Source organism: Salmo salar, chromosome 10 (assembly GCF_965601325.2).
Source record: "Salmo salar chromosome 10, fSalSal1, whole genome shotgun sequence".
Classification (NCBI taxonomy): Eukaryota; Metazoa; Chordata; class Actinopteri; order Salmoniformes; family Salmonidae; genus Salmo; species Salmo salar.
In genome coordinates, this window is record NC_138300.1 from 69,506,953 (window position 1) to 69,579,041 (window position 72,089).

The 72,089-nt window shown below is 40.0% G+C and overlaps 1 protein-coding gene across 1 annotated transcript; it reads right to left on the reverse strand.

The window, feature by feature from the left end:
- Positions 1–9,855: 9,855 nt before the first annotated feature.
- LOC106560730 (forkhead box protein P2) lies at positions 9,856–35,505 on the reverse strand. Its single transcript, XM_082956615.1, has 13 exons — positions 35,407–35,505; positions 32,584–32,730; positions 29,735–29,828; positions 26,266–26,482; positions 22,356–22,460; positions 22,178–22,265; positions 21,860–21,943; positions 12,586–12,784; positions 12,265–12,341; positions 12,048–12,149; positions 11,720–11,841; positions 11,283–11,352; positions 9,856–9,897 (listed from the first exon to the last, which is right to left on the reverse strand). Exons 1-13 carry the CDS (start codon positions 35,503–35,505, stop codon positions 9,856–9,858), a joined length of 1,446 nt encoding a protein of 481 aa, XP_082812741.1.
- Between the last annotated feature and the right edge of the window lie 36,584 nt (positions 35,506–72,089).

Sequence of the window (72,089 nt, forward strand, 5' to 3'; positions counted from 1 at the left end):
ATTGAACAAAACATGCATTTATTGTATAACATAATGTCCTAGGTGTGTCATCTGATGAAGATCATCAAAGGTTAGTGCTGCATTTAGCTGTCTTCTGGGTTTTTGTGACATTATATGCTAGCTTGAAAAATGGGTGTCTGATTATTTCTGGCTTGGTACTCTGCTGACATAATCTAATGTTTTGCTTTCGCTGTAAAGCCTTTTTGAAATCGGACAGTGTGGTTAGATAAAGGAGAGTCTTGTCTTTAAAATGCTGTGAAATAGTCATATGTTTGAAAAATTGAAGTTTTTGTATTTTTGAGGAATTTGTAATTCGCGCCACGCCTATCATTGGATATTGGAGCAGGTGTTCCACTAGCGGAACGTCGAGATGTAAGAGGTTAAAATAATTGTTATGTTTTTTGTGAACGTTTATCGTGAGTAATTTAGTAAATTCACCGGAAGTGTTCGGTGGGAATGCTAGTCACATGCTAGTCACATGCTAATGTAAAAAGCTGGTTTTTGATATAAATATGAACTTTATTGAACAAAACATGCATGTATTGTATAACATAATGTCCTAGGAGTGTCATCTGATGAAGATCATCAAAGGTTAGTGCTGCATTTAGCTGTGGTTTTGGTTTTTGTGACATTATATGCTAGCTTGAAAAATGGGTGTCTGATTATTTCTGGCTGGGTACTCTGCTAACATAATCTAATGTTTTGCTTTCGTTGTAAAGCCTTTTTGAAATCGGACAGTGTGGTTAGATTAACGAGAGTCTTGTCTTTAAAATGCTGTAAAATAGTCATATGTTTGAGAAATTTAAGTAATAGCATTTCTAAGGTATTTGAATATCGCGCCACGGGATTCCACTGGCTGTTGAGTAGGTGGGACGCAAGCCCATAGAGGTTAACATGCATGATAGCATAGCGATAGAATAGATTCAAGGCATAATGAATGTACAGACAAAGGTATGGTAGGATGTGAGTACATTGAAGGTAGACCTAGGCATTGAGTGATGATGAGAGCGATATTGTCTCTAGAAACATTTAAACCAGGTGATGTAATTGCATATGTGGGAAGTGGAACTAAAATTGTTGGTTAAGGCATAATGAGCAAGGCTAGAGTCTCTACGGTGAAATAAAACAATAATCTCTAACCAGAACAGTAATGGACAAAGCATATTGACATTAGGGAGAGGCATGCATAGCCGAGTGATCATAACGGTCCAGTGAATGGTTGGGCTGGCTGGAGACACGGCGATTCAGACAGCTAGCAGGCCAGGGCTAGTAAGCTAGTCTGTTTTAGCCTCCTCTTGCGGTTCCGTCGATAGACCAGTCGTGATGGATTAGTAGGGTTCCTTGTAGCAGAGGGGTCCAGTCCAATTGGCAAATGGATCTATTCAGCTAACAGTCCAATATGCTCTAGACAGCTAGTTTGTCGCGGCTAACAGGCTAGCGGATGGGCATTCAGGGGATGTCGCGACGAAGGGGCCTGTTGGAAGAAGAAAAAACCTCAGTCAGATTACATCAGTAGTCCAGTTGTGATGAATAAGCAGGGCTTTGTGTGGTAATGGGCCCAGGCCGATTGGCAAAATAGAAATAGTGGCAGGAGAAATTGGCCTATTAGCTAACAGTCCATGTTAGCTATTAGCTAACATGCCTCGCTACACCCATGAGACTTCCCAGAGGAGCCTTCGCAGCGAGTCCACATAGACTATGCAGGCCCACTGGTATGTTCTTAGTCATAGTAGACTCTCACAGCAAATGGCCTGAGGTCACAGTGATGAAGAGCTCCTCAGCAGAGAGAACCATCGAAGCGCTACGGTCAATCTTCAGTCGCTTCGGATTGCCAACGCAACTCGTTAGCGATAACGGCCCCTAACTGGTGTCTGAAGAGTTCCGGTCATTCATGGAAGCAAATGGGATTCAGCACATCAAGTCAGCACCGTATCACCCTGCAACGAACGGCCTCGCTGAAAGATTTATTCAGACGATGAAGCGAGCTTTAAAATCATCACAAGGTAACAGGTCCCTCAATGGGTGCCTAAACACCTTCCTGTTGACCTATAGAAACACCCCCCCATGCTACAACCAAAGTGGCACCCGTGTCAGCCATGATGAAAAGACCGCTTCGCACGCGACTCGATGTCCTGAGACCTCCAAAGACTAAATAGGTTGTACAGACACAACAGAGAGCACAGGTGGAGAGACAAAAGACAGAAGCTTCAGAGCTGGAGAGAGAGATCTTGCTCAGAGCTACTACAAAGGTTCAAAGTGAATACAAGCAACAGTGGTCGCACAAACAGGGCCTGTGTCCTACACAGTTCACACACCGGAGAACATAATCTGGAGGAGACAAACCAAGATCAGCTACTGGAGACCTACCATGACTATGAGCCATCACTTGAACATCCACAGCAGCAACCTACAAATGTGGAAAGTGCACCTGACTCACCTGAAACAGCCAGAGTGCCTACTCAGGGTACTGTTACACCCCATTCTGGGCATACACATCATCACTCAGACTCAGAGACAATGGGACTGTAGACTCACCTGTACGTCGTCATTACCCTGCAAGAGAAAGACGAGGCCTGAAAGGTTGAATATTTAGTTCAGACTAACCTCCGACATTGGGGTAGAATACACCCCAGGGTTAAGTCTGAGAAATGAGGCAGTCTACCCTCTTTCCCTAGATGAGAAAAGGCTATTCTGAAAAGGTCCTTTATTTACATAAAGAGAACAGTTATGTTGAAAAGAAAATAATATGAAAAACAGTGAATATTTACTTTTTCCTTACGAGGTATCAAAAGTAAAGGGGGAGGAATATGTTGTGTATTGATATTCTAGTGTGTCCCTTTACGGCACCTCTAACACCCCCCTTTTTTACGTACATTGCAATGCTTGGAATTTTTTGTCCTGTGGAACGCAATAAACAATGCCCACGTTAGTTTCTACTCCTGTCTCATGTCCTGTCCTTATATTAGCTGTATAAGTAATAGTGTCCTATCTAAATCAAATCAAGCTTTATTTGCCACATGCGCCGAATACAACAAGTGTAGACTTTACTGTGAAATGCTTACTTACAAGCCCTTAACCAACAGTGCAGTTCAAGATGAAGAAAATATTTACCAAGTAGGCTAAAATAAAAAGTAACACAATAAGAATAACGAGGCTATATAGAGGGGGCATCGGTACCAAGTCAGTGAGCAGGGGTACAGGCTAGTTGAATTATGAGCCTTGTTGGTTTAGCCGCAGAAAAAGTCAGCAACCTTCCCGCTAGCCGTGATTGGCTGAGATAATGAGTGGGCTGGACATGCTGAGAGATGAGTTTGGACTGGTCTGCCATATAGCACGCTTCTGTCTATTTGAGCTGGTCAGTATGTGTAGGTAATCCGGTCTAACGTCCCTTTTACATTTTTTGATCACGTAGTAAAACTGCATGAGTGTTGCTCTCCACTTTCTGGAGGCCCGAGTTTTAAAATCAGTGGAATTTGAGTATGATGGCTAAAGAGATGGAGAAAACACCTGTCTCCAGATTACATCTTCAAACTAAGGCATCCGTGACAGGAGACGCGTCCATCGATGATGATAGTCTAGCTAGCTACATTTTCAGATATTACACGTTTCTAATTTTGACAGAAAGCAGTTTCATTTCAAGTTAAAGTGTACTGTTAGCTAGCGAACGTTAGCTGGCTGGCTCACGGGACATGTATGATCTTATTATTTGTATCTTAGAACCATTTGCTTGCCTAGTTATAGCCTAATGTTAGCTAGCTAACGTTGATCCTGGTTGGTTAGCTACATGCAGATTCATAAAAGGGTAGTAACGTCATGAGTTGGGATTATGGTTCATTGTTTAGCTAGCTTTTAACAAAAGACTCCACTATACAAGTATCCATTTCAATAGAATGTCACTGCAACAACTGTTGATAGACGGTTGTTGGTAAATTCGCTCTGGCTATCTATTCCGATTTCAAACCACGGGTAAGATAGTCTAGCTAGCTACATTTTCAGATATTGCATGTTTCTAATTTTGACAGTCTTTTCATTTAACGTTAAAGTGTACTGTTAGCTAGCTAGTTAATGTTAGCAGGCTGGCTCGTTAGCTAATGTTATGTGTATGATCATATTATTCTTATCTCAGAGCCATTTGCTTGCCTAGTTATATTGAACCTGATTGGTTAGCTACATGCATATTCATGCAGGGTAGTAATGTCATGAGTTGGGATTATGGTTCATTGTTTAGCTAGCCAGCTAGCTACATGTCTTAACAAAAGACTCCACCAGGCAAGTAACTATTTTGGGTAGCGATTGTAAATTCAGTATGGCCATTGACTCTCGTCTGAGTGTGCCAGAGCGCAGAATAACTGATGAATTTATGAACCTCAACACCCGTTGAATATGGCCAGTGTCCATAAACATAGGAAAAAAAACATAATTCAATTGTTGCCAGCAGCACAGTTAGTCACCAATGCTCTCGATAACATGAAAACAGCCTAACCAGCTCTGCTAGGGCGAGTAAAATGGTCAGAGTGCGGTGTACTCTCATTTGTGTCTGGAAGTAGCTAGCCAATGTTAGCCAGTTAGCTTGGGTGCTTGACTGCCATTGTGAGGTCAGAACGTTCGGATCAACCCTACTCATCGGCCAGAACGTCCAGTGTGCACTCTGAATGCTCCGAGAGCGAAACGCTCTGAATTTATGAACGAACAATCTGACAGCACAGTTTCAGTCACCAACGCCCTGGATAGCCTAACCAGCTCTGCTTGGGCGAGTAATGTTCAGTGAGCTGTTCTCTCATGTATGTCTGGAAGTAGCTAGCACGTTATCTTGGGTGCTTGACTGCTGCTGTTAGTACAGAACGCTCGGATCAACCTTTAAAGAGATGGGTGGGGCTAAAGCTTAAGAGGATGTGAACGATGCTGAATGGGAGTAGACAAAGAAGGGCTCTCCAGTAGTAGTAGTACCAAAACATTCAAAGGCCATTTTCTTAAAGTGAGTTTCAAGTTTATCAACATTCAAAGCAGAATTACTGTAGCATATGATATACAATTTTCTAGCAAGTCTCTACCTTCATCCTATGTGTAATTTTTTTTTTTTAAATAAAAAAACAATTTCACATTTTGCTATATTAAGACCGATTTGAGACGTCTGTCACAAATGAGTAGAGATGCATGAAATAAGCTATAAAATTGCAAAATCTTCTCTTCGACCCATGAAAGAATTGGTCTTAAGTAGCAAAATTTGAAGTTGTTTTTTTACATTCGATAAAAGTAGCTAACAGTACACTTTAACTTGAAATGAAACCACTTTCTGTCAAAATGTGTAATATCTGAAAATGTAGCTACAGTAGCTAGACTATCTTGGGATTATCTATTATCTCCATCATCAATGGATGTGTCTCATGTCAAGGATGCCATTGTTGTCCTTAGTTTGAAGATATAATCTAGAGACAGCTTTTTTTCTCCATCTCCTTAGCTATCATACCTGAATTCCACTGATTTCAGAAAGTGGAGAGCAACACTTACACAGTTTTACTACATGATACATAAAAAAAGCTGCGTTAGACAGGATTACCTACATATACTGACTAGCTCAAATAGACAAAAGCATGCTATATGGCAGACCAATCCAAACTCATCTCTCGGCATGTCCAGCCCACTCATTATTTTAGCCAATCATGGCTAGCGGGAAGGTTGCTGCCTTTCTGTGGGTGGCTAAACCAACTAGGCTTGTAATTTAACAATTTTATTCGTATTTACAGATGGCATACACGTTTGTTATTAAGGCACATGAAAGTTCACATGTTCGAGAAGGCATTTTTGCCACAAAAAGTTTACGAATAAATGGCTCTCCTTTGAAGAAGTGACCTGCGACATACGCCTAGTTTCCTGAAAAGGTCAGAATTGTAGCAAAATTGCTTTAAAACTGCAACATTTTCTTTACACCCCCTGACAAAATGTTTAGATTGCACAAAATTAACTCTAAATCGTGATATGGGTACACAGAACCGTGAGCAACTGTGGCCCCTCATGATGAGTTACATTTTTTTGTGGCCCCCACCACCATCAAAGTTGCTCATCCCTGGTCTACCTTCTGAGGACCTAGCCAATGGCTGACAAAGCTAGCTCGATTTTTCTCCCCAAAGGGCACCAAAGAAAAATCCTGAGTGGATATTTTTTTTCTCTTCAGTGTTTTTCCAACACAAACTGAAGTGAAGAAATCAGAATATAATTTAAATTATCGAAAAGATTAAAATGAAATAAAAACATAGGCCATTACGGATCTCCACTGTTCAAACACACTGTAATTCACAATTTATTGTTGTAGTGTAGTAAAAAACGGTGTTTTTGCATTTGTGTAACTACTATATTGCATGAGCCAAACAGAAGTAGACATACTTGTCACATTTACATCTCTTACTTTTAGAAGCAAGTAAAAGACAAAACAACGATTAAACATTAAACACAAGCTTACGTATCTCTGCGAATCACATATTTGCATCTGGGTTGTGCTCATTAGGCACCAAATGGAAGAAAATGGACTGAAACAGTGAGAGAATACCTGGACATGTCCAATAAGAAAGCCTCATTTACACTTTCCATTGCAATATGCTTTAAAACTTTTTCTGTTGCGTGCCCAAAGAACACGGCCCCGGTCAAACCGATGCTGCTCATTCACATTCTATTATGTTTGGTTTGTATGTTTTTTTGTGTTGTGGGCTAAAGATTAAGAGAAGCAATCATATTCAATATATTGCTTTGATGTACTCCTTGGGTGCATGTTTATGTTACAATAATATGTTTACAGTTCTGCAAAGACCACTTTGACAGAGAAGACAATCATGAATAAAAAATCACTACAATACAATAGTTTGCACGTCTTGTAATATTGTAAACAAATGACCATAATCTGTGAGCCATTATTACATTAAGTGATTATAAAGGATATTTTGTCCAGTTAGAGAAACAAATGCAAACTGGACACACTGGAAGTTGAGAGTTCTCACTGCCATGGAATGTAAGTCTTATTAACAATAGAATAAAGTTTGGCAACAAAGGCCAGTCAGTAAGGTTTCTGACTGTAGGGTGGAGTCGATTACGGTGTCCATATTAGGACAGCTTCGGAGTTAGAAGGCGTTGGTGTCAGAGTCAGGATGTTGAGTTGTAGTCATACTCAGCCATATTCAATCATTGAGGTTCCCATTGTTATTCCAGGTCTGATTGATGTCCCTCCTTTTGCTCCATGTCCTGCTGCATCTCTGGACTGGGATTAGCTGTTGTCAGCAATTACATCAGACATTCTTTATCCTCCAAATTCTTAACCACTGGTGATGTCTCTTCCTTGACGAGGGGCCTGCAATAAAAAAAATACTATAAATTATCAAGACGACTTAGTTCTTCTCAACCAACCAACGTTTGTCAATCAATATATTTATTGTCCCAACTGGGAAAGTTATAGTTCGGTCAGGGAAAAAGATCACATCACATCTAGTCTCCATAGGCAGACGGGTTGCGTCCCACTGACACTTACTTCCTGATTTGGCCTTGTTTTTCATCAATGCTCATTAAGAAATGCTAGCGGCCATGATTGAAGGCAAACAAGAGATGCCTTGGGGGTGTGGTTTGATGTGGGTGCAGGGCTGTCAGCTTTCGAAGATGGCTTGGAGTGATATTTCCTACTGTGAATGTCATAGGCTCCATCCCTAGCCAGGGGGGGAGAGTCGGGTTGGAAAATTGTTTTAAAGCTAATTTCCTCCAATTCTACAGATTTTCACTTTTTTATTTTTATTTCACCTTTTTTTAACCAGGTAGGCAAGTTGAGAACAAGTTCTCATTTACAACTGCGACCTGGCCAAGATAAAGCAAAGCAGTACGACACATATAACAACACAGAGTTACACATGGAGTAAAACAAACATACAGTCAATAATACAGTAGAAAAATAAGTCTATATACAATGTGAGCAAATGAGGTGAGATAAGGGAGGTAAAGGCAATAAATAGGCCATGGTGGTGAAGTAAATACAATATAGCAATTAAAACACTGGAATGGTAATTTTGACAGTAGATGAGTGTGCAAAGTAGAAATACTGGGGTGCAAAGGAGCAAAATAAATAAATACAGTAGGGGAAGAGGTAGTTGTTTGGGCTATTTATAAATGGGCTATGTACAGGTGCAGTGATCTGTGAGCTGCTCTGACAGCTGGTGCTTAAAGCTAGTGAGGGAGATAAGTGTTTCCAGTTTGAGATATTTGTAGTTCGTTCCAGTCATTGGTAGCAGAGAACTGGAAGGAAAGGCGGCCAAAGGAGGAGTTGGCTTTGGGGGTGACAAGTGAGATATACCTGCTGGAACACGTGGGTGCAGCTATGGTGACCAGCGAGCAGAGATAAGGTGGGACTTTACCTAGCAGGGTCTTGTAGATGACATGGAGCCAGTGGGTTTGGCGACGAGTATGAAGCGAGGGCCAGCCAACGAGAGCATACAGGTCGCAGTGGTGGGTAGTATATGGTGCTTTGGTGACAAAACGGATGGCACTGTGATAGACTGCATCCAATTTGTTGAGTAGGGTGTTGGAGGCTATTTTGTAAATGACATCGCCAAAGTCGAGGATCGGTAAGATGGTCAGTTTTATGAGGGTATGTTTGGCAGCATGAGTGAAGGATGCTTTGTTGCGAAATATGAAGCCAATTCTAGATTTAACTTTGGATTGGAGATGTTTTATGTGAGTCTGGAAGGAGAGTTTACAGTCTAACCAGACACCTAGGTATTTGTAGTTGTCCACATATTCTAAGTTAAAACCGTCCAGAGTAGTGATGCTGGACGGGCGGTTACAGTGCCTTGCGAAAGTATTCGGCCCCCTTGAACTTTTCGACCTTTTGCCACATTTCAGGCTTCAAACATAAAGATATAAAACTGTATTTTTTTGTGAAGAATCAACAACAAGTGGGACACAATTATGAAGTGGAACGAAATGTATTGGATATTTCAAACTTTTTTAACAAATAAAAAACTGAAAAATTGGCCGTGCAAAACTATTCTCATTTTACCACTTAGCCTGTACTCAACACTGTTCATAAATGCATGGACACGAGTTGGCATATCAGATTTGAAATTACACCAGCAATATTGGTAAGAAGTGAAATAATAAGTCTGTGGAATAACAGTAGTGTTCTTGTTGAGAAAAGCACACAAATTACTCTATTTTAGCCCATAGTAGGGGATGAGAATTGTTCTAATGACTTACATCAGCTATTGTGAAAGAACAAATAAAATAAATACATAAAATCTCCTGAAGATTACATAAATCTGCCCCTAAACCCAACACAAATTAATGTATTGTCCTCCCACTAGAAACAGTAACACATTTGGGTTCACAATCTGTTTGCGCAAAATAATGTTCATAATACAGTTCGACAAATCTGGTCATCCTGCCTTTTCAATGTTACAGCCTAATGAACCTAGTGCTAAATTTACATTTACCAAACGAGGTAAATAATGTAGCCTATGTATCTGGGCTCATGAAAGTGGTGGATTAAATCACTAGTAATATGAGTGCAATTGCTAAAGTTATGTAGATATTCTAAAAAGTATTTTGATAACTTTCAAGTGTAACAGTTCCATGTAAACCATACGCCACATAATATAGTAGAAGCAGTGTTCTGTTAATATAACAATGTGCAAATATTATACCTTCCTGTATGGTGTCATTTAAAACAGGAGTTCCCTGACATGTTTTAAGAATACACCCCCCCAAACACACACACATTGATAGTACTATGATTAAATAATAACAAAAGATGATCAAAAGTAAGTCTAATCTTTTTAATGCTGAGTGCAAGGTCTCTCCCAATTCAGACATCAGTATCAACCTGTTTCAGTCAGAGGACTCCATTTCAAAAGCATCTCTTCTGCCAATCTGTAGAAACGAGGAAGAGTTGATGAGTGACATTACTAAACACTTGTGATGTCTGGGATTTCTGGGACAACATGACACCTGTCATGTCTTTACCATAACAGTGATATACTGTGACATACACACAGCTGGGCCAGTGAAGTGGAGTGTGGGCTGCGTTGTCCATTTGTGTCCTGGAGGTCCGGATGTTTTAGTAACTTGGTCCGGTGTACCAGACCCAAATAACTGCTGCCTATCAGGTCTGCAGGGGTCCTGTTCTTTAATACAGTCAGAGCATTCTCAGTCAGTGGAGCCTGAGTAGATGTGATTGGGAGGGAATGGATGACAGAATGTATCACTCATAAACCTCATGTCAACACTAAGAGGAAATTTAAAAACTTTAGTGAACAAGCTTTTTTTTTTACATTATCTTTATTTTAGTGACCTTGATTGTATCTCATCTATCCCTGAACCTGATTTAGCTTTAAGCTTCTTGCAAATGTGTTCAATACAATTGTAGATAATCATTCCCCCTTCAAAACTCAGAGTTAAATAGATTGCATGCCTGGTTAATTCCTGAATTATCTGAAACCATTCATAAAATAATTGTTGCCTAAATCAAGGCCAGGAACAAAGGCTTGGGCCCAGATTGGCAATCTATTAGGTAATTGAGGATTAATGTGTAAAACTGATCAGAAAGGCTAAATCTGATTTATGTAACTACCCTTTCTGATTGTAAGGCGAATCCAGCTAAAATCTGGAAAACTGTCAAATGTGACCCTTTTCAGGTAGCTAGGCGTATGTCACACATCACACAGGAGAGGAATTTTCATTTTTTTCTTCTTCATTTTTATCTAAATATGTTTTGGGGCAGAAATGCCTTCTGGAACATGTGAACTTTTATGTGCCTTAATAACAAACTTGTATTCCATCCGTAAATAAGAATAAAATTGGTAAATTACAAGCCTAGTTCGTTTAGCCACGGAAAAAGATGGATCCTAACTCTAGCAATGATTGGCTGAGATGATGGATGGGCTGGACATGCTGAGAGATGAGTTTGGATTGGAATTTTTTTAGTGGGTTGGATACCTTTTTAAGGAAGAAGAATGTGTTTTTTTATGATTGATTTTATTTTGCTTTTTATGTATTGTTTATATTAATGTGTATATGGATGTGTAGTTTGAGGTGTATATTGGATCTTGATCTGTATTGTTGTGTTATACAGGGCTCATCTGAAAACGAGACCTTGGTCTCAGCTTTGACTCCTTGTCTCCCTGTTATTTATTTTGCCAGAGTAGGAGTTTGTATAGTTTTGCTTTATGAAGTTTCAAGTTTTAATGTCACATGCACAAGTACGGTGAAATGCCTTGTGTAACAGTTCTGAAGATGAATAATAAAGGTACACTCACTTGTAAACTGGTATTAAGAGCAGTCCAATAAGCAAGGCTGGAGAGAAGGTTCTTCCCTAGCGTTGGGCTTCTACAAAATGACAACAAGGTCTTATAGTAATGTATTCTCACAAATCAATACAACTCCACGCAACTTATATAGTTAGAGGCAAGGTTTAGCTAATACTAATTAAATCTGCCAGGTTCGATCTCTTTCCTTTTCAAAACACAATAAAAATAATCTGAAAAGCCAGATTTCTAGAATAGACATCCTTAAAAGAAATGCATACAGTATGTGTACAAAATACTGTATAAAAGGCCTATTTGGAGTTATAACACTCTTCATTGTAAATAAGAATGTGTTCTTAACTGACTTGCTTGGGTAAATAAAGGTGAAATAAGTAAATAACTGTATGCTCTATATCATTTTATAAAAGTATCAACCCAATATACAATACCTTGTGATCTTCTGAGACCTCCTTCTCTGGTACTCCACCTCGTCCACTGTCCACACGGCCCCCTTCACATTTTCCACACGCACAAAACACTTGTGCAGGCTCAGGTTGTGGCGGACTGCATTCTGTGTGTGTTTGACAGGCAATAGGGTCAGAAAAGGCTTCACGTACAGAACTCAAGGGAGGCGTTATCACAATTATGGCATCCCTATTAGGAAGTCATCACATCAGACAAAACTGATGACTTCCTAATATGGATGCTGTACACGTTATTATTTTCAACTTGTAAGTCACAATCAACATTATAACAAAGATTAAGTCAATACAGTACCTTCCACACTGCAGCATTGCGTCTGAAGTAGGCAAAGGTCTGTGTAAACCAGCTGTATATCTCATTAAGTGTTAACTGCATGTCTGATGCATCCATTATAGCCTAAAACGATGACAACAAAAAAGGTTGTAACCCATCAAATGGGGCGAATGCTGATATACCCCTTTTTACGCAGGGATTACAGGGGAAACTATAAGTTAAATTCATGTCTACTTACCTGTCTTATCAGAGTAGCATAGGTAAAAGGTGGCCTGATATCTGCATTTCTGTACATCTCATGATTTGGGCTAAATTCTATTTTAAATAAAATACATTGTACAATTGGTTAATTTCATTCACACGGATATTTCAACCAGGTTGGTTAATATTCAGAAAAAATCCTGAGTATTAAATACGTGTCACAGATGATATTGAAAAGGACATGCAAAGGCCAATATTGACTTTTTCATAGCACAAGACTGGAGCAACAGTGAAGCAGGGACAAAGCTATGTACATCTATTCAGTATGGACTGTGTTGACATCTGTGCGGGTTGTTACCTGAAGACAGAGAGCAAAGAGAGGTGTGCTTGTCTGAGTGGTGTCTTCGCATTGCCCCCACACTTGTGGGGCAGAGTCCTGCAGGCCCCCGGGGTGAGGATGGGGAAGTGACAGGGGCCGTTGGGGACATCTGAGGGTCATCTTGAGGGGACAGTGGTGGCAGGCTCTTGGACATGGTGACACTGGACCCAGAACTCAACTGCACACAGAAGAAGAAGTAGAAACACAGACCAGGGTGGAAAAGGAGAGGAAAGAAAAAGACCAGAGGGAGAGGAGGGAGCTTTTTAAATGGGTGTGACCGATGCCATTGGATTTGCTTCTTCATTGGTGTTTCCACTAATATCCTTTGGAGAAGGAAGTCAATCGTCAGTAATTAAAGGGTGAAATTGTATCATAAGTATTGTCATTACAGCGCCATGTTAGCTAGATTAGTTAATAATTAGCTTCTCTATTATCCAAGCTTGTGTCTTAACCTGCTGTCTTCAAAATGTCTGATCAATGTCTGATGTAAACAGAATTCACAAAAACGAAATGTTATTGTGATCACGTTAATTTATTGTCAGCGTTATTTCAGCTTTACTTTTGCATTGCTGATATTTTAAGCAATGTATGTCATGTTCGGGTTGAAAATATCATGCCTCTAAATATCATTCAGACAATAAACATAAAATATAGCTGTGAGCAGCAGCAATGAATGGGGTTCACAAGATGACACAAGATCAGTTTGATAACAAAGCAAGCACTCTATCATGTAGGAACTATCTTCCTTTAGGTGCAATCAGTGAAATTATTACCATGTTTATCTCTCAATACCACAAGGAGGATGCAAGGGAAGTTTAGTATTGTGCTGTTGGGTGGTTCTTTGAATGCAGCAGGTAACGATTGTTAAAGTAATTCATTATTGAGTTTATATACCAATTCTGGGGTCAATTTGACTAGTGGTTTAAGTTAAGATTAGTGAAATAATTTCAGCATTAGTGTATTGGTATATTGCGGTCATCATTGAATTCTGGGACTTTATTTTGTCAATCTGTTTGTAAAGGATTTAAATCTCAGTTTGTACACTCTACATTAGCATTTCAAAATACTTCAATACATATGTAACACACTGACTGTTGAAGTGGCAGGACTGCCGGTTTCAAATTTTCCCAAATAAAATATCCACTTTCACTACGTTCAGACCACATAATAGGGCAACAATATGTAACCTCCCTATACCGGTACCCCTGTATATAGCCTCACTACTGTTATTTTATTGTTGCTCCTTAATTATTTATTTTTTTCAGTTTATTTTAGTAAATACTTTCTTAACACTTATTTTTCTTTACTGCATTGTTGGTTAACCTCTTGGGGCTATGTGGGACGCTAGCGTGCCACCCGTGGTGCACCCTATCAACAGCAGGTGCATTTCAAGAGCAGCAAATTTGAAACCAAATAAATGTCAAAATTCAAATTTTTCAAACATACAACTATCTTACACCCTTTGAAAGATAAACATCTCCTTAATCTAACCACGTTGTCCGATTTCAAAAAGGTTTTACGGCGAAAGCATAAAGTTAGATTATGTTAGGAGAGTACATTGACAATAGCTGTGTGTAATGTTTTGTCAATTCAAAGACAGGCGTCACCAAAACCATAAAACCAGCTAAAATGATGCACTAACCTTTGACAATCTCCATCAGATGACACTCCTAGGACATTATGTTAGACAATACATGCATTTTTAGTTCTATCAAGTTCATATTTATATCCAAAAACAGCGTTTTACTATGGCGTTGATGTTCAGGAAATCGTTTCCCTCCAATAACCGGCAGTCAAGTCAGCACAACAAATTAAATAATTAATATTAGAAAACATTGGTAAAATATTATATTGTCATTTAAAGAATTATAGATTTACATCTCTTGAACGCAATCGACTTGCCAGATTTAAAAATAACCTTACTGGGAAATCACACTTTGCAATAATCTGAGCACTGCGCCCAGAAAAATACGCTTTGTGAAACAGACTAACGGCCATGTTGGAGAGATCTAAAATCGAAAATACTATGTAAATAATCCATTACCTTTGATTCTCTTCATCAGATGTCACTTCCAGGAATCCCAGGTCCATAACGAATGTAGTTTTGTTCAAAAAAGCTCATCATTTATGTCCAAAAAGCTCCGTGTTGTTAGCACATGATCTAAGCCAGCCGGACTTCTCGTCATGAACGAGGGGAAAAAATATATTTCAAACATGTCAAACGTTGTATAGCATAAATCATTAGTGCCTTTTTTAACCAGAACATGAATAATATTCAAGGTGGACGAAAGCATTCTCTTTTAAAACGTATTGGAACGAGGGTACCCAACATGACCTCGCGCGCCAGAGTCTAATCGGCCATCACCGTTCCAAGGCTCTTGTTCGGTCAGATCTCACAGTAGAAGACTCAAAACACTTTGTAAAGGCTGGTGACATCTAGTGGAAGCAATAGGAAGTGCCAAAACATTAATAAGATCCTGTGTGTTTCAATGGCATAGGCTTAAAGGTAATTCAACACATCAGGTATCCACTTCCAGTCAGAATCTGTCTCAGGGTTTTGCCTGCCAAATGAGTTCTGTTATACTCACAGACACCATTCAAACAGTTTTAGAAACTTTAGGGTGTTTTCTATCCATATATAATAAGTATATGCATATTCTAGTTACTGGGTAGGATTAGTAACCAGATTAAATCGGGTACGTTTTTTTATCCAGCCGTGAAAATACTGCCCCCTAGCCCCAACAGGTTAAGGGCTTGAAAGTAAGTATTTCACTGTAAGGTCTACACCTGTTGTATTCGGCGCATTGACAAATACAATTTGATTTGATTATAAAGATATACTACATGTTCATCTGCATAATTTAAATCTAACATTGATTTGCACTGAGACAAAGTCCACTTGATCAATAGTTATTAATCTAGTATTTTATTGTGCCACTAGTGCCAATGACATCTATAGTGCCATCAACTGGTCTGGTGCAGCTATCTAAGGTTCACTCAGCATTTAAGGACATATGTATGAGGTTTACATACCAAATTTCTTGGCCTCATGGCCATCGGTTCAGTTCATTTAGTCCTGGTGTGATACGGTGCCATCCACTGGTGTAGTGTAGCTAACGTTGAATGCAGCAACTAATCATTCTCCATTTCATTAGAGACTAATTCATTGAGTCTGACTCCAGATTTGGTATATAATCTGACTTATGGTTCATGAGAAGAAGATTTGTAAAGAATTTCACCATTAGCATATGCACTAATAGGTACAGTACCAGTCAAAGATTTGGACACACTTTCTCATTCAAGGGTTTTTCTTCATTGTTACTATTTTCTACATTGTAGAGAAGACATCAAAACTATGAAATAACACATATGAAATCATGTAGTAACCAAAAAGTGTTAAACAAATCAAAAGATATATTATACTTTGAATTCTTCAAAGTTGCCACCCTTTGCCTTCCACAAATAAACTTTTAACAAGGCACACCTGTTAATTGAAATGCATTCCAGGGTAACTACCTGATGAAGCTGGTTGAGAGAATGCCAAGAGTGTGCAAAGCTGTCATCAAGGCAAAGGGTGGCTACTTTGAAGAATCTCAAATCTAAAATATATTTAGATTTGTTTAACACTTTTTTGGTTACTACATGATTCAGTATGTTATTTAATAGTTTTGATGTCTTCACTATTATTCTACAATGTAGAAAATAGTAAAAATAAAGAAAAACCCTGGAATGAGTGTGGCCATATTTTAATACAGCAACTATTTCTTCACAAAACCATTAAAGGCTGATGTAATGAATCTAAATATAAAATCTGGAGCGAATCTGATGTTAGGTTCATGAGGAGAAGGTGATTGCAGATGATTTTGAGCGTTAGCCTTACATATGCGAAGAATAAGTTGTTAATAGTATCCTAGCCTCTGCCGAATCTCCAACAAGCAAATGTTTTGGTTTTCAGGGGAAATGGTAAGAGAGCTTGTGATTTTTGTCCTTCTCATCAAGACCAGTATTTAGAGGATCTAATTTCAGGCGTTTTCTTTTACGCCTGCAATGTTAGGTTAAACCTCTTACATCTAGACGTTCCGCTAGCGGAACACCTGCTCCAATATCCAATGATAGGCGTGGCGCGAATTACAAATTCCTGAAAAATACAAAAACTTAAATTTTTCAAACATATGACTATTTCACAGCATTTTATAGACAAGACTCTCCTTTATCTAACCACACTGTCCGATTTCAAAAAGGCTTTACAGCGAAAGCAAAACATTAGATTATGTCAGCAGAGTACCAAGCCAGAAATAATCAGACACCCATTTTTCAAGCTAGCATATAATGTCACAAAAACCCAGAAGACAGCTAAATGCAGCACTAACCTTTGATGATCTTCATCAGATGACACACCTAGGACATTATGTTATACAATACATGCATGTTTTGTTCAATCAAGTTCATATTTATATCAAAAAACAGCTTTTTACATTAGCATGTGACGTTCAGAACTAGCATACCCCCCGCAAACTTCCGGGGAATTTACTAACAATTTACTAAATTACTCACGATAAATGTTCACAAAAAGCATAACAATTATTTTAAGAATTATAGATACAGAACTCCTCTATGCACTCGATATGTCCGATTTTAAAATAGCTTTTTGGTGAAAGCACATTTTGCAATATTCTAAGTACATAGCCCAGCCATCACGGGCTAGCTATTTAGACACCCGGCAAGTTTAGCCTTCACCAAAATCAGATTTACTATTACAAAAGTTTGATTACCTTTTGTTGTCTTCGTCAGAATGCACTCCCAGGACTGCTACTTCAATAACAAATGTTGGTTTGGTCCAAAATAATCCATCGTTATATCCGAATAGCGGCGTTTTGTTTGTGCGTTCCAGAAACTATCCGAAATGGTAAATCAGGGTCGTGCGCATGGCGCATTTCGTGACCAAAAAAATCGAAATATTCCATTACCGTACTTCGAAGCATGTCAACCACTGTTTAAAATCAATTTTTATGAAATGTATCTCGTAAAAAAGCGATAATATTCTGACCGGGAATCTCCTTTTAGGCAAACAGAGGAAAAAACACAAAGACGGGGGCGGCCAGTGCACGCGCCTAAGCCCACAGTCCCTTGATCGGCCACTTGAGAAAGGCGATAATGTGTTTCAGCCTGGGGCTGAAATGACGACATTCAGGTTTTTCCCTGGCTCTGAGAGCCTATTGGAGCCGTGGGAAGTGTCACGTTACCGCAGAGATCCTTTGTAATTGAATGAGATGTCAAAGAAAGACAATAAATGGTCAGACAGGCCACTTCCTGTAAAGGAATCTCTCAGGTTTTGACCTGCCATTTGAGTTCTGTTATACTCACAGACACCATTCAAACAGTTTTAGAAACTTTGGAGTGTTTTCTATCCAAAGCCAATAATTATATGCATATTCTAGTTACTGGGCAGGAGTAGTAACCAGATTAAATCGGGTACGTTTTTTATCCAGCCGTGAAAATACTGCCCCCTAGCCATAACAGGTTAATAGTTTCCTTGTTTTTTAAGACATCAATACCAAATTCAGTATGGTTCATCTTAGGGACGTCCATGATAGCGATGACACGTTTAAAGTTGATAGGCTTATGTGGAGTGGATTTACAGTGTTTAAAATGGACACGTAAAATCTGTCAGCCATCTTTTGACCAATCACTTAACAAACCAAGTTACAATTTCAATTTTCACCTAAAATGACATACCCAAATCTAACTGCCTGTAGCTCAGGACCTGAAGCAAGGATATACATATTCTTGGTACCATTTCAAAGGAAACACTTTGAAGTTTGTGGAAATGTGAATTGAATATAAGAGAATGTAACACAATAGATCTGGTAGAAGAAAATGCAAATAAAAAACAACCATTTTGTTTCTCTACCACCATCTTTGAAATGCAAGAAAGGTCCCACATCTAGCCATCACTCGGGTTGTTCCGATGGTGTCCACAAGATGGCAGCAGTGTATGCGCAAAGTTTCAGATGGATAACTTGAAGTATGAGCAAACTACAGTACATGACATTTAGTGTGAAGGCGGAGGTAGCGGTCCTGCTGCTGGGTTGTTGCCCTCCTACGGCCTCCTCCACGTCTCTTGATGTACTGGCCTGTCTCCTGGTAGCGCCTCCATGCTCTGGACACTACGCTGACAGACACAGCAAACCTTCTTGCCACAGCTCGCATTGATGTGCCATCCTGGATGAGCTGCACTACCTGAGCCACTTGTGTGGGTTGTAGACTCCATCTCATGCTACCACTAGAGTGAAAGCACCGCCAGCATTCAAAAGTGACCAAAACATCAGCCAGGAAGCATAGGAACTGAGAAGTGGTCTGTGGTCACCACCTGCAGAACCACTCCTTTATTGCGGGTGTCTAGCTAATTGCCTATAATTCTCACCTGTTGTCTATTCCATTTGCACAACGGCATGTGAAATGTATTGTCAATCAGTGTTGCTTCCTAAGTGGACAGTTTGATTTCACAGAAGTGTGATTGACTTGGAGTTACATTGTGTTGTTTAAGTGTTCCCTTTATTTTTTTGAGCAGTGTATTTAGTATAGTTTTATCTAAAAGGTTTAACTTTTTAAATTTTTACCATTTATAAATAAATTCACTGAGGATGGTCCTCCCCTTCCTCATCTGAGGAGCCTCCACTGATGGGCTTACATTTCAAATTTGGTGTCATTTCGTCCTATGGCTCATGAGAAGATGTATTAGCATATGTGCATCTTCTGGTATAGTGTGGACATCTTTGAATGCATCAATGTTATTTTCAAAGGAGCACTTTTTTAGTTTCCTTATTTTGTATGATATCAATCCCAAACTTAACATCGTTCATCATGTCTTTGATTACCGTAAAAAGTTTCAAGTTGATAGACCATTATGGATTGGATTTACAAAGGATTTAACTTGACTTGTAAAATCAAATTTCCTGATATATCAATAACAGCCATCTCTGAACCAATCCCTTATCTTTTCTCAAACTAAGTTAGGAGATCTACCATGGGCCTACATACCTGTGTTAATTGAACTAATGGTTCATGAAAAAAAAAAATTCAAAGGTTTTCCAAAATGTCCAATATGGAGGAAAATCTATCCTCTTGCACCTTATGGGTCAAGGAAAATTGGTTCAGCATGAGTAAAGACGCCGACATACAACGTTTCAAGTCTCTAGGTCAAATGGGGCAGCGGATATGAGGGTTTAAGTGAGACTGCTTATAACTACACCAGCGATAGGCAAATCGGTGACATTATTTTTGACCAAGTTACTCATGGCCTCTACTTTTGCTGTGAACCCATAATAAAGAAATGTAATGAAGGACAGTAATCTCATGAAAAAGCAATACCAATTGAATGTGGGTAACCTATTGAGTCCATTTGAAAACATTCTTGATGGGGTTGGGAGAGGTCAAAAGTCACCTTAGATTTTCATACACACACACAAGCACCTTTTGCTCAACAATTGCTTAAACATCATATCTTTACAATAGCTTCTGTTAGTGTTCTCTATGCCCAGCGAACCTGATAAGAAAAGTCTGACTCCCCTTGTAGGCTGCTGAGAGATTCACAAGGAATATAACGGTTTCCCTCATTCACGCCAGGCCAAAGGGTCAGAACTATTGGTGCTTTCATCCCATGCTGCACCTTTTAAAATCAGATATAACCTCACTTATTATAGATCTGGACTCATATCAACTGAGTGAACAAAACATTAGAAACACCTTCCTATTATTGAGTTGCACCCACTTTTGCCCTCAGAACAGCCTCAATTCGTTGGGGGCATGGACTCTACAAGATGTCAAAAGCATTCCACAGAGCAGCTGGCCCATGTTGACTCCAATGCTTCCCACAGGTGTCAAGTTGGTTGGATGTCCTTTGAGTGGTGGACCATTCTTGATACACCCTGAAAACTGTTGAGCGTGGTCTGGTCAGTCTATGTCATGGAAAGAGCAGGTGTTCTTAATGTGTGGTGTGGTGTCAGGAAAATAACCTCACACTCAACGTCAAGAAAACAAAGGAGATGATCGTGGACTTCAGGAAACAGCAGAGGGAGCACCCCCCTATCCACATCGACGGGACAGTAATGGAGAAGGTGGAAAGTTTTAAGTTCCTCGGCGAACACAACACGGACAAACTGAAATGGTCCACCCACACAGACAGCGTGGTGAAGAAGGCGCAACAGTGCCTCTTCAACTTCAGGAGGCTGAAGAAATTTGGCTTGTCACCAAAAACACTCACAAACTTTTACAGATGCACAATCGAGAGCATCCTGTCGGGCTGTATCCCCGCCTGGTACCGCAACTGCTCCGCCCACAACCGCAAGGCTCTCCAGAGGGTAGTGAAATCTGCACAACGCATCACCGGGGGCAAACTACCTGCCCTCCAGGACACCTACACCACCCGATGTCACAGGAAGGCCAAAAAGATCATCAAGGACAACAACCACCCGAGCCACTGCCTGTTCACCCCACTATCATCCAGAAGGCAAGGTCAGTACAGGTGCATCAAAGCTGGGACCGAGAGACAGAAAAACAGCTTCTATCTCAAGGCCATCAGACTGTTAAACAGCCATCACTAACATTGAGTGGCTTCTGCCAACATACTGATTCAAATCTCTAGCCACTTTAATAATAAAAAATTGGATGTAATAAATGTATCACTAGTCACTTTAAACATTGCCACTTTATATAATGTTTAGATACCCTACATTACTCATCTCATATGTATATACTGTACTCTATACCATCTACTGCATCTTGCCTATGCCGTTCGGCCATCCATCATCCATATATTTATATGTACATATTCTTATTCATTCCTTTACACTGTGTGTAAGGTAGTTGTTGTGAAATTGTTAGATTACTTGTTAGATATTACTGCATGGTCAGAACTAGAAGCACAAGCATTTCGCTACACTCGCATTAACGTCTGTTAACCATGTGACCAATAAAATGTTATTTATTTTATTTGGGACACATACAATAGCTAGAGCAATATACCAAAGGACTCCAGAAATATAATTTGCCTGCTCATGCTAATGTGTAGTGTCACCTACAACTACACTTGGATTTATGATGGAATTTTTATGGTATGGCATTATCTCTAAAGAACCATACAATTTAGAATCTGTTGTTCACAACTCATCATTCTTCAAAGTGCGTTATACATGTTGACTGAATAGGGCATTTTCTGTGAGACACTATAGGTGTGGTCGGTCTGTATACTTACAGGTTTGGAAGGGGACTGTGGTTCCAAAGGTGGCAGGTGTAAGTGGGCCATCATAACTTGGAGACGCTCCCGTTCTTTAGAGAGCTGATAGAGGAGGAGGAGAGAGTGCAAGAAGAGGAGAGAGGGGGAGGAAAGAGAGAGAGGTACCACGGGATGGAGGGAGCAAGAAGAGGTGAAGAAACCCCAAAGTAGTTTGAGCTGAGGTACGCTGTCACAACAGTCTCACACACACACACACACACACACACACACACACACACACACACACACACACACACACACACACACACACACACACACACACACACACACACTCACCTGGAGGTCTAACTGCTGCACCACCTGCATCTGGACTCTGCACTGGGCTGTGCTCCTTTCATCCAGAATGTGCTCAATACTTAGGTGCCTGAGAACGCTCACATGAGTTACTAGGGTGATACACACACGCAGAAACTGCTTTATACACTATACATACACTCTCCATGGGAAAACTTACTTGATAAACTGGCTGATGTTTTCACAAACAGTCTCACAGCCTGGCCAAATACACACACCATATCCATAGAGTGAGTGTGTGATTGTTTGATCCACATTCAGCAAGCTGCAGGTAGAGGAGGAAGGTCTAAGGGTTACTCATACAGAAGAGCATAAGCATCATAAAAAAAAATACATAAAAAAATACATTTGTTATTTTACAGTCTGAGGAACAAAGAGAGAGGGGTTAAATAAAAATTAAAAGCACCTTGTTTTTGATTTTGAACAAGCTGCTACAGTGCTTTACTATAAACTTTACTACAGATTTTGCTGATCAAAAAACCTAAAGCAAAACAACAAACAAACAAAATAAGTTGTCCCAGTGGGACTCTTCCTAAAATTGAGAACAAACGACTTGGGGAAGTGAAGCTGTCTGTGGCTAACAGCTTAATTGATGTTTACAAAACAGACCGTTTTAAATGTATTTTTTCAGTAGGCTGCACAGAGAAAGTGGTACCACTTTACCCTATGGCAGGGGTGTCAAAATCAATCAGCGCAAGGGCCATATTGAAAAAATACAATGAATTTGTGTGCCAGACATGTATTTATTTTTTATTATTGCATACAACTGCTACCCAAACTGGCCATTGTTTTATTTAAAAAAAAACATGGCCCTTTATAATGTCCACTTATGTATATAGGATGAAGATGAATTAGATATTAGTCTAAAAGAAATGTGAGATAATGTCTAGATGCTTTTTATAGTAGAGATCAAGTTTATTAATTGAGACAGTGGATTGCACAGTCAGATGGAACATAGTAAATAGGCATTTTAACGTCATAGATTTAGCCGTTGGTATCTTGTGGAATAGACATCGGCTGGAATGTGCTTTTAACCAATCAGCATTCAGGATTAGACCCACCCGTTGTATAAAGCATTTTTAACATATTACAATTTTAATGTCACGACTTCCGCCGAAGTCGGTTCCTCTCCTTGTTCGGGCGGCTCTCGGCGGCCGACTTCGCCGGTCTTCTAGCCATCGCCGATCCACTTTTCATTTTCCATTGGTTTTGTCTTTGTTTCCCACACACCTGGTTTTCATTTCCCAATTACTGGTCATGTATTTAACCCTCTGTTTCCCCCATGTCTTTGTGTGTGATTGTTTATTGTTAAGGTCAGTACGTTTCCGGCTGTTTTTTTCGGGGTGCTGTTTTCACCCGTGTTTTGTGGCAACCATTATTGTTCGCACATTGGTATTGTTACTTTGTGCTGTTTTCTCGAGTAAAGTGCGTTGTTCACTCATCTCTGCTCTCCTGCGCCTGACTTCATGCACCAGCTACACCCACCTTCTGACATTTAACATATACTGCTCAAAAAAATAAAGGGAACACTTAAACAACACAATGTAACTCCAAGTCAATCACACTTCTGTGAAATCAAACTGTCCACTTAGGAAGCAACACTAATTGACAATAAATTTCACATGCTGTTGTGCAAATGGAATAGACAACAGGTGGAAATTATAGGCAATAAGCAAGACACCCCCAATAAAGGAGTGTTTCTGCAGGTGGAGACCACAGACCACTTCTCAGTTCCTATGCTTCCTGGCTGATGTTTTGGTCACTTTTGAATGCTGGCGGTGCTTTCACTCTAGTGGTAGCATGAGACGGAGTCTACAACCCACACAAGTGGCTCAGGTAGTGCAGCTCATCCAGGATGGCACATCAATGCGAGCTGTGGCAAGAAGGTTTGCTGTGTCTGTCAGCGTAGTGTCCAGAGCATGGAGGCGCTACCAGGAGACAGGCCAGTACATCAGGAGACGTGGAGGAGGCCGTAGGAGGGCAACAACCCAGCAGCAGGACCGCTACCTCTGCCTTTGTGCAAGGAGGAGCAGGAGGAGCACTGCCAGAGCCCTGCAAAATGACCTCCAGCAGGCCACAAATGTGCATGTGTCTGCTCAAACGGTCAGAAACAGACTCCATGAGGGTGGTATGAGGGCCCAACGTCCACAGGTGGGGGTTGTGCTTACAGCCCAACACCGTGCAGGACGTTTGGCATTTGCCAGAGAACACCAAGATTGGCAAATTCGCCACTGGCACCCTGTGCTCTTCACAGATGAAAGCAGGTTCACACTGAGCACGTGACAGACGTGACAGAGTCTGGAGACGCCGTGGAGAACGTTCTGCTGCCTGCAACATCCTCCAGCATGACCGGTTTGGCGGTGGGCCAGTCATGGTGTGGGGTGGTATTTCTTTGGGGGGCCGCACAGCCCTCCATGTGCTCGCCAGAGGTAACCTGACTGCCATTAGGTACCGAGATGAGATCCTCAGACCCCTTGTGAGACCATATGCTGGTGCGGTTGGCCCTGGGTTCCTCCTAATGCAAGACAATGCTAGACCTCATGTGGCTGAAGTGTGTCAGCAGTTCCTGCAAGAGGAAGGCATTGATGCTATGGACTGGCCCGCCCGTTCCCCAGACCTGAATCCAATTGAGCACATCTGGGACATCATGTCTCGCTCCATCCACCAACGCCACGTTGCACCACAGACTGTCCAGGAGTTGGCGGATGCTTTAGTCCAGGTCTGGGAGGAGATCCCTCAGGAGACCATCCGCCACCTCATCAGGATCATGCCCAGGCATTGTGGGGAGGTCATACAGGCACGTGGAGGCCACACACACTACTGAGCCTAATTTTGACTTGTTTTAAGGACATTACATCAAAGTTGGATCAGCCTGTAGTGTGGTTTTCCACTTTAATTTTGAGTGTGACTCCAAATCCAGACCTCCATGGGTTGATGAATTGGATTTCCATTGATTATTTGTGTGTGATTTTGTTGTCAGCACATTCAACTATGTAACGAAAAAAGTATTTAATAAGATTATTTCTTTCATTCAGATCTAGGATGTGTTTTTTAAGTGTTCCCTTTATTTTTTTGAGCAGTGTGTTTTAAAAAAAGAATATCAATACTATTTGTCCAGCCTTTGCTGCTATACTTGCATAATATGCTGCGACCCTAATCAAAAAGTATTTAATAATTCCAAATAACAAAAATGTTGCTAGGTTGGTGTAACATAAAAAAAAAAAATGCACTGCATGGATCACTGGTGTGGTTGAATGCGCAATTTCTGTATTGTGCACTCAAAATGTCTTGTAGTTGACTAGCCAGCCTAGGTTACTGCTCAAATGTTGCTGTAATAAGCCTACATGTTTTTCCGTTGCATGGTGTTTTGTTGCAGGTTTCGTTTTTTGGTTATTCAGTGTCATGCTTTAAAAACCAAAGCCGGAGTGCAACATTTTAGTAGCCTAGCTAGGAATGTGGCATGTGTCTGTACACTTTTCCGCCACTGAGCGATGTAAACAGGACACGTGAATGCAGCACAATTGATGTTGAATTCACAGATGTGAGCACATCAGGCTGTAATGTTAAAGTAAATGACTCAACTGTTGACTCATTTATACTCACTTGGGTGTCCTATTGTCCTTTAGTAGTATAGTCATTTATACCCGCTTGTGAATCCTTTACTGTATCTTCTAACTTTTTGACAACCAAGATTATATTTTCTGTAGGCTACCGTTGGAACCGAAACTTGGCATGGAAATTTACCCTACAACACCTTTAAACTTCGGTCTGGTAGAAGATTTCGTCAGTGCCATTAGTGATCATATGATACAGTGCACTGGATGGTGTGTGTGGCAATGCACTGCCATTTGGTGTGCAGCACATTGGCAGTGCTTGCTGGGATTTAAAGTATTGAGTATTGCGGGCTGTATGGAAAATGACCAAAATTAATTGACAACCCATATAATTGCGCAGGCCGGAGAGAAATGTGTAATGGGCCTGATTCGGCCAGCTGGCCATGTGCTTGACACGTGCCCCAAGGATTCTAATCCATATACCTTTATTGTAAAGTGTTATGGAGAAGGCTTTACCCTTCTCTTGGGCTGGAACTAAGAGATTGGCCGTTGGTAGGGAAGTTGTGGGTGTTTGACATTGATGCTTTGGCTGTAGTTACGGGTTCAGTAGGGGACGGAGTGCTGGTGGTGGTGATGACACGGTCTGGACAGCTAGCCTTTGTGCTTTTATCTTCCATTGTGGTGTTGGTTAGCTCCTTCCATATCTGCTGGAGCTCAATAGTACTCAAGCCAGCTGAAACACATAGACATACATGTACAATATTACCATGCAACACTGGGGTTAAAGGTTATAGCTTCAAGGAGAGAATATGTGTAGGTAGGGGTATAGTTTTACTTGAGTCTTTCTGAGCGGTGAAAGTAAGGGCAGATATAAGAGTATGCTTGATGAGAATATGTTGGGTCGCCTGATTTGAAAACGGGGCCGCGAAAGTAACTCTGGAAAAAAATGTAAATGGACTGCTTGGTTCATATATCTCGGGTAACGTGAGTAACCTCCGATATCTGCTAAATGACAAATGTGGCTCTAACTTTTGAACGGTTGGAGCTATACACTATTATGACCCCTTTCCTGAAAGCTAGGACTCTCAGGAATATGTGCTGTTTCCCTCTATAATGCTAGAACAGAGTGGACAGCACCAAATCAGATTGGGGTATGAAAACCTCATTGAAATCAATGATTGTGTTCATTTCTACACAGAAGTTCATAAACAAATGCCGGATGATATTCTGAGGTAATGATTTTTTACTTTGACTACATCGAAAACGCATTCATTACACATATATAAGAATTTCATGAACGTCTAATAACAGGTCCAAAACGCATTATTATAGGTTAAAAACCTGTTGGGGATAGGGGGCAGTATTTGCACTGCCGGATAAAAAACATACCCGATTTAATCTGGTTACTACTCCTGCCCAGTAACTAGAATATGCATATAATTAGTAGATTTGGATAGAAAACACTCTAAAGTTTCTAAAACTGTTTGAATGGTGTCTGTGAGTATAACAGAACTCATATGGCAGTCAAAACCCTGAGACAAATCCAAACAGGAAGTGGAAATCTGATGTGTGGAATCACTTTCAAGCCTTTGCCATTGAAACACACAGGGACTTATTAATCATTTAGCACTTCCTAAGGCTTCCACTAGATGTCAACAGTCTTTACAAAGTGGTTTGAGTCTTCTATGGTAGAAACTGACCCAAAGAGAGGCTTGGGAAGTTGGTCACAGGGGGAGGGCCATTACTACTATGACGCGGGCGCCCATGGGAACCCTTTTGTTCCGAAACGTTTAGTAAGACATTGCAATCGTCCACCTTGAATATTATTGAAGCTCTGGTTGAAAAAGGCCCTAAAGATTTATCTTATACAACGTTTGACATGTTTGAACGAACGTAAATATATATTTTTTGCACATTCGTGACGACAAGTCCCGCGCGCTTCAGTACATTATGAGTAGCCTTTGGAACGCGCTAACAAGAAGGAACTATTGGGACATAAATGATTAACTTTTTCGAACAAAACTACATTTGTTGTGGACCTGGAATTCCTTGAAGGGCCTTCTGATGAAGATAATCAAAGGTAAGGGAATATTTACAATAGTATATTTGATTTTAGATGGTTCCAAGATGGCGCTAACATGTATCGCCTAGCCTATTTTTCTGAGCATACCACGTCGTTTATTGCAAAGTGTGATTTCCCAGTAAAGTTATTTTTAAATCTGGCAATGTGGTTGCATTCATGAGATGTTAATCTATAATTCTTTGAATGACAATATTACATTTTAACAATGTTTTCGAATAGTAATTTTGTAAATTGTAGCGCTCATCCACCGAAAGCATTTGAGGGAAAATATTTTCTGAACGTCACGTTTCGATGTAAAATGCTGTTTTTATATATAAATATGAACTTTCTCGAACAAAAAATGCTTGTATTGTGTAACATGATGTCCTAGGAGTGTCATCTGATGAAGATTGTCAAAGGTTAGTGGAGCATTTAGCTGTGTTTTGGGTATTTGTGATGCATGCTAGTTGCTTTGAAAATGGCAGTGTGATTTTTTTTGGCAGGGTACTCTCCTAACATAATGTAATGTTTTGCTTTTGCTGTAAAGCCTTTTTGAAATCGGACAACGTGGTTCGATTCAGGAGAGGTGTATCTATAAAATGGTGTAAAATAGTCATATGTTTGAGAAATTGAAGTTATAGCATTTATGAGGTATTGTATTTCGCGCGACACGATTCCACTGGCTGTTGACAAGGGTGGGACGCAAGCGTCCCACGTTCCCAGACAGGTTAATGAAATATATCCATAGCATAGTGCATTCATGTCATGCTATGAAAGACCTCATATTTACGTTTCCTAATAGCTGCATTATTTCAATGATAGTGTAGTGTCATCATAATTGCTGTTCTCAAAAGTGTGTTTCTACCATACCAGTTCCTTAATTTATCCTGTTTTAAAAATGTTCACAATGTGCAAATGTACAATGGCGATAGTGAAATAACATTAACTAAATGCCTCATGAGTTTTATTACATTTTGTAACGTTTATTGGCAGAGTTAGAAAAAGTGTTGACATTGTGCCAGGGGCTTAGCTAGCTGTAAGGAAATAAAACCAAAAAATGTCAATAGTAGTTAGGAGTCTTTGGCGAAGTCCTCAGCACTACCTATGTTACATCTGGAAAATTGTAAGGAAAAGTTAATATTTTATTAACATTCTGTGTTGTGTCCATATTCTTTTCGATAAGTGAGTAATGTTTATAAATGCTTTATGAATGGGAAAATAGATTTTACTTTAGACTAGTATGACCAACTCATTTCTGATGTGGAGGAGGGCTGGTAATGACTTACGAAAGAGTTTTGATATGATCCTTAACTATGTGATTTGATCTGTAAAATGTGTCCTGAAGATGTAACCTTGTGGGGATCTTCATCCACAATTGACTTTGAGTAGTAGTAGTAGTAGTAGTAGTAGTAGTAGTAGTAAACTGGCCAGTGGGGGAAATGGGGCTGGTACAGGCTATATATCAACATAATATAAAAAACACACTTTTGAGAACAGCCATAATGATGACACTACATGTATCAAGATACCTAAATATGAGCTCTTGCATAGCATGACATGAATGCGCAATAGATATGCTATGGAAATATTTCATGAACCTTTAATAATGCGGTTGGGACCTGTTATAACACGTTAATGAAATGCTTATAGATGTGTATTGAATGCGTTATGGCTATGAGGTCAAAGTAAAACGTTACCCTTCAAACCATACTTTCTTCAGATTGAAAGTACTGTCAGAATGATTTGTTATAGACTGTCATAGCCCCAAATAAAAAAGTAAACGTTGGCTGTTGATTTCATGACATTTTTTTGGTGTGGTCGCAATTGTTTCTTAAATATCAAGATATGGTCATGGACCAAAAAAGTTTGGGGAACCCCTGCATTAAGTAAACCAAGGAGTTAGCTACAGTAGAGAGGATTTACCTGGAAACAAGGTGTGGGAGGCCAGGCCTGGTCTCTGCACTTTGAACAGCTCCTGCTGGAGGAGCTGCTGGAACACTAGCTGCTGCCTAGAGAGCTGAGTGAGAGAGTGAGTGAGACATGCTAAGGGTTCAGTGTCTATGTTTACAGTGTTCATATTCACACATCCATAGAAGTTGTGTCAGTGTCACTTGGAGTTTGAAGCAGGTGCTGTTGTCCGAGTGACTCTGAACTCATTGTTACTCTGAGGCTGTCCTAATATGGACACCGTATCTTGGCTACATTATCCATCACCATAGAAACACACACAAAATAACTATAACATTTTACTTGGATAGATTATGCGATACAAGTTCCAAGTACTGCAACACTTACTTACTTGTAGGTTACTTCTCGACAATGCCACAACAATAAGAAATAATAAAAGATAAGAATAAGAACGTAAAGTAAATGGCTTAGGAGAATAGAATAAAAATTTTAGCTTAAAACCTGTTAGGGCTAGGGGGCAGTATTGACACGGCTGGATAAAAAACATACCCGATTTAATCTGGTTACCACTCCTACCCAGTAACTAGAATATGCATATACTTATTACATATGGATAGAAAACACCCTAAATTTTCTAAAACTGTTTGAATGGTGTCTGTGAGTATAACAGAACTCAAATGACAGGTCAAAACATGAGAGATTCATTTACAGGAAGTGGCCTGTGTGACCATTTCATGAACATGTTTTCCATCTCTATCATTTACTAAGGATCTCTGCTCTAACGTGACACTTCCCACGTCGTCCATAGGCGCTCAGAGCCCGGGAAAAAACAGAATGTCGTCATTCCAGCCCCAGGCTGAAACACATTATCGCCTTTCTCATGTGGCCGATCAAGGGACACTGGCTTATGCGCGTGACCCCGACCGCCCCCGCCTTTGGGATTTTTTCCTCTGTTTGCCGAAAAGGAGATTCCCTGTCGGAATATTATCGCTTTTCTACGAGAAAAATGTTGTAAAAATTGATTTTAAACAGCGGTTGACATGCTTCGAAGTACGGTAATGGAATACTTAGAATTTTATTGTCACGAATTGCGCCATGCGCGCGACACTTCTTTACTATTTCAGATAGTGTCTGGAACGCACGAACAAAACGCCGCTATTCGGATATAACGATGGATTATTTTGGACCAAACCAACATTTGTTATTGAAGTAGCAGTCCTGGGTGTGTATTCTGACGAAGACAACAAAAGGTAATCAAACTTTTATAATAGTAAATATGATTATGGTGAGTGCTAAACTTGCCGGGTGTCTAAATAGCGAGCCCGTGATGCCTGGGCTATGTACTTAGAATATTGCAAAATGTGCTTTCACCAAAAAGCTATTTTAAAATCGGACATATCGAGTGCATAGAGGAGGTCTGTATCTATAATTCTTAAAATAATTGTTATGCTTTTTGTGAACGTTTATCGTGAGTAATTTAGTAAAATGTTAGCGAATTCCCCGGAAAATTGCGGGGGGTATGCTAGTTCTGAACGTCACATGCTAATGTAAAAAGCTGGTTTTTGATATAAATATGAACTTGATTGAACAAAACATGCATGTATTGTATGACATAATGTCCTAGGGTTGTCATCTGATGAAGATCATCAAAGGTGAGTGCTGCATTTAGCTGTCTTCTGGGTTTTGGTGACATTATATGCTGGCTTGAAAAATGGGTGTCTGATTATTTCTGGCTTGGTACTCTGCTGACATAATCTAATGTTTTGCTTTCGTTGTAAAGCCTTTTTGAAATCGGACAGTGTGGTTAGATTAACGAGAGTCTTGTCTTTAAATGGCTGTAAAATAGTCATATGTTTGAGAAATTGAAGTAATAGGATTTTTAAGGTTTTGAAAATCGCGCCACAGGATAGCAGTGGCTGTTACGTAGGTGGGACGAATTCGTCCCGCCTAGCCTAAAGAGGTTAGGTATAATACAGGAAGGCACCATTTATAGTCCAATATTTACATGTATTGGAGAAAGGGGGGATAGGGGGCAGTGCATAAACTGAGCTTTATAAGAGTCTGTTAGCAGCAGTTGTGATGTGTGTGCAGCATGAATGTATATGTGTGTGTATGTCTGTGTGGGTGTGTGCATGTGTGCTAAGGTGTGGAGAATCAGAGTGTGTTCAGCAGTCTGGTGGCTTGTATATAGAAACTTTCTCTTAGCCTCTTATCAGACCTCATGCTTTGATACCATCTGCCCCACGGTAAGGGAGAGAACATCTGGTGGCGTGTGGGGTCCTTGATGATGCTGCGTTCACTCACTTGTCGTTGTTGGTTATCAGGCCTACAACCATGGTGTCGTGCAAAGCCTCGCAGTCGTGGGTGAACAGGGAGTACAACAGAGGACTGTGTTAAGAGTCAGTGTGGAGGAAGTGCCAATCCTCACAGTCTGTGGTCTGCCCTTCAGGAGGTCCAGGATCCAGTTGCAGAGGGTGATGTCCAGACCTAGGGCTCAAAGCTTGGTGACAAGCTTTTTTTTTAACTAGGCAAGTCAGTTAAGAACAAATTCTTATTTTCAATGACAGCCTATGAACAGTGGGTTAACTGCCTTGTTCAGGGGCAGAACGACAGATTTTTACCTTGTCAGCTCGGGGATTCGATCTTGCAACCTTCCGGTTACTAGTCCAACGCTCTAACCACTAGGCTACCTGCCGCCCCGAGCTTGGAGGAAACAATAGTGTTGAATTCCGAACAGCATGCTCATATACAGTAGTTGTTCCTCTTGTCAATAGCGAATTAATAGAGATGGAAATGGCATCTTCCATGGATCTGTTGGAGCGGTAGGCAAATTGGAGTGGGTCCAGTGGGCCTGGCATCCTGGCCTTGATGTGGGCCATGACCAGCCTCTCAAAGCATTTCATGATGACCGAGGTGAGCGAGGTGGGGCGATAGTCATTTGGGCATGTCACCTTGTTTTTCTTAGGCACTGGGATGATGGTAGTCTCCTTAAAGCAGGTGGGGACTACAGCCTGGGACAGGGACATTACATTATATTATCATATAGTATAGCAGGGGTGCTCAACTGGGGGTCTGCGGAGGTACTGCAGGGGGCCCGCGAAATAAATAAATATATATATTTATATATAAAAAGTGGATTTATTTTATTGAAATGTTATTATGAATATCACTAGCAACAACATACAAAATATTTGTATTACATACCTACAGTATAAAAGAGGGGAATATCATATTTCTAATGACATCAACTTTATTTCTCAACTCCGAATATTGAGCAAATTACACTCATTGGAGCTAATTGCACTCACTGGAGTATCTGAATTAGGCTTTCAAAAAGCACCCGAAGTGATGCTGGCTGCTGGCAAGCTTTCTTGACTTGAATTTATTTCCAAAATGTTAAATGTATGTTTTTTAACAAGAAATAGCATTGCTTATGGGTACCTTCATTTGTGTGTAAAATATTACTGTGCTCAGATTTTTTAAAATATATTTTAGGTTTGTAATAAAATGTTTTTTTTTTTTAGCTACAATGGCATTTTCATTTACTGTATATTTGACTGTGATATGTGGTTGTCCCACCTAACTATTTTAAGATTAATGCACTAACTGTAAGTCCCTCTGGATAAGAGCATCTGCTAAATTACTAAAATGTCAAATGTACATGTGTTATGTACATATCTCATTGCTGTATTGATCGATTAAAAAAATATGTTGCCATCACAAATGTATTATTTGTACAGTTCTTTATTTATGTATTTTATTTAACCAGGCAAGTCAGTTAAGAACAAATTCTAATTTACACTGACGACCTACACCGGCCAATTGTGCGCTGCCCTATCGGACACCCAATCACGGCTGGCCTGGATTCAAACCAGAGTGTCTGTAGTGACGCCTCTAACACTGAGATGCAGTGCCTTAGACCGCTGTGCCACTCGGGAGCCCAACTACATGTACAAATGTAGTTATTTGTTACATTTGACTGTGTAAAACCTAGCAGTACTATGTATTTCTCAGAGAGTGAGGGAGATATATAGTGTTTTGTAAAAAACATTTGTCTCTGAAATGTAACCAAGTGATATATTATTTTGAAATCTATCTTTCATTGAACAACCCCATGCCGTGATTTGATACTTAAACACACCAATCTCTTTCATAAGTTCTTTAAACAATAAAAGCTCATTTACCAACTTTTCCGAAAATGGATATACACTGAGTGTACAAAACATTAGGAATACCTTCCTAATATTGAGTTGCACCCCCTTTTGCCCTCAGATCAGCCTCCATTCATCGGGGCATGGATTTTACAAGGTGTCAAAAGTGTTCCACTGGGATGCTGGCCCATGTTGACTCCAATGCTTCCCACTGATGTGTCATGTTGGCTGGATATCCTTTGGGTGGTGGACCATTCTTGATAGACACAGGGAAACTGTTGAGTGTGGAAAAAACCAGCAGCGTTGCAGTTCTTGACACAAACCGGTGTGCCTGGCACCTACTATCATACCATGTTCAAATGCACTTAAATCTTTACTATTGCCCATTCACCCTCTGAATGGCAAACATACATAATCCATGTCTCAATTGTCTCAAGGCTTAAAAATCCTTATTTAACCTGTCTCCTCCCCATCATATACACTGACTGAAGTGGATTTAACAAGTGACATCAAGCTTTTACCTGGATTCACCTGGTTAGTCTATGTCACGGAAGGAGCAGGTGTTCATCATGTTTTGTGCACTCAGTGTATAGCATTTTGGCAAAAACTCTTCAGTTGGACATACACATTGCTAACCAGAGTAGTTACAAACAGCACAGGAATGAAATCCTCAATATGTACACATGGATTTTGTGTTGTAGATATGTGGTAGTGGAGTAGAGGCCAGAGGGCACACACTTAGTGTGTTGTGAAATCTGTTATGAATGTATTGTAATGTTTTTAAAATTGTATAACTGCCTTAATTTTGCCGGACCCCAGGAAGACTAGCTGCCTATAATAAATACAAATACAAATAAAAATGCAAACCTTGATTTAACCAGCTAAACAGTTGCTATTAGTGAAGATGTGTTTGGGCTGATATTAATAGATTCGTTTAGGAGACAGGTGGATTCAACTTTATAATCAAGTAGATATAGTTTACCCAATTTCAGTTTCTGAAGTGGGTAAAGTTGGTAATCATTTTACAAGCAGAGTGGCACATTTGGGAGGAGAAGCTTCATTTCCAAAAGTTGTAAGCAGTCAAAACCATTGGTTTTTGAGACAGGAGTGTCTAATTAGCAAATTTTCAAAGATGCATTACAAGCTCAAAACTTTTTTCAACAAAAATGACAATTATGACAATAATTGTGGGCATTTGCATGACAATTAACCGTTACCCCAAATTCCATAATCGTCACAGCCCGAGTTACCTTTCTAGCAAAAGGCTATGTTAGACTTTACACTTCTTCCAATTATAGTGTGGGGAGGTCAAAATAATGAAAACCAAATATATTAATTTTAAAATGTTGATTACTTGTCTTTGCCATTACCATTCACCGGACAATAAGACAAGACGTGGAAAAAAACATATGATGGGGTCCCTGGGTTGCCAGATTGCCTGGGCGGTGGTCCCTGGGCAAGAAAACGTTGAAGACCTTTGTAGTATAGTATAGTAATACAGCATAGTATAGTAATTTGGATTGGATCGTGCTGTACCTGCTGGAGCAGGATAGCGTGCTGCTGTTGTTGGAGCAGAACCTGGAGCTGACCCGCGGACAGAAGCTGCTGCATCTGCTGAGGACTCATCATAGTCATTGAGACCTGTGTGAAGAAGAATCGGCGGATCGGACATTGAGGAGACAGATCGGATGTTCTGGTGCTTACCTCTCTTAGAAGCTTTTATTTACAATATTAACAGGTGCTGGACTAATTGGCCCATAAACTTCGTACAGAAAATGTTACTTGCCTAGCCTGCTCTCCTTCAAGCAAAGTCAACTGAGCACCTAGTACTCTTTCTAGGAACTCCCTTCAGCTAGGAATGTTCCACCATGACAGCCCTATAACACAGTTCTACCATAAATACGTAATTTCTCATGGACATATAACATCCTAAACAACAGTTTTACATAAACAAAGACTTCAATAACTTGTGCCATAAATTCTTCTTTAAGTCACACAATACACATTCATGAAGTAATTCTCCTCAGGATAATTAATCACTTTGGCTATTCCCGTCAACCAATAAATGTTCCTCGATGACTTATAGACTAATTTGCGCCATGCGCTCCATGATCCCTGTCATACACACAGGTGAGGAGAGCGAGCGTATTCAGTGTAAAAGTGTTGCATAGGAAATGACACCCTATTCCAGGCAAATTAAAAACTGGACCTCAAAGCCAGTTCCACTGCAAATATGTATTCTTCCCCTCTAATAAAGGACTGATTTAGAACTGGGACAGCAGGTCAGCAGGTCAGTGCAATTAATTATCAGGTAGAACACAAAACCAGCAGCAGCTCCTGGCTCGGATTTGAATACCAATTTCCCTTTTCCTGGAGAGCTACCCTCCTGTATGTTTTCGCTCCAACCCCAGTTGTAAGTTACCTGATTCAGCTTATCAACCAGATAATTATTAGAATCATGTGTGCTAGATTAGGGTTGGAGCGAAAGCCTACAGGACTGTAGCTTTCCAGTAACAAGGTTGGAGAACGCTGCCCTATATAGTGCACTACCTTGACTAGAATTGAAAACATTGTACCATGCTCTTGTGGACTATCCATGTGCGTATATTCATTATATTGTCCACTCATTTTGACTGAAAATACCACCTTTCCCTGTATAATGCACTACTTTACACTCAAAATGTAAACAATGGCGCCGGAGGAGCTGTCGTTTACGGGTTCCTAACAAATTGTGCTATTATGTGTGTTTTTTTCACATTATTTGTAACTTATTTTGTACATAATGTTTCTGCCACTGTCTCTTATGACCGGAAAGAGCTTCTGGATATCAGGACAGCAATTGCTTACCTTGTACTGGACAAAGATTTTTTATCACACAGGTCTCAAGTCGGACGCGAAGTATTTACTTCAGATAGCTCGAGGTGACATGTAAGGATCCGACGGTGAGTGAGTAATCCCTTGTACCATCAGTCCTATTAGCCAACGTGCAATCATTGGATAACAAAATGGTTGAGCTCCAATCAAAACTATCTTACCAACGGGACATTAAAAACTGTAATACCTTATGTTTCACCGAATCGTGGCTGAATGACAACATGGATAACATAAAGCTGGCGGGGTTTTCAATGCATCGGCAAGATAGAACAGCTGCCTCCAGTAAGACAAGGGGTGGCGGTCTGTGTCTATTTGTAAATAACAGCTGGTGCACAAAATGTAATATTAAGGAAGTCTCAAGGTTCCTTATCTCATGATAAGCGGTACTCCACACTATTTACCAAGAGAGTTTTCATCTATATTTTTCGTAGCTGTCTATTTACCACCTCAAACCGATGCTGGCATTAAGACAGCACTCAACGAGCTGTATAAGGCCATAAGCAAACAAGAAAATGCTCAGCCAGAGGCGGCGTTCCTAGTGGCCGGGGACTTTAACCTGTTGGGGCTAGGGGGCAGTATTTGCACGGCCGGATAAAAAACGTACCCGATTTAACCTGTTAGGGCTAGGGGGCAGTATTGACACGGCTGGATAAAAAAACATACCCGATTTAATCTGGTTACCACTCCTACCCAGTAACTAGAATATGCATATACTTATTACATATGGATAGAAAACACCCTAAATTTTCTAAAACTGTTTGAATGGTGTCTGTGAGTATAACAGAACTCATTTGGCAGGCAAAACCCTGAGACATTTTCTGACAGGAAGTGGATACCTGATGTGTTGTATTGCCTTTAAACCTATCCCATTGAAAAACACAGGGGCTGAGGAATATTTTGGCACTTCCTATTGCTTCCACTAGATGTCACCAGCCTTTACAAAGTGTTTTGAGTCTTCTGGAGGGAGATCTGACCGAACAAGAGCCATGGAACGATGATGTCCCATTAGACACCTGGCGCGCGAGTTCATGTTGGGTACCCTCGTTCCAATACGTTATAAAAGAGTATGCATTCGTCCACCTTGAATATTATTCATGTTCTGGTTAAAAAAGGCCCTAATGATTTATGCTATACAACGTTTGACATGTTTGAACGAACGTAAATATATTTTTTCCCCTCGTTCATGACGAGAAGTCCGGCTGGCTTAGATCATGTGCTAACAAGACGGAGATTTTTGGACATAAATGATGAGCTTTTTTGAACAAAACTACATTCGTTATGGACCTGTGATACCTGGAAGTGACATCTGATGAAGAGAATCAAAGGTAATGGATTATTTACATAGTATTTTCGATTTTAGATCTCCCCAACATGACGTCTAGTCTGTATCGCAACGCGTATTTTTCTGGGCGCAGTGCTCAGATTATTGCAAAGTGTGATTTCCCAGTAAGGTTATTTTTAAATCTGGCAAGTTGATTGCGTTCAAGAGATGTAAATCTATAATTCTTTAAATGACAATATAATATTTTACCAATGTTTTCTAATTTTAATTATTTAATTTGTGACGCTGACTTGACTGCCGGTTATTGGAGGGAAACGATTTCCTCAACATCAATGCCATAGTAAAACGCTGTTTTTGGATATAAATATGAACTTGATAGAACTAAAAATGCATGCATTGTCTAACATAATGTCCTAGGAGTGTCATCTGATGGAGATTGTAAAAGGTTAGTGCATCATTTTAGCTGGTTTTATGGTTTTGGTGACCCTGTCTTTGAATTGACAAAACATTACACACAACTCTTGTAAATGTACTGTCCTAACATACTCTAAATTTATGCTTTCGCCGTAAAACCTTTTTGAAATCGTAAAACGTGGTTAGATTAAGGAGATGTTTATCTTTCAAAGGGTGTAAAATAGTTGTATGTTTTAAAAATTTGAATTTTGACATTTATTTGGATTCAAATTTGCCGCTCTTGAAATGCACCTGCTGTTGATGGAGTGCACCACGGGTGGCACGCTAGCGTCCCACCTAGCCCATAGAGGTTAAACTGGTTACTACTCTTGCCCAGAAACAAGAATATGCATATAATTAGTGGATTTTGATAGAAAACACTCTAAAGTTTCTAAAACTGTTTGAATGGTGTCTGTGAGTATAACAGAACTCATATGGCAGGCCAAAACCTGAGAAGATTCCATACAGGAAGTGCCCTGTCCGACAATTTGTTCTCCTTCTGTGGCATCTGTATCAAAAATACAGCATCTTTGCTGAAACGTGACATTTTCTAAGGCTTCTATTGGCTCTCAAAAGGCGCCAGAAAGTGTAATGGGGTGTCTGCAGTCTCTGGGCTAAGTACAGCAGCTCTGTTTGTTACTGGTCAGGCTGAGGACAGTGACACTGGAGATGCGCGTTCATGAGAATTCTGCATGTTTTTCTTTCAGCCTTTGAATGAATACAACGTCGCCCGGTTGGAATATTATCGCTATTTTACGAGAAAAATCGCATAAAAATTGATTTTAAACAGCGTTTGACATGCTTCGAAGTACGGTAATGGAAGATTTTGATTTTTTTTGTCACGAAATGCGCTCGCGCGTCACCCTTCGGATTGTGACCTGAACGCATGAACAAAACGGAGCTATTTCAATATAACTATGGATTATTTGGAACCAAAACAATTTTTTTTGTTGAAGTAGAAGTCCTGGGAGTGCATTCTGATGAAGAACAGCAAAGGTAATCCAATTTTTCTTATAGTAAATCTGAGTTTAGTGAGGGCCAAACTTGGCGGGTGTCAAATTACTTAGCCGTGATGGCCGGGCTATGTACCCAGAATATTGCAAAAAAGTGCTTTCGCCGAAAAGCTATTTTAAAATCTGACACCGCGATTGCATAAAGGAGGTCTGTATCTATAATTCTTCAAATAATTGTTAAGTATTTTGTTAACGTTAATCGTGAGTAATTTAGTAAATTCACCGGAAGTTTGTGGTGGGTATGCTAGTTCTGAACATCACATGCTAATGTAAAAAGCTGGTTTTTGATATAAATATGAACTTGATTGAACAAGCATGTATTGTATAACATAATGTCCTAGGAGTGTCATCTGATGAAGATCATCAAAGGTTAGTGCTGCATTTAGCTGTGGTTTTGGTTTTTGTGACATATATGCTTGCTTTGAAAATGGCTGTGTGATTATTTTTGGCAGGGTACTCTCCTGACATAATCTTCGCTGTAAAGCCTTTTTGAAATCGGACAATGTGGTTAGATTAACAAGAGTCTTGTCTTTAAAATGGTGGAAAATTGTCATATGTTTGAGAAATTGAAGTTATAGCATTTATGAGGTATTTGTATTTCGCGCCACGCAATTCCACTGGCTGTTGACGCAAGCGTCCCACCCTGCCCAGGGAGGTTAATGCAGGGAAACTTAAATCCGTTTTACCTAATTTCTACCAGCGTGTTAAATGTGCAACCAGAGGGAAAAAACCTCTAGACCACATTTACTCCACACACAGAGACGCATAAAAAGCTCTCCCTCGCCCTCCATTTGGCAAATCTGACCATAACTCTATCCTTTTGATCCTGCTTACAAGCAAAAACTAAAGCAGTCCTTGGTGTCAACATCACCAACAAACTATCATGATCCAAACACACCAAGACAGTCACGAAGAGGGCACGACAATGCCCCTCAAGAGACTGAAAAGATTTGGCATGGGTCCTCATATCCTCAAAAAGTTCTACAGCTGCACCATTGAGAGCATCCTGACTGGTTGCATCATCGCCTGGTATGGCAGCTGCTCGGCCTTCGACCGCAAGGCACTGCAGAGCGTAGTGCATACGGCCCAGTACATCACTTGGGCCAAACTTCCTGCCATCCACGCCCTCTATACCAGGCAGTGTCAGAGGAAGGCCCTTAAAATTGCCAAAGACTCCAGCAACCCTAGTCATAGACTGTTCTCTCTGCTCCTGCTTGGCAAGCGGTACCGGAGAACCATGTAGGGGCCCAAAAGGCTTCTTAACAGCTTCTACCACCAAGCCATAAGACACATGAACAGCTAATCAAATGGCTACCCGGACTATTTGAATTGTCCCCCCCCATTTTTACTCTGCTGCTACTGTTTTTTTTTGTACACTTTTTTTTCTTAAAACTGCATTATTGGTTGTAAGTAAGCATTTCACTGTAAGGTCTACACCTGTTGTATTCTGTGCATGTGACAAATACAATTTTCTTTTCTTTTTTATTTGAATTTGCACCTATAAACCATATGGAATAGTATGGAATTTTGAAGACACCGGGGTAGGACACAAGAGAACAAACATATTCATAAATGTCTGACTACATGACTGCATAACAGGTTGCATCTATTTCTAAAGGTGTCCCTAGAATGAGAAGGAGCTGTGTTCACCGGTTAATTAACAAAATAATTACATGCATGGTGTCACTCCTAATGCGAATTTATGGACATTATTCAAGACAAATACACACTGAATACTAACTGACCAGTGCCAAATGACACCAGTGAATGGCCACAGTGATAAAGAATAAACAGCAGCATGTTTTATCTTATTTTGTATCAGGAACCTAAATGACTGACATGACTAAATTAAACGTATGTCTTATGCAATCTGAGGACAAACTACACCTCTTGACAGATCTTATGCCAATTGGAAATAAATATGTTTTCAGTGTTTCAATTGCAAGAAAACATCAAATAAAAGACTGCAAAACAGAATATCAAATAAAAATGCACACTGTCAATAGTTTGGTAATGCAAACACACTTAAAGGTACTTTTTTGTTAAGAAAACACACACATGACGCAAACTATGATTCTAGTATGATGAAATAATAATCATTGTTGGCTCAATAATTTTATTTAACATTGATATCATGAAATATTCTGAAAGTATGGAAATCACCTCTTGTGCTGCCACTCCATAAGTGTGGGGATAGTAGTGATCTTCATAACTATCACCCCATTTCAAGGCTTCCTTGTCTAGCTAAAATTCTTGAATCCTTGGTAAATGTACAACTTTGCTCTTTTTATCTTGTAAATGTCATTTTTTTTATTTAAACCAATCAGGATTTAGGCCTGGGCATAGCACTATTACAGCAACCACTTTAGTTGTTAATGATCTTGACAATGCTTTAGACAAAATCTCCTATCATTGCTATGCAGACGACACACAATTAATCTTCTCCTTTCCCCCTTCTGATAACCAGGCGGCGAATCGCATCTCTGCATGTCTGTCAGACAAATCAGTGTGGATGACGGATCACCACCTCAAGCTGAACCTCGGCAAGACGGAGCTGCTCTTCCTCCCGGGGAAGGACTTCCCGTTCGATGATCTCGCCATCACGGTTGACAACTCCCTTGTGTCCTCCTCCCAGAGTGCTAAGAACCTTGGCGTGATCCTGGACAACACCCTGTCGTTCTCCACTAACATCAAGGCGGTGACCCGATCCTGTAGGTTCATGCTCTACAACATTCGCAGAGTATGACCCTGCCTCACACAGGAAGCGGCGCAGGTCCTAATCCAGGCACTTGTCATCTCCCGTCTGGATTACTGCAACTCGCTGTTGGCTGGGCTCCCTGCCTGTGCCATTAAACCCCTACAACTCATCCAGAATGCCGCAGCCCGTCTGGTGTTCAACCTTCCCAAGTTCTCTCACGTCACCCCGCTCCTCCGCTCTCTCCACTGGCTTCCAGTTGAAGCTCGCATCCGCTACAAGACCATGGTGATTGCCTACGGAGCTGTGAAGGGAACGGCACCTCCATACCTTCAGGCTCTGATCAGGCCCTACACCCAAACAAGGGTACTGCATTCATCCACCTCTGGCCTGCTGGCCCCCCTACCTCTGCGGAAGCACAGTTCCCGCTCAGCCCAGTCAAAACTGTTCGCTGCTCTGGCACCCCAATGGTGGAACAAGCTCCCTCACGATGCCAGGACAGCGGAGTCAATCACCACCTTCCGGAGACACCTGAAACCCCACCTCTTTAAGGAATACCTAGGATAGGATAAAGTAATCCTTCTAACCCCCCCCCCCCCCTTAAAGGATTTAGATGCACTATTGTAAAGTGGTTGTTCCACTGGATATCATAAGGTGAATGCACCAATTTGTAAGTCGCTCTGGATAAGAGCGTCTGCTAAATGACTTAAATGTAAATGTAAATGTAAACAAAACAATTAAATGTACTGCTTTATTTGAGGACCTGTCAAAAGCTTTTGATACTGTTGATCATGCTATTTTATTGAATAAGTTGTCTTCTATAGGCCTGATCATGGTTTCATAATTGTCTTAGTGACAGAACTTCAGGTCATTGATGGGAGTTTCTTGAAGTACATGAAGGTGCACCACAGGGGTCGATTTTGGGACCTGTTCTTGTCACTATTTATATTAAAACCATTGGTCAGTATGTTAAAAATGGATAATCTATATGCGGATGAGACTATTATGTATGCTAATGCCCCGACTGTTGATCTGGCTGTGTCAAAACTACAGTCCGATTCTATAGCTATGCAGGAATCCCTTGGTAATTTAAACTTTGACAGAAAGGTGTACGTGGTCAGAGACCCACTAAAGCAGCACCGCCCCCTCAAGAGTCTGAGCCTGCCTGGTCCAAAAGCCAAAGTCCCCAGATGGGTGAGCATAATATACAAGGATTATCTTAAAGCTGCTAATGAGAACCTTGACAACCTTGTACCTAGCCGTTAGGAATTCCGGTGGAGTACCATACCAAGGTAATGGCAGTGCTGGCAACAATGGCTGCAGTAACCCATGGAGAGGGAGTCACACTCGGACAATCAGAGAGTGGGCATATTATTGTGGCCCTGGCGGTACAGAATAATCAAACGGTCTGACTGCACAGAGGTACTTGGAAAAATGTGTCACACTTCCTATTGCTTCCACTAGATGTCCCCAGTCTTTACAAAGTGATTTGAGACTCCTACTGTGAAAACTGAATGAATGAGACGCAGTGGAACGTGGTCACACGGAGAGGGCTATCACCATTATGATGCCGACGCCCCTGGTTACCCTCCCTTTCGAAACGTTTTGAAACACAATGCAATCGTCCCCCTCGAATTTTATTGGCTCTCTTGTTGAAAAACGCCCTGAAGATTTATGTTATACAACGTTTGACATGTTTGAACGAACCTAAATGGGAAAAAAATGAATTTTCTCGAAATGGCTGTCCCATGGCCGATGGAAGTTTTGGAGCAGCCTTCAGACGCGCTAACAAGAACAAGCTCTTGGAACATAAAGGAGTATTTTTTTCGAACGAAAATACATTTGTTGTGGACCTGAGATTCCTGGAAGTGCTTTCTGATGAAGACAACCAAAGGTAAGGGATTATTGACAATAGTATACAAGACTAGGTGTGATATGCGATTGTTCCAAGATGGCGCTGACCTGTAACGTTAGCCTATTTTTCAGAGTATCGCATCCCCTTTCATCGCAAAGTATGATTACCCAGTAAAGTTAATTTTAAATCTGGCATTACAGGTGCTTTCAAGAGATATTCATCTATAAATCTTAGAATGACAATATTACATTTAAAAAATGTTTTTGAATAGTAATTTAGTAAATTGTAGCTCTGTTTCATCGGATGCATTTGAGGGAAAATAGTTAGTCAACGTTACGCACCGATGTAAAATGCTGTTTTTATATATAAATATGAACTTTATCGAACAAAAGAATGCATGTATTGTGTAACATGATGTCCTAGGTGTGTCATCTGATGAAGATTGTCAAAGGTTAGTGCTGCATTTAGCTGTTTTTTGGTTATTTGTGATGCATGTGGTTGGTCGGAAAATGGCTATGTGGCTACTTTTACAATATACTCCTCTAACATAATCTAATGTTTTGCTTTTGCTGTAAAGCCTTTTTGAAATCGGACAACGTGGTTCGATTCAGGAGAGGTGTATCTATAAAACGATATAATTTGAAAAAAAAAATATGTATATATATATATATATTACATTTTGCTATGCTAATGGCGATATGATTTTTCGCTGGATGTCCATCCCGAGGCCGCACAGGGGTTAATCAAATCTTTCCATTCCTGCTCAATTTGGCATGCCTTCTTAAACAGCATAACCGTATACGCATTAATACATCAGTCTTCTGTTGAGTTGGGCTCGGGGATTGAACAACAGTTAAATATTTGAGTTTGTGCTTGTGTGTGTGTGCCTTTGTGTGTATATATTTTTTTTAAATCACTAGATGCACTATACCCGAGGTGAAGGCGTTCAAAATTATGTTGGCTGCGGATCTGGTTCTGTACTATAGGTGGCACTATGTGCTATTTTTTACAGGATGGGCTAAAGGCCCTAGGATCCATGTGTACAGGTCAGCCAGTCACTGGAATGATAACCCAACTTGACATGAGGGGGAGGTTTTAGAGGGTGGAATATTTGAGGACAATTAGAGGTTTACTTAGTCGCAGCTAGTATGCTTAACAGTGCAAATATCCTGGTACAGCTATATGGACACTTAATTATCATGGTACTTCTTAATGGTAAGTTTACAAATATTATATATTATGGTAAGTACAATCAAAATGTTTATTTCATTATGGTAAGTGGTGTGAAATAAGTATATCTAGTTATAATTGTAATGGCTTAGCAGAAAATAAGAAAAGACAGTTTTCACCTGACCTAAAGATAAGGAATATAATATCTATTGTTTACAAGAAACTCATTCTAAACCTTTAGAAGAAGTTGTATGGAAAAAGCAAGGGGGGGGGGGGGGATGACGACGACAACTCAATAGGAGTGATGATATGTGGAGTTCCAGGTCTCCGGCAGCCTCTGGAACTGCCGGTCTGCGGCCAACAAGGCAGAGTTCATCTCAGCCTATGCTACCCTCCAGTCCCTCGACTTCTTGGCGCTGACGGAAACATGGATTACCACAGAAAACACTGCTACTCCTACTGCTCTCTCCTCATCTGACCACGTGTTCTCGCACACCCCGAGAGCATCTGGTCAGCGGGGTGATGGCACTGGATTCCTCATCTCTCCCAAGTGGACATTCTCTCTTTCTCCCCTGACCCATCTGTCTATCTCCTCCTTTGAATTCCATGCTGTCACAGTCACTAGCCCATTCAAGCTTAAGGAATACCTGGGATAGGATAAAGTAATCCTTCTAACCCCCCCCCAAAAGATATAGATGTACTATTGTAAAGTGGTTGTTCCAATGGATATCATAAGGTGAATGTACCAATTTGTAAGTCGCTCTGGATAAGAGCGTCTGCTAAATGACGTAAATGTAAATGTGAATGATATCAATTTACAATAATGTTGGTCCAAATGTGCAAACTGTTCAAACAGACCCGCAAGGAAGGTGGATCCTATAAACAGATTTGGCTCATTAATCTATATGTCCCAAATAATGATGATCCACGCTTCTTTGAAAATATGTATAATCATTTATCAATTTTACAGGCAATACATGACTCAATAATTATGTTGGGAGATTATAATACGGTTTTAATTACCTCAATAGACCAGAAAGGAAATCACTACAAAATATCAACCTCATGCACTTAAGGAAATTATGAATATTATGGATATATTGTAACTACTGGATATATGGAGGCTTAAAAGTCCTTACCTACTGAGATATACATGGCAGAGGCTCAATCAAGCTAGTTGTCTTGACTACTTTCTTATGTCATTTTTGATGACACCAAAAGTTAAAAGAGTGTTGATAGGGGACAGACAACACTTAGTTCAACGGGGAATATCTAGCAGGGTAGAAATATGACTAAATTACTTGTTGGAAAGGTGACATCCTATGACGGTGCCACGTTAAAAGTCACTGAGCTCTTCAGTAAGGCCATTTTAATGCCAGTGTTTGTCTATGGAGATTGCATGGTGGTGTGCTCAATTTTATAGACCTGTCAGCAACGGGTGTGGCTGAAATAGCCGAATCCACACATTTTAAGGGGTGTCCACATACTTTTGTATATATAGTGTAACATAGGTACAGCAGATCCCCTTATTGTATGGGACACTTTTAAATGTGCCTTTAGAGGCCATACAATTCAACACTCATCTTTGAAACAAAAACTATTTAAGTCAAAAGAGTTCAGATAGATAGCAATAACAACTAACAGAGGCACAGAATAAGTTAGAGGAAAAACAAAAAAAAATGGAGGAACGATCAAGTGTAATAAAGCGAACTGGATGGAATATGGTGAAAAATACAGAAAAAACTTTTTTAATCTTCAACATATAATTACTACCAAAAAGAATATACAGAACCGTGTTACAAATGACAGAGTAATACATGATTCCTTAAACAATATTTTGAAAGAGGAAGCATAGTACTTTAAGCATATGTTTTCATTTCAGTCTCCTCCATGTCCACTAACTGAAGTTAATTGTAAGGATTTTTCTTATATTAATAGTGTTAAATTAACAGCTATGCAGAAAGACTCATGTAAAGGCCTAGGTACTAATTACAGAGGAGGAAATTGTAGATGCAAATTAAAGAATTTTAACCACTCCTAAAACAATGGTAGACTATCTGATACCTAGCAAGAAGGTCTGATTTCACTTTTACTGAAACAGGACTCAGATGGTAAATATAAAGATGCAGTGAACCAAAAAACTGCTGACCCCTTTCACTTCGGTGTTGTGAGGCCAAAATCCTAGCAAAATGCATAGCGCATAGAAATAAAAAGGTATTATTCTTCCTGATCAGACAAGTTTTTTACATGGAGATAATATAAGACAGGTACTGGAAAGAATATAACGCTATGAAAAATCTGGGAAACCAGGCCTGGTATTCATAGCTGACTTTGAAAAGGCCTTTGAAGTATGACTGGAATATATATATATATATATATAAATGCCTGGACAATTTTAATTTTGGAGAATCTCTTACACAATGGATTAAAATGATATATACACTGCTCAAAAAAATAAAGGGAACACTTAAACAACACAATGTAACTCCAAGTCAATCACACTTCTGTGAAATCAAACTGTCCACTTAGGAAGCAACACTGATTGAAATGTATTGTCACATGCTGTTGTGCAAATGGAATAGACAACAGGTGGAAATTAGAGGCAATTAGCAAAACACCCCCAATAAAGGAGTGGTTCTGCAGGTGGTGACCACAGACCACTTCTCAGTTCCTATGCTTCCTGGCTGATGTTTTGGTCACTTTTGAATGTTGGCGGTGCGTTCACTCTAGTGGTAGCATGAGACGGAGTCTACAACCCACACAAGTGGCTCAGGTAGTGCAGCTCATCCAGGATGGCACATCAATGCGAGCTGTGGCAAGAAGGTTTGCTGTGTCTGTCAGCGTAGTGTCCAGAGCATGGAGGCGCTACCAGGAGACAGGCCAGTACATCAGGAGACGTGGAGGAGGCCGTAGGAGGGCAGCAACCCAGCAGCAGGACCGCTACCTCCGCCTTTGTGCAAGGATGAGCAGGAGGAGCACTGCCAGAGCCCTGCAAAATGACCTCCAGCAGGCCACAAATGTGCATGTGTCTGCTCAAACAGTCAGAAACAGACTCCATGAGGCTGGTGAGGGCCCGACGTCCACAGGTGGGGGTTGTGCTTACAGCCCAACACCGTGCAGGTCGTTTGGCATTTGCCAGAGAACACCAAGATTGGCAAATTCTCCACTGGCACCCTGTGCTCTTCACAGATGAAAGCAGGTTCACACTGAGCACATGTGACAGACGTGACAGAGTCTGGAGACGCCGTGGAGAACGTTCTGCTGCCTGCAACATCCTCCAGCATGACCGGTTTGGCGGTGGGTCAATCATGGTGTGGGGTGGCATTTCTTTGGGGGGCCGCACAGCCTTCCATGTGCTCGCCAGAGGTAGCCTGACTGCCATTAGGTACCGAGATGAGCTCCTCAGACCCCTTGTGAGACCATATGCTGGTGCGGTTGGCCCTGGGTTCCTCCTAATGCAAGACAATGCTAGACCTCATGTGGCTGGAGTGTGTCAGCAGTTCCTGCAAGAAGAAGGCATTGATGCTATGGACTGGCCCGCCGGTTCCCCAGACCTGAATCCAATTGAGCACATCTGGGACATCATGTCTCGCTCCATCCACCAACGCCACGTTGTACCACAGACGGGCCAGGAGTTGGCGGATGCTTTAGTCCAGGTCTGGGAGGAGATCCCTCATGAGACCATCCGCCACCTCATCAGGAGCATGCCCAGGCGTTGTAGGGAGGTCATACAGGCACGTGGAGGCCACACACACTACTGAGCCTCATTTTGACTTGTTTTAAGGACATTACATCAAAGTTGGATCAGCCTGTAGTGTGGTTTTTCACTTTAATTTTGAGTGTGACTCCAAATCCAGACCTCCATGGGTTAATAAATTGGATTTTCATTGATTATTTTTGTGTGATTTTGTTGTCAGCACATTCAACTATGTGAAGAAAAAAGTATTTAATAAGATTATTTCATTCATTCAGATCTAGGATGTGTTATTTTAGTGTTCCCTTTATTTTTTTGAGCAGTGTATTAACCCCAGGTGTAAAATAGTAAATAATGTCTCCTTCTCGGAAGGTATTAAATTGTCAAGAGGAGTAAAACAAGCTGTCCGTTATCGGCTATCTATTTATCATGATTCTTTAGTCATATCCCTGTTTACCTATTTACTTATTGCCCTGCCTACACCTAACGACTTGTTTTAATTATATGAGAATAAAATATTCCACTTTATTTGGAAAGACCAGCCAGACAAAATTAACCAGGCCTATTTATACAAGGAATATGAATTCTGAGGGCAGAAATAATTAAACATTTAAGCATTTGACCTCTCACTAAAGGTTTCAGTCACACAAAAACTATACTTAAATTTGAACTGGTTCTCTAGAAGATTAGTAAGAAGAGCTCACCCCTTGTTCAAGAATGGCCTTTTCCACTTCATTCAAATTACAACCTCTCACTTTCAGGTTATTTGAAAATGAAATAATCTCCAAAATATCGCTATTTTTAAAACTAGCAAAAAAATCTGGTTGCAATTTCAGTTTAATCCCCAAGTAAAAACAGACAAATATTAGAATAAATATTATGGTTAAACTGAAATATACAAATGGATAAAAAAAATTGGGGGGGGAGATATTTACATATAATCTTTGTAAATTATATAATAAATGGGAATGGTGGAGTTATGTCACACATGGAGTTAGCAAAATATATGGAAATGCTCTATCCAAAATTACAACCAACTGATTGCAGCGTTACTGCAAAAATGGAGTAGGCAAGTAGAAAGGTCGGCCATGCATTAAAGACCAAAATTGGCGAATTAGAAATGTGATAATAAAAAGTTTCCCTTGTGTTGTCTTAAGGGTAAAAAAATACCTGCCACTATGTTTAACAGCAGAGAAAACCCCCTAAATGATATTTTATCAACTTGACATTTGATGACTTTTCCTAGAGTGACCCCAACATTAGGAAAAGTGAAACATCGCCTTTGTTCATATTTTCATGAAAGCTGTACACCACCAGGGTACAAATGTTGTCTTAGGGTCATTTTTGACCCTGCAGTTATAAAATTATTTACACACCATAAAAACACACACACACAATGAGAAATTTATATTATATGTGCTACTGATTGAACTCAGCCAGCAGCTCCTGAAAAGGAAGATCACCATGGTTGGCACAGTTAGAAAGAACAAGCCTGAGTTCTCCCTTGCACTCCTCGCAACAAGGGGGAGAGAGGCCTTCTCATCCATCAAAGTTTGCCTTCACCCCCACCACCACTCTAGTTTCTTACCTCCCAAAGAGGAACAAGAATGTGGTCCTCCTGAGCACACTGCACAAAACGGCTGAGATCAGTGATCATGAGGACAGGAAGCCAGCCATCATCCGGGACTACAGCCACAACAAAGGAGACGTGGACAACCTGGACAAGGTGATTGCCACTTACAGCTGCAGGAGGATGACTGCCTGCTGGCCACTGGTCATCTTCCATAACATCATTGATGTGTCCTCATACAATGCCTTCGGGATATGGAACAAGATCAACCCTACCTGGATGCCTGATAAGCAGAACAAGAGGAGGGTGTTCCTGAAGCAGCTGGGAAAAGAACTTGTAACCCCACACATTCAAAGAAGGGAGCGCCTCCCCCACACAGCAGCCTCTGCATCGCTTGTGTTGCTGTTCAGGGGGCTGAATCTTGTCCTGATCCACTTGAGGCTGCAGCTGGGGCAGGCAAGAGGACGAGATTCCAAATCTGTCCCCCAAAGAAGGACATTAAAATAAATGCTATGTGCTGCACATGTGAGAAATACATCTGCAAAGTCCATGCACACACACTTGCATACTGTCCTACATGTGCTAATTAGAGTTGCTTGATTTATGTTCTTCCCGTTTTTGTTTCGTATCTATTATCTTACTTTTTTCTTATTTATTGTTGTTGTTTATACACCTTGTGGGTGGGGGCAATGTTTAAAAATATGGGAGAAGACTAGTATTTTGTAGTTGAATTCCTCATTGTACATTATAAAATAATATATCACTATGTTGCCAAAAAAGTTCAAGACAATGTTTCCCTTCAATAGAATGCATACAAAACAAATGTTGGCACATTTCTGCTCCTTTCTTAGGCTATACAAGTGCTATCTCTTGCTAAAAAAAAGTATGTTTACACCTATGCAGTACCTTTAGCAATAATAATAAACCTGTACTTTAGTAAAGAAAACAATGACAGGTGTTGTAATAAAAATGAGTGGTGTCCACTGATTAAATGCAGTCTTTCTGCATTGTGAAGAGGGAAAACCCAGATATTCACAATGTTTGTGTTGAATGACAGGTTGTTTCTTCATGCAAAATATATTTGGGGTTTAAAATTCAATTAAGCTGCTTTATTTGAGGGGTTTGTTGAAGGCGGGTCATTTTTTACCCTTAGAACTAGGGGAGTATACATAACGTTAAGACTACACAAGGGATAAGGGCCAAAAATGTGAAGTTGGGAGGAGATTTTTGATATACCGATTCCATAGCACATGGTGTATGAACTGATACATAAAACGAAGCCAGATTCAAAACTTTTCTATGGTCTTCAGAGATGGGAGGGGTTGAGGGTAGCTGAAGGCTCGGACTAAAAACAAACAAAAGATAACTAATGTGAAATATACTGTCCGTGAAATGTATGTAGTACGTATAAGCTGGAAGTGTAAGCTTAAGTATTGTTGTCGATTAGTTTACTGGACTACTGTTCAGTCATGTGGTCAGGTGCTACAAAGAGAAAAAATAATAAAGAAGGAAAATATTTAAAAACATATATAAATATATTATATATTTACTCAGACAATTACATTGAGAGAAGCCACAATATCAGCAATATTAAAGCTGATCTAACCCCACAAAAATATATAAAAACAAATTCAAATTAAATAAAAAAACATGTTGTCTTTAAACTCTCGTAAGAATGTTCACTCATTAGATGGTTCTCCAATTGAACGTGCTTCCTGCATACAAATACTTACAGGGCCTTCAGAAAGTATTCACATCCCTTGACCTTTTCCACATTTTGTTGTGTTACAGCCTGAATTTAAAATGGATTACATTTAGATTTTTTGTCACTGGCCTACATGTTTACTAATTCATAAAAAATGAAATGCTGAAATGTCTTGAGTCAATAAGTATTTAACTCCTTTGTTATGGAAAGCCTTAATAAGTTCAGCAGTAAAAATGTGCTTAACAAGTCACATATACAATTGCATGGACTCACTTTATGTGCAATAATAGCATTTAACATGATTTTTGAATGACTACTTCATCACTGTACAACACACAAACAATTACAGTGTCTTTGGAAAGTATTCAGATCTCTTGACTTTTTCCACATTTTGTTACGTTACAGGCAATTCCTTCAACCTAATGGCTTGTTTTTTGCTCTGACTTGCACTGTCAACTGTGGGACCTTATATAGACAGGTGTGTGCCTTTCCAAATCATGTCCAATCAATTGAATTTACCACAAGTGGACTCCAATCAAGGTGTAGAAACATCTCAATGATGATCAATGGAAACAGGATGCACCTGAGCTCAATATCGAGTGAGGCTATGAATACTTATGTAAATAAGGTATTTTATTTATTCATTTTTTAATACATTTGCAAAAATGTCTAAAAACCTGTTATCGCTTTGTCGTTTTGGGGTATTATGTGTAGATTGCTGAAGATTCTTTAAAAAAATCTATTTTAGAATAAGGCTGTAACGTAACAAAATGTGGAAAAAGTCAAGGGGTCTGAATACTACAACAACTGCATTGTTGGTTAAGGGCTTGTAAGTAAGCATTTCACTGTAAGGTCTACTCCTGTTGTATTCGGTGCATGTGGCAAATCAAATTTGATTTTGAGTTATTTGATTTAATACGCACCTGTAGGGGCCGTGGTTTGGTGTGGCTCTTTGCAGAGTTCAGACCACTCTTCTTCTGTTGCTGCTGGAGTAATATCTTAGCTGCCTGCAAAAACTTAAATGAGAGAACACATCCAGGATTCTGCCAGTATCATCCCAGTACCATTGTGGTATAATCACAGTACCAATGCTAGCACAAACCCAGTATCATCAGACTATTGAAAAATGTCTTAAACCAGTGAGGCAGACTTTTGCATGTGTTTGGTATTGTTTGTCCATTCCAATGTAGCCATTACAATGAGCCCTTCCTCCCCATTGCTCCCTTACCTGCCTCCTCTGCCTCAAACATGCTGGCTAAAGTAAAAACCACATTATTTTTCTGATTGGCAGAGGGTAGCAGGAGGATCCATACCAGACAAAAGGAGAAGGGGAATTTCATAACAAGAAAGTGTAGGCTAGAAAAAATGATGCTTAAAATAATGATGCTTAGCGATTGACATTATACCTAAAGTGGACATTGCCATTGGCTGCATGGAATTAAGAGCCAAGTTTGAACATTGGAATGTGGGATGTAATCTACATCGCCTCGATTAGGCTGATAAAACTCAAAATTATTTTATTTAAGAATTTTAAATTTAAGCATAATTATTTCTATATAGCCTACACTTTCTCGTTCTGAACTAGTGGGACCTTCTAACATGAGTGGGATTAGTGTGGCTTCGTGACAATGATCAAGGGTAGCTGCTCACCGATTTAACAGCTCCAATGCAGTTACACCTCCGACACCACCAAAACATCAACTATGCGGGTGTCGGCTATCGTCGGTTACCTTGATCTGTAGCTGGCTAGATTAACTAGACTAAGGTCTAGATTCACTAGGCCTTAGTCTAGTTAATCTAGCCAGCTACAGAATCTAAACTTGTAGTAGTTATGGCCTTATTGATTTAGCTAGTGACTCTCACTCAGATATCATGGCATGAGCCATTGCAAAATGTGTAGAATTGCAGGAAATTAGCTGTAAAACTGCAAAAAATATTGTTCGGTAAAGCAAACTCATTTGTTAACTTTTTGTTAATATAGTTTTTTCTGCTAACAAATCCCTCTATAGTTTTTAATCCGGTGCTGAGTTAATGTGAGTTAATGTGTAGCGGCTAATTGCATAGCTAATCAGCCATGTGAATGAAGCTACAGCAACCAATGTGATCATGGCTGGGGTAATTTTAGCTTGTTTTTGCTGTTCTCCAAATAGCATTTTAGAGTTTTTAAATTGTATGAATGCAGTAAATGATCTTCAACTTAAAATGTATTGGATGGGTGATGGGGGTAAACCTCTATAAGTATTTATAATGGATTATTCGTATAAGTTATTATAGTGTTACCAACTCAGTAAAGTGGGAAAGACCACATATTAACACACACAGACCAATGTCTCAGCAGGACTCCCTGATTAAATAAAGGTTAAATGACAAGTTTTACAAGGAAAATAATTGCATCATTGTATGCACAGACATTACTAGCCTCTCTCAGTGTCGCTAAACTCATCCAATTTGTCCCACATTTCAAGCAGAGCCATGATTTTGAGCTATGAATAATTAGACTACTATCAAACACTCTATACAACAAAGACAAGATACATGGCCAGTTTCAAAGTCACTGACTGAGGTGTGTAAGATGCACACACGTGTGCATGCAGGCTAGTGTCTGCATGCACGCGCACACACACCCACACATTAAATACACATTAAGATACAAACATAGTCAACTAAAACAAACACATTCTTCCTTATAAAAGTCCTTTGTCAGCTGTCTGAATTGCCCTAGGGACACCAAAGCATCCAATCGAAATGTCTTTTGGAGAATATTCCAAACGTAGGTAAATTAGCCTTTAATTTCCTTGCACCCTAACTCTGTAGACACCAAAAGGAGTCTCCAGAGTTAACCAACCATGTGAACAGGTTTGATAACTAGTCATTTTAAATCTTAACAGTGATGTTAGGTAAGTTGGAAGATTGTGGAGCAGGGCTTTGTAAACAAAAATTGCGAAATGATGTGATCAACGGGACTTCAAAGAGGTCCAGCCAAGCTTTTGGTAAATCATTTAGTGATGAGTAATAAAACTGTCTCCTGTGATAAAACGAAGGGCACTTTGATAAATGGCATCCAGGGGTATAAGAGTGGTGGCAGCTGCAATTTGATAAATAGTATCATCTTAATCAAGAACAGGTAGAAAGGTGGATTACACGATCTGCTTCCTACTGACCAGAGAGGCAAGATCTGTTTCTGTAAAAAGAAGCCCACTTTAAATCAACATGTACTTAGTTTTGCCTTTATTAAACACAAGTTTTAAGTGAGTAAGGACTTTCCAATACAGCTGTAAAATCTGACTGTAGCCTTGTCACAACCAGGTCATGCGTCGGGGCAATTGCGTAGATAATAGTAATATCCACATATAGATGAAATATATATATTTTTACAGATTGACCAATAGCATCTATATGAATACTGATAAGAGCAGATCCTAGTATCGAGTTCTGGCACTAAGATAATCATAAAACCATGAGCAGGCGTCAGAGCCCAGGCCAATCGAGGACAACTTGTTCAATAAAATAGCATGATCAACAGTATCAGACGCTCTTGACAGGTCCACAAACAAGGCAGCAGAATTCATTTTAGCATCTAAAGCACATGTGTCAAGCTCATTCCACAGAGGGCCAAGTGTGTGTGGGTTTTCCCTCTTCCCTTGTACTTGATTGATGAATTAAGGTTACTAATGAGTAAGGTACTCCCCACACCTGGTTGTCTAGGGCTAAATTGAAAGGTAAAACCAAAAACCTGCAGTTACACTAGGTCCTCCATGGAATGATTTTGACACTCCTGGTCTAAAGCAATGACAATATCATTAACAACTAATGTGGTTGCAGTGATAGTCTTGTGCCCTGGCCTAAACCCAGATTGATTTACATTCAAAATACCATGCTCAAATAAAAAAGAGTGAAGTTGCTTATTTACCAAAGATACGAGCTAGACATGGAAGCCTGGAGATGGGACAATAATTATCAAGATCACTACTATCCCTGCTCTTAATGGTTTCCATACTTCTGGAATATTTCCTGATAACAATGTTAGATTTAAGATATGGGTTACTGAGCCAGCAATGAAGGTGGCAGCACACTTGAGTAGACTCTGTTCCAATTGATCAGCCCCTGTGGATTTCTTGGTATCTAAGCGGCATCAAGGACAATGTTTTCTGTGAATTGCCAAAATGCAAAAACTTAATGACCATATTCCGAGTCAATCTGCAAAACTCCAGAAACAGCGTTTAAGCCACCCTTAGAGAAAGTAGAGTTAGACGATCTTTCCAAAAGATAGCCCGTTTAAATTAAATGAAGATAAAATGCATCAATGATGAGTCTGAATTCATTTGTTGAGGCAGAGAGGAGGTAGTGCAACCCTTCAGAGATTTTACAGTTTTCCAGAATTTAGCCAGATTCCCCTTACAATTAGAAAGAGCAGTTACATATTAATCAGATTTTGCCTTTCTGATTAGTCTTACACATCGATTCCTTAGTTGCCTAAAAGATTGTCAATCCAGACCTAAGCCTGTGTTTCTGGCCTTGTCCCAGGCAACATTTCTCTTATCAATGACTATGGATAAGTCAGAAGTGAACCAGGCATTCGATCTACAGCACCTTAAACTCTCAGAGTTTTGAAGGAGGCATGATTATCTACAATAGTATTGAAGACATTTGCAAAAAAAGCTTAAAGGTAAATCATGTTCAGGGATAGCTGAAATAAATGTAATTAAAATAAAGATAATGTAAAAAAGCTTGTTCACAAAAGTTTTTAAAGTTCTTCTTAAACACATAGATTTATGCATTCTCACATCTCTGACACAGACAACTGGGCAATGGTCACAAAAATCCAGTTTGAAAACTCCACTAGCAACATATTTATCTAGTGTATTCTTCAAAATAAGATCAATCAGGATAGATTAGGATTCGGACATGTAAGCTCAGTTATCAGCTGAGGTAGGTTTTGCTCAGAACAAATATCCTTCAGCGTCTCTGACTGGCGTCCTCCAATCAATATTAAAATCGCCCATAATTAGTACTTCAGATTAACCATGCTTAATTCAGAAAAAAATCCTAAGAGCACATGAGGGAGCAGAGGGAGGGTGATACTCTTCTATTATTGTCAGCTGGTTATCATGACTAAGGCTCACATTAACAACGAGACAATCAAACTTATTAGGGATTGAGGTAGCAAGAGATACAGAAACATTTAAATATGGCAACACCCCCACTTCTGCCAATTCTGTCTGATCTGTAAACATTATAACCAGATAGAGACACGTCAGAGTCCAGCACAGAATATTCAACCAAGATTCAGAAATTACCAGAATGTCCACATTGGATTGAGAAGCCAGAATTTCAATAAAATCCTTCTTTGAAATCAAACTTCTGGAATTTACATGAACAAATCCAAAACTGCCGCTGCGGGATTTCAGGTCAGATGGAGTCTCTAATACAAGGTAACCCGTTATTAGAAAATACCATGGGATTGCTTTGAATTGGTATAGGCAGAGGATTGTCTAGAACTGAACCATTTGGCCTACAGTATGCCTCTGGTAAGGATGTGGGTTGAAACAAGAGTCAATGAGGGTTACCTTTTGCGGGTCTCCCAATTAGAGGTTGATGCATGAACATGGCAAATACGGCCCTGTGGGATTCTGGCAGGAATGGGACTAAAGTTCTAGTCAAGCTTGAGATGGGACAGGATCGACGGGGGGGATTTCATTAAAAAAAAAAATCTATAAAAAATAAATGATCCCCCTTCGACTCGCTCTCGCACCTTGCAGTTGGAACCAGTCACTACTTTACCTCAGGTGCCAATGTAGGCTATGTCTGTGAATAATGAAGCACTCAAGAGAGGAAATGCATCATCTAGTTGCAGCCAAGGACCCATCACTAACATTTATATTAGAGCCAAGGAAAGAGCGATGTTTTATCTGCAATTGATAGAGTTGTCTTTGACAATGAAGGAATCAAGTACATGGCTGTGGTTTAATCAAATAGGCTAGGCTACCAACCGGAGAGCGGGACAAGCGGCCTGAAGCGCATAGCTGCTCTAGTCCCAACAACTTTACCGGTCAAGCCCAATTGTTTGCCATTTAATTAAACCTGTGCCATCTGAAGTAAAGAGATAAATAAAAAATAGATTGACTGATGCAGTACTGCTGTTGTAAATGTTAATGTTCTTGTTGTAAATGTTGTAGCCTAAATGTTCATATCTGTGCGGTACTCAGCTGTAGGCTAGGGTTTTATATGCTGAGCAGACCATCCTACTGGGGTCTCTGTCCTCATCATCAAGCCTTAATCATCTACATTTTGGTCAATTAAAAGATACTCATCCAGACTGACTAAAGTCAGTGCATTTAACTAAGATAGGTAAGATGACCATATTGCATTAATTAAATTATTTTCAATACTTACTAAAAATACATAATAGCCTACATATTTCTGCACATAGAAATTAGCTTGGAGGCGGGAGTGATTTAAAACATGCTCTTTGACTACAGTCAGTGCATTTAACTAAGATAGGTAAGACAACCATATTGCATTACTGAAATGATGTTCAATACTTCCTAAACACAAGCAATAATCTACATATTTCTGTGCATAGAAATTAGCATGGGACGGGAGTGATTTTTATCAGAAGGGACAGGAAAGTTCCGTGGTAACAGAACTGTTGCTGGTTCAGGACAGTACAGGACATTTTTTTTTTTTTACAGGAAAAGACGGCACAGGAATGAATTTTCACCTGTGCCATCCTCTACTCCCAATCCCACCCACGACAAAAATATATACATTGTCTGCATATTTCAAATAATTTAACTCAATGTACATTTCAGATCTACACTCTCATGATAAAACTATCATCACATAGCTTAGAATAATTGTGAGTTATTTAGATGACTAAATAGAAAAAAACTTACCATCTAGACTGAGACGTTCAAGCATAACAGTGTTGGGCTTCCCAAGTCCTGTAGTCATTGAGAGAATGAGAGAGGATAATAGGATGGAACGAGTTGAGTGTTTATCTGAGGAGGAGGAGTTGGAGGGGGAGGAGTTGCAGTGGATGGAGAGATGAGGGAATGGCAGTTGTGGTTTGAAATTATGGGTAATTTCAAGAATTGTGGTAGCAGGATCATGTTTGGGTATGCTTGTCACCGGCAGGGGCTGGGGAGTTTGTCAGGATCAAAAGAAATATGAAAGGAGCAAAGCCCAGGTAAAAAGTTAGAGGGAAACCTGTCTCAGTCTTCTGAATACCTAACCTTGGGTGTAAGGACCAATGCTGGAGTAGAGAAGCAGGTATGGAGAGTCAAACATTTAATTAGAACAAGACATGGAACAAGACAGGACCAGCATCAGCACATGGGTATACAAGGACATATGACAATCAATGCTGAGCGGGGAACAGAGCCGGGGGAACAGACAGATATAGGGGAGGTAATGACAGAGCTAATTGAGTCCAGGTGAGTCCAATACTCGCTGATGCGTGTGACGGGGAAGGCAGGTGTGCATAATGATGGTGGCAGGAGTGCGTAATGCTGGGGAGCCTGGTGCCCTCGAGCGCCAGGGGGGAAGTGCGGGAGCAGGTGTGACACTTGGAATAGGATACCATTTTTCAGCGTGACAATTGCACACATTTTAATGCCAAAGACACACCAGAATGGCTTTACAAGAGGTGTTAAGTGTTCCAGGTGGGTCCAGTTTCAAACCTGAACTTAAATCTGCTTGAAAATCAGACACGGTTTGAATATTGCTGTCCATCTATGATTTCCAAATAAATGTACTGAGCTTGAGCAGTTTTGACAATATCAATGGATATATGTTACCCTAAGAGTTGTGCAGAGTTGGTAGAATCTTATTGAAAATGAGTTACACCTGTAATTGCTGCCAAAGGTGCTTCCACCAAGTATTAATTCTGAGGTGTGAAGACAAACGCAATCAAGACATCTGTTTTTATTTTTTATTAATTTAGAAAATGTTATACTTTTTCTTTCACTTTGAAAATGTGGAGAAGGTTGTGGAGATTGAAGGAAGAACATGTAATGCAATATCTTTTTAGATTTAATTTTAAGGCAGCAAAATGTGACAACTGTGCAGACTTTTCCTAGGCACTGTATCTTCTAAATATCATAGAGCGGTATCATGCTTCAAAAAGAAAATGAAATGCCATTGATAGATAGCAGCGTGAAGAACAAAAAAAAGTCTGCAGCTAGCCAGCTGTCATAGCATTTGTCAAAGAGCTATTTGCAGTAGTGTTTGTCAACACTTAGCTCAGGCTCCATCTGAGGACGATGGCATTATGCACTGCTAATTAAAAACAAATGAAAATGCCCTGTGATTGCACTGTAGCACAGGGACAAGTGGTAAACAAAAGCAGCATTTAAACGCATTGGCATGTCGCCAATTCAAATTGTTATAATATATTTTATAATTTAGGTAAAACCAAGTATGTTATTTTCCAAATAATGTAAAAATGTATCTGATGATTTATGCATATGTACTTTGGATGGTGCCCTCAGGGCTGTAACCAGGGTCTGAGTTTTAGTGAGGTTCGGTTAAAGAATGTTAATTTATAAGAAAGTTGAATCTAATTTACACAATTTAAAAACTCTAAAATGCTATTTCGAGAACAGCAAAAACGAAATAATTCAGTCACCATTTATTCCAGTTATTGACTATGGCGATATCGTCTATATCAGTGGTTCGCAAACATTTATAGTCCCGTACCCCTTCAAACATTCAACCTCCAGCTGCATATCCCCTCTAGGACCAGGGTCAGCGCACTCTCAAATGTTTTTTTGCCATCATTGTACGCCTGCCACACACACTATACAATATATTTATTAAACATAAGAATGAGTGCGAGTTTTTGTCACAACCCGGCTCGTGGGAAGTGACAAAGAGCTCTTATAGGACCAGGTCACAAATTGTGAATAACTCAGCACAGGTTAATGAGAAGGGTGTGCTTGAAAGGATCCACATAACTCTGCAATGTTGGGTGGTATAGGAGAGAGTCTCAATCTTTATTAATTGTCCACACACAGTCTGTGTCTGTACAGTGAGGGAAAAAAGTATTTGATCCACTGCTGATTTTGTACGTTTTCCCACTGACAAAGAAATTATCAGTCTCTAATTTTATTGGTAGGTTTATTTGAACAGTGAGAGACAGAATAACAACAAAATAATCCAGTAAACGCATGTCAAAAATGTTATAAACTGATTAGCATTTTAATGAGGGAAATAAGTATTTGACCCCCTCTCAATCAGAAAGATTTCTGGCTCCCAGGTGTCTTTTATACAGGTAACGAGCTGAGATTAGGAGCACACACTTAACCTGTTATGGATAGGGGGCAGTATTTTCACGGCCGGATAAAAAACGTACCCGATTTAATCTGTTTATTACTCCTGCCCAGAAACTAGAATATGTATATAATTGTTTGATTTGGATAGAAAACACCCTAAAGTTTCTAAAACTGTTTGAATGGTGTCTGTGAGTATAACAGAACTAATATGGCAGGCCAAAACCTGAGAAGATTCCAAACAGAAAGTGCCCTCTCTGACCATTTCTTGGCCTTCTTTAGCCTCTTTATTGAAAACAGAGGATCTCTGCTGTAACGTAACACTTTTAAGGCTCCCATAGGCTCCCAGAAGGCGCCAGAACGTTGAATGATGACTTTGCAGTCAATGGCTGAAAAACAGTAGCGCATTTGGATAGTGGTCGATCTGAGAACAATGAGACGGGCGTGCGTGTGCACGTGAAGAGTCCATTTTACATTTTCAGTCTTTGAACGAAAACAACGACTCCCGGTCGGAATATTATCGCTATTTTACGAGAAAAGTCGCGTAAAAATTGATTTTAAACAGCGTTTGACATGCTTCGAAGTACGGTAATGGAATATTTTGAAATTTTTTGTCACGATACGCGCGGGCGCGTCACCCTTCGGATAGTGTCTTGAACGCACAAACAAAACGCCGCTATTTGGATATAACTATGGATTATTTGGAACCAAACCAACATTTGTTGTTGAAGTAGAAGTCCTGGGAGTGCATTCTGATGAAGAACAGCAAAGGTAATCCAATTTTTCTTATAGTAAATCTGAGTTTGGTGAGTACCAAACTTGGTGGGTGTCAAAATAGCTAGCCTGTGATGGCCGGGCTATCTACTCAGAATATTGCAAAATGTGCTTTCACCGAAAAGCTATTTTAAAAATCGGACACCGCGATTGCATAAAGGAGTTCTGTATCTATAATTCTTAAAATAATTGTTATGTTTTTTTGTGAACGTTTATCGTGAGTAATTTAGTAAAATGTTAGCGAATTCCCCGGAAGTTTGCGGGGGGTATGCTAGTTCTGAACGTCACATGCTAATGTAAAAAGCTGGTTTTTGATATAAATATGAACTTGATTGAACAAAACATGCATGTATTGTATAACATAATGTCCTAGGAGTGTCATCTGATGAAGATCATCAAAGGTTAGTGCTGCATTTAGCTGTGGTTTTGGTTTTTGTGACATGATATGCTAGCTTGAAAAATGGGTGTCTGATTATTTCTGGCTGGGTACTCTCCTGACACAATCTAATGTTTTGCTTTCGTTGTAATCCCGCCCCCCACAATCCCGCTGCGCCTTGGTCCTCTTCTCTCCAGTACGACATTTTTTGTGACAATATGAATGCAGTTGCCACTGTATTGAAGCCATTCGACACAGTTTATCATAGCTCATTGCGGGCGATAGGTTCAGTACACATCATTGCATTTCGTATCAGAAAGTAGGCTGGCCCTCGAAGTCTCGTAGATCGATGCATTGTTCTGTTTTTGTCTATAAAGCCCTCTTGAATAAACTTCTGCCATACATTACCTCATTGTTAACCTTTAACCAGACCTGGACTCAGGAATGGCTAACCCTGGAGATTCCTTCAATCTCCACTGAGTTCGGTAAATCTGCTTTTAGTTTTTTTACACCTCTCATGTGGAATGATCTCCAAAAGTCTTTAAAGTTAGTGGAGTTGGTGCCTCTAGGGCAATTCTGTTGGATGTTAGAGGGCCTTTTTACTGAAGAATGTGTTTGTTTCATATGATTGTGTTTAGATTTTTGTGTTTGCTTTCATGTATTGTGTAATTATCATGTATATAGATATATAAAGTTTAATTGATGTTTATTGATGCATTCATGCAGGGCTCATCTGCAAAAGAGACTGTGGTCTCAGTATGACTCCCTGCTTAAATGAAGGTTAAAATAAGAATAACATCTTATCCTGGGAAACGATGGATGCTTGCTCTGGAATTAAATTAAATTACTTAAAATATAATCTAATTAAAATTGAGAATTTATGTTTTCTTTAAGTTGATGCAAAGGTCCATATCAGATATATTTGTAATCAAGTCATTCTTTATTTTAATGGTATATATTGTGTCTTTTGTTGCTTTATTTTGGTGTACAATTTTCACTTTTAAGCTATTCACATTTACTTTTACAAATAAATGTACATTTACATTTACAAATAAAAACAAATAGCCTACTTTAGTTGAGTTGAATAAAAATACGTTTCTCATACATTTAGCCTTCTCTCTTCATATTCATTGTACTATGGGAATACAGTTTTGTTAAACAATACTTACATGATATTTACACACACTTCAAAATCTGATAAAGAAACATACAGAAATGTCATAACTCTCCTGTGACAATCTGAAGGATCAGCTTACAGTGGTCTATAGCGTGCTCTTTCTCATAGAGAGCGGGAAGTTGACTGTTTTATGGCAGTCGTAAAATACACTGCCTCTATGCTCTGTGGTGTACGAGATTGGAACACAGAGAGACACTTGGACAATCAAAAGTTTGAATAATTAAACAATATTTCTATTTTTGAGAATGTGGGAATGGTCCGTGGGTATTTAAAGAACAATCCTGTCAAAGTTGTTTCATTTGGTGACCTCATGAAAGACAGGAGACACACATTACTGTATCTCTGTTTGTGTAGACTTTTCAATGATCAGATTTACATCTAGATGTTGGATAAAATGAATGAGTAAATGTTAGCCTTCTAAATGAGAGTATGGATTTTCATATCAACTTTAACTAGTCAGTGACCACGCCCTGTGACGCCAGACATTACATCAGGCGTCATGGAATTGCCCCTTTTTCCATAGAGTATAAAACCACTTCCTACAAAATGTACATTAAGTCAGAGAATCCGGGACAGAGTCCCCACGTTGAAATGGCTACAATTCTATAGGCCATTAGACTAGAAAACATGCAGCTGACGCTATAGCCCATTATAGCTACATGTTTTCTAGTCTAATGGCCTATAGCGTCAGCTGCATGATTTCTAGTCTATGATTAAGAACTACAACTCAAATAAATATTTATTGTCAGTTTCAATTAAGTCTACTAAAAAGTATGAGCTGGTGCACACCCCCCAAAAAGTTAGTAGAGGTGCTGACTATTGGAGAGTAAACTGAAGGAAATAAAAATATTGAAAGGCGCACACTATGTATAAGCACCAGTGTTTCGGCATCGCATGCCTTCTTCAGCGTAATATCGTGAATGCTTGAACCAGGTTATGTTGACAAAAAGTGCAATTAGTGCAACCAATGATCACAGTGAGGGGTGTGTCATAGTAATTAGGGTGATGCAGGATGAAAATAGTAATTAACCTCTTATGGCTAGGGGGCAGTATTTTCACGGCTGGATAAAAAAAGTACCCGATTTAATCTGGTTACTAATCCTACCCAGTAACTAGAATATGCATATACTTATTATATATGGATAGAAAACACCCTAAAGTTTCTAAAACTGTTTGAATGCTTTCTGTGAGTATAACAGAACTCAAATGGCAGGTCAAAACCTGAGAGATTCCTTTACAGGAAGTGGCCTGTCTGACCATTTCTGGAACTTCTTTGCCATCTCTATCTTTTACTAAGGATCTCTGCTCTAACGTGACACTTCCTACGTCGTCCATAGGCGCTCAGAGCCAGGGAAAAACCTGAATGTCGTCATCCCAGCCCCAGGCTGAAACACATTATCGCCTTTCTCAAGTGGCCGATCAAGGGACTCTGGGCTTAGGCGCGTGACCTGGCCGCCCCCGTCTTTGTGATTTTTTCCTCTGTTTGCCGAAAAGGAGATTCCCGGTCGGAATATTATCGCTTTTCTACGAGAAAAATGGCATAAAAATTGATTTTAAACAGCGGTTGACATGCTTCGAAGTACGGTAATGGAATATTTAGAATTTTTTTGTCACGAATTGCGCCATGCGCACGACCCTTCTTTACCATTTCGGATAGTGTCTGGAACGCACGAACAAAACGCCGCTATTCAGATATAACGATGGATTATTTTGGACCAAACCAACATTTGTTAATGAAGTAGCAGTCCTGGGAGTGCATTCTGACGAAGACAACAAAGGTAATGGAACTTTTGTAATAGTAAATCGGAGTTGATCAGGGCTAAACTTGGTCGGTGTCTAAATGGCTAGCCGTGATGGCTGGGCTATCTACTGAGAATATTGCAAAATGTGCTTTCACCGAAAAGCTATTTTAAAATCGGACATATCGAGTGCATAGAGGAGTTCTGTATCTATAATTCTTAAAATAATTGTTATGTTTTTTTGTGAACGTTTATCGTGAGTAATTTAGTAAATTCACCGGATGTTTGCGGGGGGTATGCTAGTTCTGAACGTCACATGCTAATGTAAAAAGATGTTTTTTGATATTTATTTATTTTTGATATAAATATGAACTTGATTGAACAAAATATGCATGCATTGTATAACATAATGTCCTAGGGTTGTCATCTGATGAAGATCATCAAAGGTTAGTGCTGCATTTAGCTATGGTTTTGTTTTTTGTGACATTATATGCTAGCTTGAAAAATGGGTGTCTGATTATTTCTGGCTTGGTACTCTGCTGACATAATCTAATGTTTTGCTTTCGCTGTAAAGCCTTTTTGAAATCGGACAGTGTGGTTAGATAAAGGAGAGTCTTGTCTTTAAAATGCTGTGAAATAGTCATATGTTTGAAAAATTGAAGTTTTTGTATTTTTGAGGAATTTGTAATTCGCGCCACGCCTATCATTGGATATTGGAGCAGGTGTTCCGCTAGCGGAACGTCTAGATGTAAGAGGTTAACCCTTTCACACGTACAATCACACGGGGTGTGATCGTTCTACAGTGGTCCCTGAAGCGTATGATCACACCCCGTGTGATTAGAACACTCATTTAGAACACTCATTTAGAACGGCCAGTTTCGAATGACGTAACAATCAACATTTCAGCTGGCCACACTTTTTTCAGAAACTATTTACACAAACACAGTCCTTACAAAGTTATGTTCATAATGTGAGCAGTTTATTTTTGGATGCAATGTTCAGATATTCACAGAAGTATCTATAGCATAACACAATCATCCTAACCGGAAAAATGTAGGCTACATTTGTCCTAGCGCTGAGGAAAGATTGACGCAACACAAGCGGTCATATTTTCTAACTATCGGCTGACATAAACTACACTATGAATTAGCTAATAGCAATTACTAAGTACAATTAATCACATCACGGGTGAGCTCACCGTTGATCAAAATAATTGAGTAAAACACTTTCTAGAAATCGAAAGTAATCCGACGATTAGTTTCAGCACGCAGCCATGCTTTTTTACCTCACAGAAACCGAAGATAATAAGAGAAGACAAGATGAGTTGTTGAAGGGGTGTGGTCTACCATCATTCACATCCCGCATTCACTTCCTGAAGTTCTCAAAAAATGAGTGAACCCTTACTCACCTCATTTTGTTATAGCATCTTTGGTCCGACAGACGATCAAGTGAAACCCAGAATGCATTGTATGTCAACAAACATGGCTCCATACACAAAGCTGGAATTAGCTTAGCTCATCATAATCAGTACAACCTTCAAAACATTATTTTACACACATACTATGCGCCCTTTACAATTTATGCAAAAATTGGAACGCATGATTTATCACGGGTAATTGAAAAACGTAAATAAAATAGTAAATATACCAATAATACCACAAAAATACCACCAAACATTTTCTGATAGTGATTTATTGATACAAATTGCGCGTTTAGGCAGTCAATCACGGTAACCTCTCACTCCCACTCTGAGCCATTCAGTGTTGTTGTTTATGTAACAATCACATCCTGGAATGGAGAGAACGTTCGAACATCACGTGCATAAAAAAACTCACGCTGGGGCGACCGTTAGAGATATTTGGAACTCACGCGTGAAAGGGTTAACAGCATGTTGAATATATGGGGATTTTATTTTCAAAATCATATTGCAACATGATTAGATATTGTATATCATTTTAACATCATTAATCATTATTGTTTTATTTAATTTCATATTTGATTATTTTTTTTCCATTTAATTTTGTTTAATCTTTTAGTTCGAACATAATGCAAAATAAGCATCATCAACATAGGGAAATGATGGGGCCATACTTGTAAACATTAGAAAAAGTTTCTCATCAGCCTATCAAATAATTGAATTTGGATGTTTACATGTATCCCTCTGGTGGCCGAGTTGACCTCTTTTAAGAAATGCTATTGTTTGTGGAGGAAAACCTTTGATATGCTGATGAGGTATTTATTGCAGGAAATAATCACTGCCACCTGGTGAAGTTACCATAGGACTAACATGTGCCAGGTCATCTGATGTTACCATCTATGATGTAGCATTCTATCACATGACACTAAGTCAGCAATTTTAATTGACTGATGCTTAAATTTGACCTTAAACTTAATCTTTTTATGATGTTCATTCAGCAGATATTCATAAAAAGGGTCTGAGGTCAAAGTCAATATTCAGACCACTAGGGATCAGCGTTTTTAGAGATCCTGTAGGCTTCCCTCTGTAGTAGAAGGTTCTCGATGTTAAATCCTCTCATGAAGTGGTGCCCCGAAGAACGTTTGTCATATCATTGAAAAAAAAGTATTCTTATTAGTGATGGGAAATTTGGTTGTTTTTACTGACATCTTTTGACTAATTTCATTCGAGTCATTAATGCCTAAACACTAAAGAGTCATGATTCCACTAGCCTCTCGTTCACATATCGTTCACCATAGAGGTCTTAGTGTAGCAACAGTTGAAGTCGGAAGTTAACATGCACCTTACCTAAATACAACCTCAGTTTTTCACAATTCCTGACATTTAATCTTAGTAAAAATTCCCTGTCTTAGGTCAGTTAGGATCACCACTTTATTTTAAGAATGGGAATTGTCAGAATAACAGTAGAGAGAATGATTTATTTCAGCCTTTATTTCTTTATTTCCCAGTGGGTCAGCAGTTTACATACACTCAATTAGTATATGGTAGCATTGCCTTTAAATTGTTTAACTTGGGTCAAACGTTTCGGGTAGCCTTCCACAAGAATCCCACAATAAGTTGGATGAATTATGGCCCATTCCTAGTGACAGAGCAGGTGTAACTGAGTAAGGTTTGTAGGCCTTCTTGCTCGCACAAGCTTTTTCAGTTCTGCCCACAAATGTTCAAAAGAATTGAGGTCAGGGCTTTGTGATGGCCACTCCAATACCTTGACTTTGTTGTCCTGAAGCCATTTTGCCACAACTTTGGAAGTATGCTTGGGGTCATTGTCCATTTGGAAGACCCATTTGCGACCGAGCTTTAACTTCCTGACTAATATCTTGAGATGTTGCTTCAATATATCCACATAATTTTCCTCCTTCATGATGCCATCTATATTGTGAAGTGCACCAGTCCCTCCTGCAGCAAAGCACCACCACAACATGATGCTGCCACCCCGGTTCTTCACGGTTGGGATGGTGTTCTTCGGCTTGCAAGGCTCCCCCTTTTTCCTCCAAACATAACGATGGTCATTATGGCCAAACAGTTCTATTTTTGTTTCATCAGACCAGAGGACATTTCTCAAAAGAACGATCTTCATCCCCATGTGCAGTTGCAAACCGTAGTCTGGCTTTTTTATGGCGGTTTTGGAGCAGCGGCTTCTTCCTTGCTGAGCGGCCTTTCAGGTTATGTCGATATTGGACAGATTTTTACTGTGGATATAGATACTTTTGTACCTGTTTCCTCCAGCATCTTCACAAGGTCCTTTGCTGTTGTTCTGGGATTGATTTGCACTTTTCGCACCAAAATACATTAATCTCTAGGAGATAGAATGCGTCTCCTTCCTGAGCGGTATGACGGCTGCGTGGTCCCATGGTGTTTACCAGACATGGCTGAACAGCTCAAAAACATCCTGTGGCGTTCTGCATTAGCATCGAATAGCCACCGCGATATGCAACTTTTCAGGGAAGTCAGGAAACAATATACTCAGTCAGTTAGGAAAGCTAAGGCTAGCTTTTTCAAACAGAAATTTGCTTCTTGTAGCACTAATTCCCCAAGAAATTGGACACTGTAAAGTCCATGGAGAATAAGAGCACCTCCGCCCAGCTGCCCACTGCACTAAGGATAGGAAACACTGTCACCACCGATAAATCTACGATAGTCGATCATTTCAAAAAGCATTTATCCACGGCTGGCCATTCTTTCCACCTGGCTACCCCTACCCTGGCCAACATCTCAGCAGCCCCTGCAGCAACTTGCCCCCCCCCCCCCCCCCCCAGCTTCTCCTTCACCCAAATCCAGACAGCTGATTTTCTGAAAGAACTGCAATATCTGGATCCCTACAAATTAGCTGGGCTACAAAATCTGGACCCTCTATTTCTAAAATGATCAGACGATATTGTTGCAACCCCTATTACTAGCCTATTCAACCTCTCCTTCGTATCGTCTGAGATCCCCAAACATTGGAAAGCTGCCACGGTCATCCCCCTCTTCAAAGGGGGAGACACTAGACCCAAACTGTTATAGACCTATATCCATCCTGCCCTACCTTTCTAAAATCTTCGAAATCCAAGTTAATAAACAGAACACCGACCATCTCGAATCCCACCATACCTTCTCCACTATGCAATCTGGTTTCTGAGCTGGTCATGGGTGCACCTCAGCCACACTCAAGGTCCTAAACGATATTATAACTGCCATCGATAAAAGACAATACTGTGCAGCCGTCTTCATCGACATGGCCAAGGCTTAACGACTCTGTCAATCACCATTTTCTCATCAGCAGACTCAATTGCCTTGGCTTCTCAAAAAACTGCCTCGTCTGGTTCACCAGCTACTTCTCAGATAGAGTTCAGTGTGTCAAATTGGAGGGCCTGTTGTCCGGACCTCTGGCAGTCTCGATGGGGGTGCCACAGGGTTCAATTCTCTGGCTGACTCTTTTCTCTGTATATCAATGATGTCGCTCTTGCTGCTGGTGATTCTCTGATCCACCTCTACGCAGACATCACCATTCTGTATATATCTGGCCCATCTTTGGACACTTTGCTAACAAACCTCCAAACGAGCTTCAATGCCATACAACACTCCTTCCGTGGCCTCCAACTGCTTTTAAATGCTAGTAGAATTAAGTGCATGCTCTTCAACCGATTGCTGCCCGCACCCTCCCGCCCAACTAACGTCACTACTCTAGATGGTTCTGACCTAGAATATGTGGACAACTACAAATACCTAGGTGTCTGGTTAGACTGTAAACTCTCCTTCCAGACTCACATTAAGCATCTCCGATCCAAAATTGGAGAATCGGCTTCCTATTTCGCAACAAAGCCTCCTTCACTCATGTCGCCAAACATACCCTTGTAAAACTGACTATCCTACCGATCCTTGACTTCATCAATGTCATTTACAAAATAGCCTCCAACACTCTACTCAGCAAACTGGATGTAGTCTATCACAGTGCCATCCGTTTTGTCACCAAAGCCCCATATACTACCCACAACTGAGACCTGTATGCTCTCGTTGACTGGCCCTCACCACATATCTGTCGCCAAACCCACTGGCTCCAGGTCATCTATAAGTCTTTGCTAGGTAAAGCCCTGTCTTATCTCAGTTCACTGGTCACCATAGCAACACCCACCCTTAGCACGCGATCCAGCAGGTATATTGCACTGGTCATCTCCAAAGCCAACACTTCCTTAGGCAGCCTTTCCTTCCAGTTCTCTGCTGCCAATGACTGGAACGAATTGCAAAATTCTCTGAAGCTGAAGTCTTATCTCCCTCTCTAACTTTAAGCATCAGCTGTCTGAGCAGCTTACCGATCACTGTACCTGTACACAGCCCATCTGTAAATAGCACACCTGACTACCTCATCCCCATAGTAATACTTACCCTCTTGCTCTTTTGCACCCTAGTAACTGTAATTGCACATCATCATCTGCACATCTATCACTCCAGTACTAACGCTAAATTGTAATTATTTTTGCCTCTAGGGCCTATTTATTGCCTACCTCCCTACTCTTCTACATTTGCACACACTGTACATAGATTTTTCAATTTTTATTTTATTTTGTGTTATTGACTGTACGTTTGTTTATGTGTAACTCTGTGTTGTTGTTTTAGTCGCACTGCTTTGTTTTGCTTTATCTTGGCCAGGTCGCAGTTGTAAATGAGAACTTGTTCTCACCTGGCCTACCTGGTTTAATAAAGGTGAAATAAAAAAATTAAAAATAAAAAAGATTTATCTTCATGTGACAAGGATTAAAAAGCATTTGCCAGTATCGACTTCATTCATGATGATGACTGCAAGCTTGCTAGTTAAGATTTCGAAAGTATGATGTTGACATGATCAGTCCAATCAAAGCTACTGTAGATATAACGTCATTTTATCTGTGGCCTTCTTGGATGGACTCTTCGAATGTAACTCCATGGCAGCACCCAAAGGGCTTGAATTTTCTAGCTCTACCCTTAGATTTGGTGGTGACGTAGTGACTGACAGGAGACTGAGCCAATCACAGCACAACTACAAAACATTACCCAATCCCGGCACAACTAGAGAACATTACCAACCCCTGCACTCCGTAATTTCCGCTGGCTGCCCCACCACAACAGAAAGCACTGAG

Coding starts and splice junctions, on each gene's coding strand:
- LOC106560730 (XM_082956615.1), bottom strand. CDS start 35,505: ATGACTATGATGAGTCCTCAGCAGATGCAGCAGCTTCTGTCCGCGGGT. Junction 26,483..29,734: donor CTCCCACACCTTGTTTCCAG/GTAAATCCTCTC, acceptor TATGTGTTTCAG/CTGGCTTGAGTACTATTGAG. Junction 11,842..12,047: donor GCAATGCTGCAGTGTGGAAG/GTACTGTATTGA, acceptor AAACACACACAG/AATGCAGTCCGCCACAACCT.